The 72,089-nt window shown below is 40.9% G+C and overlaps 2 pseudogenes; both read left to right on the plus strand.

Moving 5' to 3' along the window:
• Positions 1-6,994: 6,994 nt before the first annotated feature.
• Positions 6,995-31,492, plus strand: LOC114708995 (annotated as a pseudogene).
• Positions 31,493-53,926: 22,434 nt separating this feature from the next.
• LOC114708996 lies at positions 53,927-61,739 on the plus strand (annotated as a pseudogene).
• Positions 61,740-72,089: the final 10,350 nt, after the last annotated feature.

Consider the following 72,089-nt stretch of genomic DNA (forward strand, 5'->3'; position numbering starts at 1 on the left):
TGCATAATGACTTATTTACCTTGAATTTTCTTAATGCTAATGAGAAAGGAACAATAGCTTCAAAGAAACATTGGGCAATAGAAAAAAACTACTGAGTTAAATCAGCCTGTGTACTTTAAAGATGTGTTGACTTCAGAATGGAAACCAGGATATGTGTTACTTTGGGTAAGGAGCTTCACTTTTATTTCCACAGGATAATAAAAGCTATGGATACCATCAAAACTAATATTGATTCAATTGAAACATGAGAGACCTCTTAATAAGGAAAAGTGATAGTTCATCCACCAACATGGCAATTCTGTAAGTTTAAAGGAAAACTCAACTAATAATGGTTGGGGCAGGGTTCTGTTTTTGTCTTTACAGGAAAATAGAAATACTCATCTTCAAGAAGTCAAAAGACCTTGGACATCTAGAGATCTAAAGAAGAAGGAAAAGCTATTGGGAAAAAATTACCAAGCAAAGAAAAATCTGACCCAAAGGTACCAATATTCTCTACAGGGTAAAGTTTCACTACCTAAACATCAATATCTTTTTTGCTTCTCAAAAAAAGTTGAAGTCCTGACTCAATTAAAGATTAAAGCTGGCTTTGGAGTTGGAATGTGGCTCTCTCCTTCTCTAAATCCAAGCATTGTTGTCAAAAGAAATATCCAGAGTTTCTAACTCATATCAGAGATGTCCCACCTGATGTGAGACAGAAGATAATCAAAATCTAGGGACTATTGTTGCCACAATTCTCTTTCTCCCCATACTTACTTTTGATTCTTTAGAACTTTTCTTTAGATACATTACTATCTTAAAATTTAAACTTTCTGTCTTGATATTAATAATGCTCAAGTTTTCCACAGTGAACAATGAATTGTCCTAACAGCGATCTCTGAAGTCTCCAGAAGGAAAACGAGGCCCTAAAACATTGCTCTACTAAGGCCTTGCATAGGTCCCCATGTTGAAAGAATGATAACCTGGGGGACCAATTGAACAAATTTTAGGTCATGGCTCCTTATATCCTGCAGAACTATTTCAGCTAGAGAGGAGAGCTATTCCTCTAAATGTGTAACAGATTTTTCTAGGGCAGTGATATCTGCATCTACTGTCATTTTTAAGGCCCTGAAGTTCTGATCTTTAAGTATAGCCAGATTAAATTACTGAATGATTTATATAGAAACAGTAATTTCTTAAGGGCATATGTTACCTCTTTGATTATGTGTAAAGAAGGTCAAGTGTCTTATTTTTATTGCAGAACCATTTTGTTAATAAATCTATCAAATGACAGCTCTGGACCAGTTTCCCAGTATGTCAATGGGCATTATAAGTAGATATTTTGTCCCCTATGCCAGGAAATTTCCTTTTTGACTTAGCACTTCAACCTATTTTGGGCAGGGAACATGGGATGATGTATGATCTTCTGGAACTGTTTTGAGCTGACATTGGGGCATTGTTGTCAGGACCAAAAAGGCTGAAAGGCTAGTCAAAGGCTGAGAAATGGGGCATTTCTCAGAAGCACATGGCTATCTGACCCAGCTGTAAAGACAGGGAACAATCACATTGGCTGGACCAGCCTTCAGGAAGTCCAGAGCTTGTGGTTGTTTGGAGCAGGATGTAGTTAGTAACCAATGCTTGGATGTGTCTGCCAGCCAAGTAGAAACCTGTTGAAACAAGTTTAAACTAGGGACAGAAATTAAAATTTATGAACTTACTTGGAAATTTTAGGCCCATAGTCTTAGTAATCGGGATAGGGAGGAATTCCAAGACAAGGAAAGAGAAAAATGCCATCCTCAGGAATAGACAGATAGGGAAAACTCAAGCTGTACTGCTGTACTTATCTGGAGTTATTATGACCTCTGTGAAGAGGATCTAAGTTTTTTTTGACTTTTTTTGTTCCTCTAAAGCTTATGTGAATTCTTATTTTCCTATAAGGACATAAAAATTTTATTAGATATATTAATATATTAATATCCCAATTAATATTGAAATCCAAATAATAGAAAAGCAGGTAATGGGCATCTATAAAACAGTGGGAGTAGTCTCATACCTTTAGGTTTATATTTAGAAGACAACCAAAGAAAATCTAAAATCTTGAACTTGTGACCCAAACAGTATCAGAATTTTACTAATGTCAAAATCTGAACTTTTGCAATTTTAATATAACAATATCATAGAAGGGGAAAGTAATTTAAAGCATTTAAATAATATATTTATATCTTTGTATCTGGTATATTGAATTTATATACATATATTCAATATGATACATTGAATCATTTTATGAGATCCTCAAAGCTTGCATAGACTTTTATATCATCAAATCTTTGTGTATCTTAAAATATTTTTAGACCCTCAAAATTTGTATACACTTTCATATCTTAGAATATGCAATATCATAAATCCAAAGTTCAATATCTGGGATTCATTCATAATTTTTTTTAGAGGTTAGATCAATTCTTTGACCCCATCATTGGCAGCATGTACTTATGCTGCTTTTTAGACCCTCAGCCTGCTCCATGTTATTGTGGCTGGGGCTTCTGATAACTATCACCCAGCACTAGCATTTTAAAAACTGTTAAGGTCAACCATTACAACTAGAATCTCTCTAGAAATCTAGCCCTACCCTACATTTGCAACCCTTTGCTGCTTCTCATGATTCCTTCATGGCTTAAAAACAATTATCATCTAGGTGACTCTTAAATTTCAAAGCTTAGCTGCCAGAGCAAGGTACATCTTTTTATGCAAAAAAGCATTAAGGTGCAGATTTAAGATCTTATTAAATGAAGCCGGGCATTGGTGGCGCACGCCTTTAATCCCAGCACTCGGGAGGCAGAGGCAGGCGGATCTCTGTGGGTTCGAGGCCAGCCTGGTCTACCAAGTGAGTTCCAGGAAAGGCGCAAAGCTACACAGAGAAACCCTGTCTCAAAAAACCAAAAAAAAAAAAAATTATCTTCTATAAACCTTGTTTTTAGCACATGCCATGAAAAAGCAATCCCAATCTATATTATCTTGGAGACCTATTATTGCCTCCTTAGATCACATGGTCATCTTTAATCAAGATGGCAGTGAAATCATAGACATCCATCTTTTCTAACCCTAGCAAAATGTCAACCAGCCATGTGACTAACTAAAAATGGTAGCAATTCAAAATGGAATCATGCCATATGGTTCCTTTAAATTTACCCATGTATAGATTGTCACTGTGTGTCACAATACAGTGTGTGGGGTCACTCAGATCCCTGGAAAGAAGACTCAGAGGCATCTTAAGAAGAATCTAGCCTTTCATGATTGCAGGAGGTTCCAGCCTCAAAGGACTGAAGCGCTTTCCCTTTGCCTAGGGCATTTTTATTTTCTTCTATTTACAGTTTAGTCAGTTAATTTCTGAAAGGAGGTCCCAAAAATAAAATGCCAAGTACAAATTCCTTGATTTCCCAGGTACCATGGTTTTCCAGGTTTCCTGAACCAAGTTTTGCATAGGCCTTTGGTCCTTAGGAGGCTCTGAGACAAAATTCACACAGGGCAATAAGAGAAACAAAAGGTGTCAATTAAATAAAGGAAGGATTAGGACTAGGTGCTATTCTCTGGAGCCAGGCCAAGAGTAGCTCAGCAGGAAAGCAACCACAGTAGATTTTTAAATTATCAACTCCCAGTGTTATTAGTTTTAATTTTTTTTATCTAGTTTTACTTTTAACAGATTGTTAATCACAGTTAACAAAACAAATTTATAATTCTCAAGGTACAGAATGTTCATGTCAATCAAGTCCAATTTGGGGCTGTTTTGCTTTGTTTCCTTCTTCCTGTCACTGTGTCATGGGCTCAGACTGACTGAGCAACATAGAGGAAACTTTTAAATAAGTGTCTAGTGAAGGAAGAGCCATCATCCAACCCTACAGCCAGCTTTCCAATAAAGAAGAATAGCATACACCAATTTTAACATTGTCTATATCTAAACCATTTTTGTTTTTAGCTCCATGCTTGCAGCAAAACTTAATGAACACACCAGAAAACACAGACAAAACTGTTCAATAAAACAAACATATGCAACCTTTTCAAGAAATAGACAAAATTTTCAACAAGAAAAACAAAACTTTCCAACCAGAATCAGAATCAGATGGGTGGGCAGACTAGCCACCATATAATATAGCTCAGTGTGATGTCCCCACCACATTTAGAAGAGAGAGTAGACAGACATAAGCAAGTCTTCAGAGGAAAGAAAAAGAAAGTGGAGAATTTTTTCTTGGTTCCTCAACTATCTGGCTCAAAGAAATATTGAGGCCAGTCTCACATTTTGGGGATGGTCAGAGGCAGGATGCCCTACCAGAGACCTGAATGACAGTATTGAATGAAAGAAAAGAGCCACCAGTGAATGAGAAAGTAGATTTGTTACAGGCAGAAAAGAACAGATCTGCCATGGGCGGATCAGGCGAATGAGGTCCAGGTGTTAAGTAGACACCTTCAAAACAAATACACCATGTGCAACAATTAGTACAGGACATTTGAGAGCAAAAGAGTGAAAGACCATGTCAGAGCAGGGACTTGGGAGATTTAGGCTCTGACCTCATCAAAGATGGTGATGAAGCCAAATGACCTGTTTGTCTTTGACCTTAATCAAGATGCCAGGAGTCCAGTCAAAGAGAAAGAAGAGGGATTCTATGAGCAAGAGGCATCAAGATCATGATGAGGAAACCTCCAAAGACAATCAAACCAAACTAGTGGTAGCTCATGAATTAGACCAACACCTATGGAGCCTATTATGAGACTGGACTAGGCCCTCTGCATAAACAAGATGTGTAGCTTGATTTACTTAAGGTGCCCCCTGGTGGTGGGATCAGGATCCAGTCCTGGTGCATGAGATGGCTTTTCAGAGCCTACTACCTGTGGTGGGACACCTCACATAGCCTTGAGGCAGGGGGAGGGGCTTGGACTTGCCTCTACTGAACTCTGCTGACTCTTCATAGGAGGCTTTACCTTCTTGTAGGAGGGAATAGGGGGTAGTTTGGGTGAGGGGGGGAGAGGCTGGAGGGTTGGAAGGAGGGAAGAGGGGGATATGTGATTGGTACATAAAATGAATAAAAAGTTTCTTAATAAAAAAAAAAAAAGTTGGCACCTGTCTATGTGTTCATATGGTTATTTCCCCCCAAGACAGATGGAACACATGAACTCAAGCATTCAAAAATCAGTCAGAAGCAGTAGTCATGTGGCCACCTCAGTGACACATTTTCAACTGCACATAAGAAACAGACATTTTTTAAACAGAAAGACTGACAAAGCTTTCCTGGGAAACTTAAGGCTAACCAACATAAAAATCCAGAAAAAAGAATTTACAATATAAAGAATGAGCTGCAGGACTGTAGGCATAGACTGAGAGATAGCCAGGTAGGAGAAAGCCAAAAGGGAGTAGAAGATAAGGGAGGAATCCAGTGGGTTAGAGCCCAGGGAGGGCAAATAAATAGGGTATTAACTATAGAAGTTTGGTGGTAGGCTTATTTCCTATGAGTGAGGCCAAACAATTAGGACACAAACTGCTAAGCAATTTGTCAAACAGAGCAGGGGACCGAAGAATACTGAGGTCCAAGAGATGAGAAGACACAGGCTGCTTCAATGTTTCCTCAGACAGAGAGCAGGGGCCAAGAGACCCGGGGTGACCGGGTATTGGAACTTACAGGTGGAGCCAAGAGATGAGAAGTCACCATTGAGATGATATGAATCCCTACTCATGGGAGATGACCAGAAGTATGGGGAGCTTACCGATTATGGCAGTGTTGGATGAAGTGAGTGTTGAAAGTTCCAGGTCTCCGACTGCCAGCAGGCAGGAGAAAGTGTCAAGAGGGCCTCTGCTGAGCATGGTATCAATTTTGTTAAATGGTGGGAGAGAGGCCTTGGCAGGTGGAGCCAAGGTGCCCCATAGCAGGTGAGGGAGACATTGGGTGGCCAAGGGAGCAAGTGGACATTTAGAATGTGTTTCTTGCTTGGTATTGTTCTTATTGATTGTAGTTCTATTTTTGTTTATGTTATTATCCTTTATTTATTCTGGACTATACTTGATAATTATTCTTATTGAATATAGCTTTGTGTTAGGACTAGAACCTTTTTTATTTAGACAAAAAAAGAGAAGTATTGTGGGAAATCATTCCATTAGGCCAATGACCTTTGGGCTACCTGGTCCAACGGGTGTGGTCTTTTCTGGGTACGTGACTAGTTAAAACTGAGGAGGGGGCATAGACTTGCTCTCTTGGGTGGTCAAGACCACATTAAGTAGTGTGGAACAGATTGCGGTTGATTCCCTTCCTCCCAGGACAGAAGGACAGGACAGCAGCAGCTGGACCAGCAGGATTGGTGGCAGCAGTGTCTTCCTTGTTCTGTATTAGTAAGTCTGTTTCCCTACTGTATCCTTTACCTCTGTGGGCTCTTACTTCACAATATTCCCCCAGTCTAGAAAACTCCAAAGTATGAAACACTTCTACTCCCAAACATTTTGGATAAAATGAGAAATACCCTCTGCTGTTCTCATGCTGTTAACACACAGGCCTTTTTTGTGTGGAAGTCCCAAAATGCCTGTCTCTTACATACACATAACCATTTAAAAGACCAGGAGACCGGACCTGGTAGTGATCTCCTATAATCCTGTCACTGGGAAGGCTGAGGCACATGTGTGCAAGTGTGTGTATACACATGATTGTGTGCGTGATCAGTTTGCAGATGCACTATGCTTGTACTAAACAAAAATAAAGTAAGCAAAACAAAACAAAATACGCAAAGGAATCCTAAGACCGCCCTATACCCATTACCTCCACGATTTCAGGCCCATTTCCAACCTCGCTAGTTCCCAGTCTCCCTCTCATCCTTTCCATGACAGTTTCCCCCACTATACTTCATTAATCCTGACCCTCAATCAGACTGTTCCAGTTAGGGAGAGGCACAAACTGAAGAGGCCACAAAAAACAAACTCCACCCACCACAGCAAGAGCCTGCTAGGCTCACCGCTTCCTCAGCCTCAGAGCTAAACCCAAGGAGCATGCACCGCCAGAGGCTGATGTGCATTGAAGGCGCAGAAGGTACCGTATCCACAATTTAGTCCCAGTCCATTGATGCCGGCTGGAACAAGTCTCTTTGTGTACTGTGCCTATGTTGTTTCTTGGGCACAATGGATTTTTCCAGCAGAAATTTAAAGAAAATGTCCTGGTGGCTGAAAGCTGCTGAACGAAGTGAAGAAAGGGGAAAAGTAAGTGAGATCTGAAGGAGACATCACCAAAGCGCTCCAGAAGCGTCCGACAATGAAGTGTAAGCGGGATGAGAGACACGAAATTGGACCGGGATGACAGTACAGAGGTTCGGGAACAGGAAGCTGAATCAGGGATACCTGTCGGAACAGAGTCCCAAGACAGTTTCCAGGGAATTGACTCATAGTACACAAAAGAAATCAAGGCTGAGTGTGAACGGCCTGACACAGTCCCTAAGCTAGGAATAGATGTCAGGATCGAGTGTGTGTTCTCCCCAGGGGAGCTAGGGCCACTCAGGGGAACTGGAAGAGGTGGATCCAAGGCCTTGGCCAGACCTACTCACTACCTGCCTAGATAACTGCTGCCAGGACCTGCTCCCCTCTACCACCTGGCTTTTCACCCTTTGTCAAGTAAAAACCTTAGGTGCAGTATCGCAAACCTAAGGCATTGGTATTTGAGCAGAAAAGAGATGTTCCAGGAAGGGAAGCAAGCACTGGAGCAGTATAAGAGGGGAGAGAGGATACTGTAAAGATTTAGTCTCTGATCTGTTGATTTACACTCCTGCCATGTCCTTTCATCAGAGATCAAGTGCCTTGGCATATCTCAACTTCAGTATTATTTTGTACATAACTAGGAATAACTATGTTTAAAATTCTTAGAAAAATTAATGAGATTGAAATAAATGTGTACACACACCTATGAGTGTATATATGTGTTGTTTTAAATCAACTACTTGACAAGCAGTGAGTGTACCAGAGCTATTACATGTGTACTGCTGCAGAAAGACTTCCAACTCTGTTACTAGGCATCTAGGGTAGCTAAAAGAGTGTTCCTAGAGGCCCAAGTCCTTCACATTTTTTTCCCAATAAACAAACTGGAGTCTCAATCTGCAGTTCAAGGGAGAACTAGATTCTGTATGTAAAACTGGTAACTACCTTGGTTTGTTTGCTGGATCAAATATGTACTCAGGGAAGCACAGGAGAACAGAGGTGGGTTTTTGTTTCTTTGTTATTATTGTTGCTGTTGGGATAAGGTCTGCTATATAGTTCTGACTGAGCTGGAAACAGACTGTAAACAAGGCTGGCCTCTCCCTCTGAAGTGATGGGATCAACTGTGTGCGCTACCACACAGTTGTAGTGTGAGCTAGGTTTTCTGGTCATTTGCCCTTTCTTGCCACATTTACAACTGTACTCTGTTCCCCAGTGCCACTGTGATGGTTTCCTCCAAACAAATAAGAAACAGAAGCATGGAGGTTTAGAGAGATTTTGGCATCCCGCTGGTCATATTTAGAATTTGAAGAAAGACTGTTGTATTTTGTCTGTCAGGATACATTCCAATTTTACAGATTCTAAACAGTGAAAAATCTGTTTTAAACTTCTTGTAGTCAGCAAAATACAGTGTTTTAACCAACCACCCCCTAACCGTTAACATCACCTTAGTTTTAGTGTCTTCATTCCTTAGTGAGCAACTGCCCAAGTATAATTATAACTTGTATTTTTAAATCAGAACTACTCTAAATGATCAATACTCTAAAAATTCCAATAAGGAACTTTTCTGGACATGCAGAGTCTGGAGTAGGAACTAAAATCCCATGTTTTAATAAGATCCCAAAGATTCTTAAACACATTAAGCTTTGAGAGGTGCTCTTTTTAAACCTCATTCTGGGTATTTCTAGGACAAATCTGGCCAGAGGGAAGAGTAATAAGTATCTAAGAGAGTTGTGGTGGTACATGTCTGTAATCCTAGCAAATAGAACTTGGGAGCCTGAGACAGGGGTATTGAAAGTTTAAGGCCACTGTGCACTACAGAGCAAATTCTAAGCCAGCCTAGGATACAAAGTGAGACATTGTCTTTAAATAAATATGCAAACAAGCAGCATTCAGTAGGACCAGGGACATGGATCCATGGTGAAACTCTTGCTTAGCATGCATTAAACCCCACTGAGTTTAATCCCCCAGTACTGCAGAATAAAACAGAAGTATCATTTAAGAACACTTTGCCTTTTCATACTAACCAAGTATTCCTTTTCTAAATAAGTGTAGTTATTGCCATAGTTAGAAAAGCCTTGGATATTATACTCATTCCTAACAGGAAGTAATCTTCTATTTTTGTCTTTCATCCCCCAGTTGTGATTTACCATGTCTTTTCTCATAAAGAAGCCAAAGAGCACAATGTGCAGATACAGTCTTTCAAAGGTGGGCCGAGAGGGTAGACATCAAAGCAAAGATAGCTCAGTGTCTTCCAAGATTGGTCCAGCTGTCCTTTCCCATGGATTCCTCCTCATGTCTACAGTCAGTATGTTAGACCCCATCAAGGTCTTTTGCTGTCTTTATGTGCGTGGCTCCTTTCTTAAGGTACCAGAGCTAGCTCTGAGAGACTTGGACCCCTTGATTTCATGTCATCTCTCACATTGTAGGGAATGACAGCCTGTGCCTACCTGGAAACCTATGCTGATTTTGCTTCTGTGCCCTATTGAGTGCTCAGCCCACTTCATACATGGATGGTATAAATTCTATCTGGGTGCTTCAGCATGCTTTGTCAGTTGGGCAGAAGCTTCATCTGTGGCTCATAAAGAGAGCATATCCTGCCAGGCTGTGTGGAGCATGCCTTTAATTTCAGCACTTGGGAGGCAGATGCAGGTGGCTCCATGAGTTCAAGGAAAGCCAGGGCTACACAGAGAAACCCTGTTTTAAAAAACTAAGAGAGAGAGAGAGAGAGAGAGAGAGAGAGAGAGAGAGAGAGAGAAAGAGAGAGACAGAGAGACAGAGACAGAGAGACAGAGAATATCCTTGATATCAAGATTTTAAAAGCCCAGTACACCTTTAATTTTATATCCCCATGAAAGAGAGACCATGTATGTATTTAAAATAACCAAATTATCCTAATATCGATGATGGATTGTTTAGCCATTCCAACTTTGAACTGCCTCAAAGATTGTGTGTTTTTTCTTTTTACCTCCCGCTTTAGCAGAGAGAGGGTATCGGCCACTGTTGATATGTTAACCTAAATAAAGCTGGCAGTTAGCCTCAGACTTGTTTTTACTGTCTGGTTAGTTCAAAAAGAGCCCAGCAAATGGCCCAGTCAAGAGGTAGGTCCTCAGGAAAGAGCACTGCCCAGGCTGCAGCAGATGAAAGCCGAGTGAGGTGCCTGGTGGCCAGTGAAGAATAGACTGTTGCTGCCCCAACTTGAGAGGTGCTGAAACTAGAGTGTCTCAGGACTGGGTGCAACAGTGAAGTGGTTTCACCCTCTCTTGTCAGGGGTATTACAGTCCTGTGGATAAGAGTGAGTAGTCCCTGAGATGCCCTTCATGCTTTCTGCCTCAAGGGGGACTGGAGCAGACCTCTCCAACAGCAGCCACATGGAGGCCACAAGGCTGAAAAGCAAGGCAAGGGGACTGTGGTGCTCAGTATCAGATTTCCTCCTCCTTGACCTGCCTGGAACCCCCAGGGAATTTCCCCTAGTTCTGGAATGGCTCATTTCCCTAACAACCCCAGCTCCCTTCCACTTCAAGCTAGTCTTGTGGTCATGACTTATTAAATAACCTGTATCATGCTTTTCTCAAGCTTCCTTCCCCACAAGGATAAGAGAAGCCTTGCATTACAAAGGATTTTGAGTGCTCAATAGAGTAACCGAAGAAAAACAGGACAGGAAGTCACTGTTTGACCTGGCTACAGTGTAGGACAGTGTCACAGTTAGCAAGTGAGTGTTACTTTTACATCTTGGCACTTGGAAGACAAGGGATTTGTAGCCAAGATCAGCAAAGCTGGTGGCTCTCAGGAATGGGAGGGCCCTGGAGTCTGAGAGCAGAACAGTAAACCACACCACTTGTCTCTGAGCAGGAGCTTGGAAGCCAGCGGGCTGAGGCCTTTGTGAGGGCCTTCCTGAAGCAGAGCATACCTCCCTGGAGCCAGCAAGACTTTGAGAGCCATCTGCAACGCAAGGCTGTGGTTGGAATACTTCACTCGGCAGAAGCCAAAGCAGCAGAAGAAGAAATCCAAAGGCCTCACTACCAAACAGAGGAGAGACATGAGGCTCTTTGACATTAACCCAGAGCAACAGAGGTACCCCCATCTTTCCTAAAGGCCTTGCCACTCATCATTGCCTAGTCTTTCTGGTCAGGGTGTAGACTGGTGATTCCAGGGGCTCACTAGGCAGCTCTGCCCCCTTAGTCTCAGGGGCTTCTCCGCCTTCCGTCACAGAAGGCAGCCTCCCCCTACCATTTTTTTTATGTCTTGGCTTGGCTTCTAAAAGTCAGGCATTGGTGAGCCTGAGAACTTTCATTATTTAGTGTCTCTCCTAGGCTCACTAATAAGTGAGTCTGTTACCCATAGGCACAGACTGTCTTGGCTTTCTAGAAAAGAGGAACTGATATTCCTTAATATGGACTTTCCTATAGTTTTTAATATCTCTAGATAGAATCACCCACTCAAAGGTTACGGTCTAGAAAAAGTAATGCCTACACATGTCTGAAGTTTCTGAAAGAAACATATCACTTTCTTGTGAGAGGATATCTCCCTTAAGACAGTTCTGAGTTTGTGTGTACAGCCACTATTTATAGGCTTTGTACAACACGCTACAAACACATAGCCTTCCATGTCCCAGAAGGCATGAGAGTGTCACTTTACCCTGGGACTGTCTCCCTGGGGTTCTTGCAGGAAAATTTTGATTCAGGTTTGAGCCTGGTGTTCTTGACTCTCTGACCCTGGCTTTGTGTGAAAGGGCACCAAGACAAATAGTAACAACCTCAGAGAAAAACTTTTGGTTCTTTCCTGCTGTGGATATCACTCTATATAAATAAAGCACTGATTGGCCAGTGACCAGGCAGAAAGTATAGGTGGGGACAAGGAGAGAGGAGAATTGAGGAAGGAGGAAAGAAAGAGGAGACTGCCTGGAGCCACCGCCAGGACAAGGAAGTACTGGTAAGCCACGAGCCACATGGCAAAGTAAAGATTAATAGAAATGGGCTAAATATAAGAGTAAGAGCTAAACAATGATAGGCCTGAGCTAATGGCCAAGTAGTTTAAATGCTGTAAGAGTCTGTGTGTTTATTTTATAAGTGGGCTCTGGGACTGGTGGGACTTGGCGGCAGAAGCTGGAGAGAAATTCTCCAGCAACACTCTCCCTTCACTTTCCCTACAATCCCACTAGTTTACACAAGAACCTGCTTTGCAAATCTGCACCTTAACCTCCTCTATCAGTGGGTTAAACAAGGTTGATGTTAATTTTTTTTCCTTGTTGGGAGAATTCCTGCAGAGCTGCAGCTGCTTTGTTTCCTGAGTGTTAGCACCTAGCTTTGATCTGCTTTTTGTGATTGCTACATCTTGTCTCCATCACCTCCTGTTTGAAGTCTTATCTGAGTGTTTGCTAGGAGTTCAAAACCTATGAAAACTTGGTTTAGGGACAATCCAGAAAACTGTGCTATTCCTTTACTGAGAATTTGCAGTTGGCATAGTCCCTTTGGAGAGGTTTAGATAAGACATTTTGGTATATGGAATTGACTTCCTAAATGTATTAATTGTATAACAATAAAAAGGCCCTTTGCTTATCTATAATGTTTCAGTCCAGAGAGACGGACCCCCTCTGAAGGTAGAACAGTCTAAAAATCATACTTAGAATGCTCTGTGCCTTCTTTCCATGGATCCCTGTGAACACACACCAAATATACAACGTTTTGGTGCAACATTGTCATGGTGCTTGAAGAAGGACAGAGGATCCTGACAATTTAAAGAATTGGAAGAAGTTCACTCTCTGGGTAAGATGACTCCAGGATTGGTCAGGTCATGGGGAATTTAAACTCCCTATCTCAGGAACACAAAATGTACAATTGCTAAAACACTTGTTAAATGGAAAAGCAGTAACTGTACATTTTTTAATGATAGAAATAAAATGGCTCCTGAGACAAAGAATAAATCAAGGAAAAAGGCCCATCCCAATAGAAAAAAGGGAAGGAAAGGAAATTAAAGGAAATTCCTGGATAGTAAAGGGAGAAATGTTTAATCAAAATAAAAAATTTCCTGGTAAAAAGGGGGAAATTATCAAATCAAGCACTAAAAATTAAAAATCACTGTGAACAAAAAATAAAGGAAAGAAAAAAGCCTCTTCCCAGTAAAAATAGGAAGAAAAAAGTCTCTTTTTGATATAAGAAATTGAGGATAGCTGTAACTTAGAGCTCTCCCTGCCTGTCAGCTCTTTCACAGACTTGTGGGTCAGCACAGAGAGGAGGCATCTGAAGCACAAAGAATGGGTGGCTGGGCCTCACCGCTGCAGCCTGAGCAAGCACAACAGACCCAGAGCTGAGAGTTTTCTTGTCTGTTTGCTTAACTTTGGTTTAAAGGATTCTTGTTTGTTTTAGTTTTGTTTTGTTTTTTGGTTTTTTGTTTTTGTTTTTTTCAGTCACAGCAGGAATAACTCAATATTAAAGATCCCCTCCTAGGAAATATTTTTTATCTTTTCTTATAGTTGGAATAAATCATTATCAATGGTCCCTTCATGAGAGAAAGAAAAAATTTTAAACAAGCCCAACTTCTAGTAAAAAACAAGTATGGTGAGGGCATAAAGTACTAAGTCAATGCTGTTTGAATTTCCAGAGCCATTAGTGATTTGTCGTGTAAAGGCTGTTCACTTCTCTTGATTGTTTAATCATAATGTTTAATTTTTATAGTAAATGAACTGGAAGAACAATATTCATGACTTTAAACTATAGTATTGGATTTGCTCTTCTCTGTTGGTCATTTACTGAAGATTTGGCTCCACTCTTTTAAGTTGCTTTCTAGAAATTCTTGGTTAAATTACATAAAAATGTAACACCTGAAACAGATTGGGTGGTTAGCTTATTAGATAATATGGTTACTAAGGTAAAAGCTCATAAAAATGATCTCTTACTGATAAGGAGCTTACAAAAATTATTTTTCACTAAGTAAAATATAGGTAAATTGTTTGACCCACACTGTTAATACTTGGCAAGTTACATTAACATATTACTTAAGATCTGCAAAAAAGTATCCTCCTGTTAAAATTTTATAAAAATATTCCATAGTATTGCTTAAAGTTACCTCTTAAAATCCTATAGATATTGTTTTCAATGCTTTTAGAGATGGCTTATGTAAAAAGGACTATGCAAATAAATGCTGGTGGTAAAGTTGCTCAACTGTTATTACTTCCATATTTTAAATGTAAAGCAACTCCAATTGTAAGACAGGAGATTTAAAAAATACTGGGGAAAAAAAAGCTGGGTGGTGGTGCACACCTTTAATCCCAGCACTCAGGAGGCAGAGCCAGGCAGATCTCTGTGAGTCTGAGGCCAGCCTGGTCTGCAGAGTGAGATCCAGGACAGGCACCAAAGCTACACAGAGAAACCTTGTTTCAAAATAAATACATAAATAAATACTGAAAAAATATTTTGACAAGCTGCTGTTATTAATGATAAGAGACCAAAGCTAAAATTACAAGTAAATGATATTCAAATTTCAGGCCTACCAGACACTAAAGCTGATATATCTGTAATTTTTCAAAAATCTTAAAATCCCACTTGGCCTTTACAAGAAGTGTCCCTCAATTTGTAGCCAATGGAACCTTATCTCAGGTAAAAACAGAATGTAGAGTGGATTAAATGTATATGGCCTGAAGGACAAATAGGTATGTTAAAGCCTTGTGTGGCTGATATAGCTATGAATTTTTGGGAGAGAAATTTGTTACAAACATTGGGGAACTCAAATTAATGTTCTTACAATTTCAGAAACAGCTCATAAAATGATGTTAAAATGGGGTAAGTTTGTAGAAAAGGTATTGGAAAAAATTGTTGAGGAAATAAGAGGATATACAACAGGATATCCTCTTTTTTTTTTTGTCCAACAGCAGGATAAAATAGGAATTGCCTATCCAAATTTGGAGTAGGAGCCACTGCTGGTAATCTAACTGCTCTGCCTTTAAAAGGGCTAACTAATAAGCCTACATGGGTGGGGCAGTGGCCCTTACCTAAAGAAAAATTACAGGCACTTGAGCAACTAGTAAAAGAACAGTTAGATGCTAAGCACATAGAGGAAACTACTAATCCTTGGCTTTATTTTATAAGGAATGTCCTACTATAGTAATTCATTCACAAGATTGCTTCTTTATTATTCCTTTACAAGAACAGGATAGAGAAAAATTTGCTTTTCCAATTCTTACTAATAATAATGCTTAACCAGTAAAATGATGTCATTGGAATGTCCTTCTCCAAGGAATAATAAATAGCCCAACTTTATGTCAATATTTTTTACATTAATCACTAGAAATTATTTGTAAACAATTTCTTCAATCTATTATCATTATATGGATGATATTTTATTGGCTGCTTCTGATACAGATACATTAGAAAAAATGTTTAATGTGATACAGAAAATTTTACTCTGTTGGAGACTACATATTTCTCCTGGAAAAAAAATATAAAGAGGAGATTCTTTTAGTTATTTAGGATTTAAATTAAGTAAACAGATAATTCAGCTGCAAAAGGTCCAGATTTGGGGAGATCAAATGCACACTCTTGAATGATTTTTAAAAAATATTGGATGATATTAATTGGTGGCCTGTTGTATGATATTTTGTTTGTGTTCTGACAGATAAAGCTTTCCTGGGGATCAGAGTGTAGAGCTAGCCACTAATTAATCATAAAGGCCAGGCAGTGGTGGCATACACCTTTAATTCTAGCATGTGGGATGAGGAAGCAGAAGACCAAGAGTTCAAGACCACCCTTGGCTATACAAGGTTGAACCAGTATAAAAGAGAAATAGAGCTAGGTAGTGGTGGCTCACACCTTTAATCCCAGCACATGGCAGGCTCAAACCTTTAATCCCAGCAGTAAGAAACATCATGCCTTTGATCCCAGCACATGGGAGGTGGGGACAGGAATATAAGGTGGTGGGCGGAGACAGGATCTACCTACTCATTCAGTCTAAGGATTCATAGAGAGAGGATATCCTCCATTCAGTCTGAGATATTGTAGAGGCTTTAAGAAGTCTTTCTAGTGGTTGCCTGCTCTGCTGATCTTTCAGCTTTCACCCTTGATATCTGATCCAGGTTTTTATTATTAAGGTTAATTAGGATCACACTTCAGTTGCATCCTACCATTAGATTGTGTACTCAAGAATTAAATAATTTGCTTCAAATTTTGCAAGGTGACTCAGATTTAAACAATCCAAAGCAATTAACAGCTGAGGCTTAAAGTGAATTAGCCTAAGTAGAACAAAAATTACAAAATGCCTATGTGGATCGATTAGATCTCATAACTAAATGTATTTTAGTAATCATTCCCCTACTGGACTCATTATGGAGAAGGAGGATAATATTTTGGAATGGATTTTCCTAGCTCACAAACAGAGGAAAATGTTAACGACCTATAGGGGAAAAGTTTCTGATTTAGTCATAAAGGGAAGAATAAGAATTTGTCAATTGTTAGAAATGGATCCAGCTGAGATTGTAATACCCTATACTAATGCTGAAATTGTGCAATTATGGGTGATTAATGATGATTGGCAAAGAGCTTGTAGTAATTTCCTAGGAGAACTTAACAACAAATATCTAAAAAGTAAGTGACTTCAATTTATAGAAAGAACTGAATGGATTATTTCCCTTACATGGTGTAAAAAAAACGTCTATTTCTGGGACTCTTACATTTTATACAGCTGTGAATAAAATAAGAATGGCTGGCTATAAAGCAGGAAGCATCAGTAAAGTTTTATTCAAAGTCTATGATTCAATTCAAAAATCAGAGTTATATGCCATTCTGATGGTTTTATTAGACTTTAATGAATCTCTTATAACGTAATAATTAGTGATTCCTAATATGTGGAAATGGTGGTATTGCATATAGAAACTGCTAAACTTATTCCTGATAATTCAGAATTAACTTTATTATTTGTACTACCACAATAGGCAATCCAAGAGAGGACTTGTCCGCTTTATATTACCCACATTTGATCTCATACTGGGTTGCTTGGACCGCTAGCTAAAGGAAATGAAAAAATTGATCAATTACTGATAGGAAATGTATTGTGAGCCTCAGAATTTCACAAGAAACATCATGTTAATAGTCAGAGCTTAAAGAAATGTAGATGAATTTCTAAATGGTCTTATTACATAAAAACACGGAGCCAGATACAGGGGTGAAAGCCTGGGAGAGATCAGGGAAATAGGGAAAGCCACAGCTGAACCTTACTCACCAACTCTGCAGCTTCCAAGTATGAGTTACTCCTGTCTACCCACATCTATATGGCTTGCTGTTCTGCCATCTGATTTGCTCTCTCCATTCACTTACATCATTTTCTCATCCTACCTAGTTCTGTCACTTCCTCTCTGTCTGTACAGACCTCCAGAGTTAACTAGTTTTGGAGTTTATGGCATGTGCCACTACACCTGGCTCTGTTTCCAGTATGGCCTTGAACACACAAAGATCCTGCCTGCCAAGTGATAGGATTAAAGGCATGTGCTACCATTGCCTGACTTCTTTGTTTATTTAAAATGGCTTGCTGTTTCATCTGATCTCCAGGCAAGCTTTATTTATTAAAACACAAATAAAATATCACCACAAAGAAAAAAATTTTCATTACTTGGCAACAAGCTAAGGAAATTAGAAAAAAAAAACTGTCCTGCTTGTTCTTTGTATAAGCAAGTTCCTTTACCTGCAGGAACTAATCTTAAAGGTACACAAAGTAATGAAATTTGGCAAATGGATGTATTCCATTTAGCAGAATTTGGAAAATTAAAACACATTCATCATATCCTTGATACATACTCTGGATTTTAATTGGCACCTGCATTAAGTTCTGAAAAGGCTGATTCTATAATTACACTTTTATTAGAAACAAAGGCTGTAATGGGCATACCAATACAAAATAAAAATGATAACACCTCACATATATCTCCTACAAAATGACACTTTTTTTTTTTACAGGTTACAACATAAAACACATTACAGAGATACTATATAATCCTACTGGACAAGCAATTGTTGAAAGACCTAATAACACTCTACAGGAGATGCTTGTCAAACAGAAGGATGATATGAGTACCCCAGGGATAGACTGCACAATGCTTGACTTACCTTCAAATTTTTTAATTGCTAATGAAACAGTAACAACAGCTACTGACAGGCATTGGATGATACAAAAAACTTCTCTGTACTGAAAGCTTGCCTTTACATCAGTATGGAAAACTGGAAAGGTGTTATGATGGGGTTGAGGTTATGCTTATGTTTCTGGAGGAGATTAGAAGTTGTGGATACCATCAAAATTAATAAAGCTTAGACATGAGCAAGAAAAGTCTCCTGGATGCTTCCTGTTACTGAGATGCATCTGGGATGGAAAAAACACAGAATGCCTTTGGAGCAGACAGTTAATCCTTCTACTTGGGGACAGCTTAAGAATTTATATGACAAAGGGAGGTGGTAATTTCTATGACTCAGAAACCTCTGAATTCTACAAGTCTATTACTTGTCAAGTTTCCTATGGTAACTTTACAGGTAAAAGGGACTGATCATAGTTACTGGGACTTTACTCCTAGTCCTCCAATTAACTTAGCAGTAAGGTGGGAAAATATGGATATTCCTGTGGTGGTTAATAAATCTTCTTGGCTATCTGGTCCTTATGATAACTGAGGCCTTGCTCAGCCAATGGAGGAAGGTAAAGAGATTAAAAATTATACTGTGGAGCATAAGGAATTCCTATTCATATGGGAAATGGAATTCAGTATCTAAATATAACCTCTCAAGTAGGACTATCCACAATGCTACCTAAGGTTATCATAGTAAGTTTTATATACTTCATGCATCAATTTTAAAGGACAGGAGATTAATGCTACTAGATCCATAAATCTGCCATTCTGTGAGATGAGGGTTACCAACAAGGAATCTGACTGGGTACATTGGCAACAGCGCGAGATTGAGAAACCTCGAGTACTGATTAATATCTCCTGTGAAGACATCATTGATTGGAGACTTTATGGCTCCCCTCAAGGAAAATATTCTCACTTAGAATTAAAATTGAAGTGGTATAGTTTGAGTGGAACTGTAGAAATTAGTTCTTATGTCAATGAACCTATCCAATGGCATGGAGTTGGAATGTCAAGTTGTCTCCTGCAATTTGGCAATTCAATTTGGACTAACTTGTGGAAGTTAGCAAGTGACTCCCACCCTTTTTTTAAATAATTGTTTTTATTTAAAATTTTTTTCTTTCATTTTACATACCAATCCGTTTCCCCTTCCTCCACTTCTCCCCACCTCCCCTCCACTCCATACCATCTCCTCATAGAGGGTAAGGCCTCCCTTGGTTAATCAACACAGGATGGCATACCAAGTTGGTGCTGAACCTAGCCCCTCCCCACTGCATAAGGGCTGAGTAAGATATCTCACCACAGGAAATGGGCTCTAAAAGCCAGTTCATGTACCCAGGATAAGTCCTGGTCTCATTGCCAGGGGACACAAAAAGACATCAAGCCACACAACTTTCACCCCCATTCAGAGGGCTTAGTGTGGTTCAGTGCAGGCTCCCCAGTTGTTAGTCCAGAGTCCCTAAGTTCCCACTAGCTTGGGTCAGCTATCTCTGAGATTTTTCCCATCCTAATCCCGACCCCCCTTGCTCCTATAATCCTTCCTCCCTCTAGTCAACTGAAATCCATGATCTTGGCCAATTGCTTGGCTATCAGTCTCTGCATCTGCTTCCATCAGTCACTGGATGTAGGTTCAGATGTAGGTTCAATGATGACAGTTAGGGTAGATACCAATCTCAGTGCAGGGGAAAGCTAGTTCAAGCACCCTCTTCACCAATGCTGGGGACAATCTTGTGAATTTCTGGGGTTTTCCATAGCTGCAGATTTCTCCCCATCCCCTTCATGGAATTTTCTGTCAAGTTATCTCTTTCATTGCTCTCCCTCCCCATCTCTCCCCAATCTCAAGTGCTCATGTTCCCACCTTCCATCTCCTCCCTCTATTTCCCACTCCCAGTTTACCCAGGAGATCTTAACCCTTTCCCATTCTTGGGGCAATCCACTTGTGTCCCTCTTGGTGTCTTCCTCTTTACATAGCTTCTCTAGGGTTGTGGATTGTAGCCAGGTTATCCTTTGCTTTGCATCTAATATTCACTTATGAATGAGTATATTACTGTGCTAGTCTTTCTGGGTCTGGGTTACCTCACTCAGGATTATTTTTTCTTGTCCCATCCATTTGCCTACAAATTTCATGATGACAATGTTCTTTTTGCTTTTGTGTAATACTCCATTGTGTAAATGTAACACGTTTTCTTTATCCATTCTTCAGTTGAAAGGCACCTAGGTTGTTTCCAGGTTCTAGCTATTATAAATAATGCTGCTATGAACATAGTGCAACAAATATCCTTGTGGTGTGGTTGAACATCTTTTGGGTATATGCACAGAAGTGGTATTGCTGGATCTTGAAGTAGGTTGATTTCCAATTTCCTGAGATACTGCCATACTGATTTCCAGAGCGGCTGTACAAGATTGCATTCCCACCAGCATTGGAGGAGTGTTCCCCTTTCTCCACATCCTCTCCAACACAAGCTGTCATCATTGTTTTTTATCTTAACCATTGTGACAGGTATAAGATGGTATCTCAGAGTTGTTTTAGTTTGCATTTCCCTGATGGCTAAGGATGTTGAACATTTCCTTAAATGTCTTTCGGCCATTTGAGATTCTTCTCTTGAGAATTCCCTGTTAGCTCTGTAATCCATTTTTTTTATTGGATTATTTGATATTTTGCTGTCTGGTTTCTTGAATTCTTTATATGTTTTGGAAATCAGTCCTCTCTTACATGTGGGGTCGGTGAAGATCTTTTCCCATTCTGTATGCTGCCTTTTGTCTTATTGACAGTGTCCTTTACATTAAAGAAGCTTCTCAGTTTGAGGAGGTTCCATTTATTTGCATTCAGTGTCTATGCTACTGGTGTTATATTTAGGAAGTGGACTCCTGTGCCAATGCATTCAAGACTATTTCCGACTTTCTCTTCTATCAGGTTCAGTGTAACTGGATTTATTGATTCAATTGGATTTGAGTTTTGTGCATTGCAAAGTTATGGATCTATTTGCATTCTTCTATATGTAGATACCCAGTTATGCCAGCAACATTTGTTGAAGACCCTTTCTTTTTTCTTCACTGTATAATTTTGGCTTCTTTGGCAAAACTGAGGTGTTCACAGGTGTGTGGATTGATGTCAGGGTCTTCAATTTGATTCCGTTGATCAACGTGTCTGTTTTTATGCCAATATCAAGCTGTTTTTATTATTATAACTATATAGTAGAGCTTGAAGTCAGGGATGGTAATGCCTCTAGGCATTTATTGTATAGGACTGTTTTGGCTATCCTGGATTTTTTGCTTTTCCATGTGATGTTGAGTATTGTTGTTTCAAGGTCTGTGAAGAATTGCATTGGGATTTTGATGGGGATTGCATTGAATCTATAGATTGCTTTTGGTAAGATTACCATTTTTACTATGTTGATCCTACATATGCCATAACATGGGGGATCTTTCCATTTTCTGATACCTTCTTCAGTTTCTTTCTTCAAAGACTTAAAGTTCTTGTCATACAAGTCTTTCATTTGTTTGCTTAGAGTTACCCAATGATATTTTATGTTATTTGTGGCTTTGTAAAGAATGATGTTTCTCTGATTTCTTTCTCAGCCCATTTATCATTTTTATATAGGAGGGCTACTGATTTTTGGAGTTAATCTTATATCCTCCCACGTTACTGGTACTGAAGCTGTTGATCAGCTGTGGAATTTTTGGGGTCACATGTATGCTATTATATCATCTGTAAATAGTGGACGTTTGACTTCTTTTCCAATTTGTATCCCCTTCATTCCCTTTTGTTATCTTATTGTTCTAGCTAGAACTTCAAGTGCTATATTGAATAGATATGGGAAGAATGGACATCCTTGTCTTATTCCTGATTTTAGTGGAATTGCATTGAATTTATCACCATTTAATTTGATGTTGGCTGTTGACTTGCTGTATATTGCCTTTATTATGTTTAGGTATGTTCCTTGTATCTCTGATCTCTCCAAGATCTTTATTATGAAGAGGTGTTGGATTTTGTCAAAGGCTTTTTTTTATTATCTAATGAGATAATCATGTGGGTTTGTTTTTTCCTTTTAGTTTGTTTATATGCTGGAGCATATTGCCAGATTTTCATATGTTGAACCATCCCTGCATCTTGGAGATAATGTTAACTTAATCATGATGGATGATTTTTTGATGTGTTCTTGGATTTGGTTTGCTAATATTTTATTGGGAATTTTTGCATCAATGTTCATGAGGTAGATTGGTCTGTAATTCTCTTTACTAGTTGTGTGGTTTGGGTATGAGGGTAGCTGTAGCCTTGTAAAAAGAGTTTGAAAATATTCCTTCTGTTTCTATCATTTGGAACAGTTTTAGGAGTATTGATATCAGCTCTTTTTGAATTCTGGTAGAGTTCTGTGCTGAAACCATCTGGCCTTGGGCTTTTTTTTCATTGGGAGACTTTTGATGACTGCTTCTTTTTCCTTAGGGATTATAGGTCTATTTAAATTGTTTATCTGATCTTGCTTTAATTTTGATATATGGTACCTGTCCAAAAACTTGTACATTTTTTTTTTACATTTTCCAATTTTGTGGAGTACAGGTTTTCAAAGTATAATCTAATGATTCTCTCAATTTCTTCAGCATCTCTTATTATGTCCCCCTTTTCATTTCTAATTTTGTTAATTTGGATATTCTCTCCCTGCTTTTTGGTTAGTTTAGATAAGGATTTGTCTAACTTGTTGATTTTCTCAAAGAACTAACATTTGTTTCATTGATTCTTTATATTATTCTTTGTTTCTATTCTATTAATTTCTGCCCTCAGTTTATTTCTTGTATTCTACTCCTCCTGGGTGAGTTTGCTTCTTTTTGTTCTAGAGCTTTCAGGTGTGCTGTTCAGCCACTAGTGTGAGATTTCTCCAACATCTTTATGTGGGCATTTAGTGTGATGAATTTTCCTCTTAGCACTGCTTTCATAGTGTCCTATAAGTTTGGGTATGTTGTGCATTCATTTTTCATTGAATTTGTGAAGTCTTTAATTTCTTTATTTCTTCCTTGACCTGTTGGTGATTCAGTTGAGCATTGTTCAGTTTCCATGAGTTTGTAGCTTTCTGCATTTTGTATTGTTGTTCATTTCTAACTTGATGGTCTGATAAGATACAGGGGGTTTCTCCAATTTTTTTTGTATCTGTTGAAATTAGTTTTGTTACCAAGTATGTGGTCAATTTTGGAGAAGGTTCCAAGGGGTGTTTAAAAGAATGTACATTCTTTTGTGTTTGGGTGAAATGTTCTATATATGTCTGTTATGTCCATTTGAGTCCTAACATCTATTAGTTTCCTTATTTCTCTGTTAAATTTCTGTATGGCCAACCTGTCCAGTGGTGAGAGTGGGTTGTTGAAGTCTCCCACTATTAGGGTGTGGGGCTTGATGTGTGATTTGAGCTTTAGTGCTGTGGGATGTTCTGTAAGCTATGAATGTGTTGCTCTGATTGGTTGATAAATAAAATGCTGATTGACCAGTAGCCAGGCAGGAAGTATAGGCAGGATAAACAGACAAGGAGAATTGTGAGAAGTGGAAGGCTGAGTCAGGAGACACTGTTAGCTGCCGCCAGAAGAAGCAACATGTAAAGATACCGGTAAGTCATGAGCCATGTGGCAAGGTATAGATGAATAGAAATGGGCTAATTTAAGATATAAGAACTAGATAGCAAGAAACCTGCCATGACCATACAGATTATACATAATATAAGTCTCTGTATGTTTATTTGGGTCTGAGTGGCTCTGGGTCCAGGTGGGACTGGAGATAACTCCAGCTACACTTTAGTAATTTTTTTTTTTTAACAAATGTAGGTGCCCTTGTAATAAGGCCATAAATGTTCAAAATTAAGACTTCATCTTAATGGATTTTTTTCTGTGATGAATATGAAATGCCCTTTTTCATCTGTTTTGTTTGTTTTTTGTTTGAAGTCTATTGTGTTAGATATTAGGATAACTACACCCACTTGTTCCTTAGGTCCATTTGATTGGATATTTTTTCCTAGCCTTTTACTCTGAGGTAGTGTCTGTCTTTGAGGTTGAGGTATGTTTCTTGTATGCAGCAGAAAGATGGATCCTGTTTTTGTATCCATTCTGTTATCCTTTGTCTTCTTATAAGTGAATTGAGTCCATTGATATTAAGGCATATTAATGACCAGTGACTGTTAATTCCTGTTTTTTCTTTGTTGTTTGTTTGGGTGGTGGTAGTGTGTGTTTCCCTTCTTTAGGATTTGCTGGTGTAACTTTATCTATTGCCAGTGTTTTGTTAGTTGCAGTAACTGCTCTGTGTTGGAGTTTTCTTTCTAGTACTTTCTGTGGGGCTGGATTTGTGGATATGTAATGTTTAAATCTGGTTTCATCACGGAATATCTTGTTTTCTCCATCTACAGTGATTTAAAGCTTTGCTGGGTATAATAGTCTGGGCTGGCATCTGTGCTCTCTTAGTATCTGCATTAACATCTGTCCAGGACCTTCTGGCTGCCAGAGTTTCCATTGAGAACTCAGGTGTAATTCTGATAGGTCTGCCTTTATATGTTATTTGAACTTTTTTTGTTGTTGCTCTTAATATTCTTTTTTTAAAAAATTCTGTATGTATAGTGTTTTGGCTATTATGTGACAATGGGACTTTTCTGTGGTCCAGTTTATTAGGTGTTCTATATGCTTCTTGTACCTTCATAGGCATGTCTGTCTTTAGGTTGGAAAAGTTTTTTTCTATAATTTTGCTGAATATATTTTCTGTGCCTTTGAGCTGGAATTCTCCTTCTTCTATCCCTATTATTCTTAGGTTTGGTCTTTTCATGGTGTCCTAGATTTCCTGGATGCTTTGTGTTAAAAATTTGCTGGATTTCAACATTTTCTTTGACCAATGAATCTATTTCCTCTGTAGTATCCTCAATGCCTGATATTCTCTCTTCCATTTCTTTTATTCTGTTGGTAATGCTTGCCTCTGTAGTTTTTGTTCATTTATTCTGATTTTCCTTTTCCTGAATTCCCTCAGTTTGAGTTTTCTTTATTGCTTCTATTTCAGTTTTCAAGTCTTGAACTGTTTCTTTCACTTGTTTGGTTGTTATGTCTTGGGTCTATCAACTTTCTTTAAGAGATTTATTGATTTCCTCCAACTTTTTGTTTGTCTTTTCTCCATTTCTTTAAGGGAATTTTTCATTTCCTCTTTTAGGGCCTCTATCATCTTTATAAAGTTGTTTTTAATGTCATTTTCTTCTGGAACATCTGCTTTAGGATGTTCAGGTTTGGCTGTAGTAGGATTGCTAGGTTCTGTTGCTACTGCATTGCTCTTTATGTTGTTTAATGTGTTCTTACACTGCAGTCTACCTATTTCTTTTTTTAATATTAATAGGTGGAGCTCCAGATCACTCTTCTTCCTATTGGTGCAGGTTGACCCTCTGGCTCCTGTGGTTGCTCTTCTTCCCAATTGGTCCAGGATAAGGCATATGGCTCTGGTGGTCACTGGTGCCTAACGGGATGGTTGGCCAGAGGTGGGAGTAGGAAGAGGTTGATGCCCAGTCTCTGGAGCTGCACTGGGTGGGGGAAGTGGCACGGAATGTGTCTTCAGGGTCTAGGGGGCTATTGAACTGAGCTGAGGAGTCTGGAGACTGGGTCCTCACCTGTTCCCAATTGGTGCAGGGTGGGCATACAGGCCTTGTCACCTCCCATCCTCTTAAAGTATGGGAAGGAAAGTTACACATTAAGGATGGTAAGTATGCTTTGTCTTTTAGACTAATTGAAAGCCATCCTTTTATGGCTTGTGTACCATTACCTTACTAGCTACTAAATGGGCCTGTACAATTGTACCCTAATAATTACTGCATCACTTGTAAATGCTGTATCCTTCATACCTGTGTTAATTCTAGTATGTCTTTAAACGTACTCTTTCAAAGTTTATATATTCTTAGAGCAAGAACAACATTCTGGATACCAGTGAAGTTGTCGATGCCATGTCAAGGCACACACATTTGATGAACCTGGTACAGAAGCTTGCTGAAATAATATTAAGAAGAATACATCAAATGGTTGGATTGATTATTGCAGCTATTATGGGAATTATTACATTGACTGCTATTGGTGCAACAGCCAGAGTGGTGCTTCATAAAAGAAATTCAAACTACTGAGTTTGTTAGAAACTGCCATAAGCATTCTACAGAATTGTGAACAGAATAAAATAGATAATGAGATAGTTAATGAATTACCTGATTTGAGACAATCTGGTATATTGTTGAGAGATCAGTTAGAACTATCAAAGGAGCAAATAAAGTTAAAATGTGATTGGAATGTTATTGTATTACTCCTTTAAAGTTTAATGAAAGCAAGTATGGTTGGGAAAAGATAAAGATGCATTTGATGGGTCACCCTAACTCTCCTCAAATGATTTATGATTTACAGCCAAGAAATTAAGAATTTTTAAATGTTACCTGATATGACAAGAATGGATGTTATGGAAAGCCTTGCAGATACTATAGCCTCATTCAACCCTGTACATCACTTTAATAGATTTCTTGTTTTAGCAAGTGTTATTCTTTTGCTAGCAACAGTAACCTTATTGGCTTTAAGATGTGTTTTGATTTACTTACATAAGATTGTAAAACAGAAAGATAGAGAAAAGGCTGTATTTGCTGTGAAGCTACATAACCTCCAAAATAATTAATTGTTGCATGTGAAAAGGGGCATATGTTGGGAGAATTTTTGCAGAACTGCAGCTGGTTTGATTCTTTTTTTTTTTATTTTACAATACTATTCAGTTCTACATAACAGCCACTGGTTCCCTTGTTCTCCCCCTTCCTGCCCCCCTCCCCTTCCCCCCAGCCACCCCCCATTCCTACCACCTCCAGATCAAGGCCACCCCTGAGGACGGAGATCAACCTGATAGACTCAGTCTAGGCAGGTCCAGTCCCCTCCTCCCAGATTGAGCCAAGCATCCCTGTATAATTCCCAGGTTTCAAACAGCTTTCTCATGCAGCGAGCCCAGGACCTGGTACCACTGCCTAGATGCCTCCCAAACAGATCAAGCCAATCAACTGTCTCACCTATTCAGAGGGCCTGATCCAGTTGGGGGCCCCTCAGCCTTTGGTTCATAGTTCATGTGTTTCCAGTCGTTTGGCTATTTGTCCCTATGCTTTATCCAACCTTGGTTTCAACAATTCTTGCTCATATAAACCCTCCTCTTTCTCGCTAATTATACTCCCAGTGCTCCACCCGGGGGCTTAGCCGTGGATGTCTGCATCCAGATTACTCAGTCCTTGATGGGATTTCTGGCCCAACTATTAGGGTGTTTGGCCATCCCATCACCAGAGTAGGTCAGTCCCGGCTGTCTCTCTACCATTGCCAGCAGTCTTTTGTGGGGATATCTTTGTGGATTTCTATGGGCCTCTTTAGCACTTTGTTTCTTCCTTTTCTCATGTGGTCTTCATTTACCATGGTCTCCTATTCCTTGTTCTCCCTCTCTGTTCTTGATCCAGGTGGGATCTCCTGCTCTTTTTCCCTCGACCCTCGCCGTTCATTGCTCCCACTCATGTCCAGGCTGTTCATGTAGATCTCATCCATTTCTCTGTCATTGGGTGATCCCCGTGTCTTTCTTGGGGTCCTGTCTTCCAGGTAGCCTCACTGGTGATGTGAGTAGCAGTCCAGTCATCCTTGTTCCACATCTAGTATCCTTTTATGAGTGAGTACATACCATATTTGTAGCACAGGCACTGAGATAAACAATCAATCAATGGGACCTCTTGAAACTGAGAAGCTTTTGTATAGCAAAGGATAAAGTCAACAAGGCAAAGCGACAGCCTACAGAATGGGAAAAGATTTTACCAACCCCACATCTGACAGAGGACTGATGTCCAGAATATATAAGGAACTCAAGAAATTAGACATCAAAACGACCAACAGTCCAATTAAGAAATGGGCTATAGAACTAAACAGAGAATTCTCAACAGAGGAAACTCAAATGGCTGAAAGACATTTAAGGAATTGCTCAACATCCCTAATCATCAGGGAAATGCAAATCAAAACAAGTCTGAGATACCACCTTACGCCTGTCAGAATGGCTAAGATTAAAAACACTGAGGACACTTTATGCTGGAGAGGATGTGGAACTCGGGGAACTCTCCTCCACTGCTGGTGGGAATGCAAGGTTGTACAACCACTTTGGAAATCAATATGGCGCTTTCTTAGAAAATTGGGAATCAATCTCCCCCAAGATCCAGCTATACCACTCTTGGGCATATACCCAAGAAATGCTCAATCATACCACAAGTGCACTTGCTCAGCTATGTTTATATCAGCATTGTTTGTAATAGCCAAAACCTGGAAACAACCTAGATGCTTTTCAACTGAAGAATGGATAAATAAATTGTGGCACATATACACAATGGAATACTACTCAGCAGAGAAAAACCAATGACATCATGAGGTTTGCAGGCAAATGGATGGATCTAGAAAAAATCATCCTGAGTGTGGTAACCCAGACTCAGAAAGACAAATATGGTTTGATTCTTGAGTGTTAGCACTTAGTTTTGCTCTGCCTTTTGTGATTGCTACCTCCTGTCTCCATTATCTCCTGTTTGAAGTCTTATCTGAGAGTTTGCTAGGAGTTCAAAGCCTATGAAAACTTGGTTCAGGGACAACTCAGAAAACTGTAGTATTCCTTTACTGAGAATTTGCATTTGGCATTGTCCCACTGAGGGGCTTAGAAAAGAGGTATATGGAATTGACTTGCTAAAGTTGTGAATTGCATAACAATAAAAGGGTCCTTTGCTTATCTACAGTGTTTCAGTTCAGAGAGATGGACCCCTTCTGAATGTGATAAAGTCTAAAATCATTCTTAGAGTGCTCTGTGCCTTCTTTCTTTGAGCCCCCAAGAACACACATCCAATATACCACAGTTTCTCTTAGGAAGAGGAGATTGAGTGAATAGCACCTGGATTGTTAAGGCTGATGTTATCTCCACCTTCAGATCCTATTCCTGGTCTGAGCCAGGGGCTCCACCATCAATCACATCTACAACTGGCCAGCATGAAGAGAATCAAAGCAAAGGGCCCCCTCTCTCCTTCTCAAAAGCAGAAATTTAGCCTTGAGCAGGTTCTGCCAGGGAAGAAACTGAGGTTCAAGGAGGGGAATGCACTCGGCCTTGACCACATTGTCATTGGGGATCCTAGGGCTTACAGGCAGTCTCAAGTGCTCCCTCATGCTCATTCTCAGCCCTGAGCCCAGCTGTCTTCCTGAACACTGGAAATCCCAAGCTCATGTTTCTGACTTTGTACCTGTTCCTGACTTTATGACAGATACAGTCTCTTCCTCCATCTGCATGAACTCTGGAAGCAGTACATCCGCGACCTGTGCAACGGGCTCAAGCCAGACACGTGAGTTTATTTCTGAAGCCTGCCATGGGATTAGACCTCAAGTCTTGAGATGCAGCCTGAGAAACCATCTGGCTGTGAGTGTTTGTGATCCTGCTTGCTTTGTTACCAATGCGTCTTTGTGGGCTCTCTTCACCACCTAGGCAGCCGCAGATGATTCAGGCCAAGCACATAAAGGCAAATCTTCATGGTGCTGTTATCTCAGGTAATTTCTATGAGAGCATATGTTCATCTGGGCACTGTTATTCAGTGGCAGTATTCTGCCTGTCATCTGTCACTTGGTATCCCTGAGTTATCTCTAAGTTACAAACAGTGAATATCTAAGATAGTTGTGACCTGACCCATCCTGAGACTTTGTTAAACACACTAAGTGCTCTCTGCATGTCATTGGCTCACACTGTTGGAACCTAGCTGAGACTCTTGGGGGCAGATTCTCTCATCATCATGGTTTCCAGTGTGCCATCACCAGTGCAGACCTTTCCTGTGATTGCCAGACTCATTCACCTCATTGCACCCAACAGCCACCTGGACATCCAGGAGGTACCTCAAACTACCTATCTAACACAGAACCCTTGGTCTCCATTTAGGTCAGCTCCCTGTCACTTGAATTCCTCATCTCCAAAAATGACACATCTCTGTATACAATTTGTTCAGCCTAGAAACCTAGAAACACACACATCACCTCTTTCCTAATCATCCACCTCAAGTCATTTAATACCTTGTTTTTGAATCTAACTTACATCCAGCTCCCTCAAGTTGGTATGGAAGCTTTTCCTCCACCTCCCCCAGCTCACATACTGTTTTTTTCCACATACACACCAGATGAAATTCCCAAAATGAGGGCTGATATCAGACATCAGTCTACCAGCTGTCATTTGCCTCTTCTTTAGCAGCTTCCCATCCAGTCAGAGTAAAAGTTTTCAGTGTCCATGGCTGGCCTCTGTGTGACTAGCACATCAGGTGCCTTTGCTTAGGTCCTTCTCTTAATCAGGGTACTCTGCAGGTTTGTGTATTGATTCCTGTTGTAACTTAGGTCACATTTCTGATGTCACTTGCTGAGAGTCTACCACTCCTAAAGTTTTCCCCTCTACTCAAATTATTCTGTTATTATTTTCCTTACAGCCATTATCAGTATCAAGAAACATAACTGCCCAGGTGTTGTTATACACTGTCCTTCATGAGAATTTCAGCTCCACAGGAGCAGGATATAGGTCATCTCATTCAGTGTCCTACCCCAGCACCCACCTAGCACACTGGGCACATAGTTTGCTCCAAATGTTTACGACATGGAAGTGGGCAGGGGCCTGCCTTTGAGGGGGCTCACCCCTCAGTGCTGGGCAGCTCTATAAAAGAACTACATTCCAGGAACAGTTCAAGAGGCCCCAAAATGAACAGTGGGTGTCCTACTGATGGCAGTTGCTCCACCAAGGCAACAAGACTGGGCTTTGTTGGTTCTGTGTATGACCTGTTGGCTCCAGAACCCTGGCTAAAGCCCAAAGGACACTTAAGAACAGCCCGGAGATTGCAAAGCCCAGGACAGAGAGTTGGGGTGCCTTGGCTCTTGCTGGCTTGATCATTGCCAGGCTACAAAGGCACTATCCTCTGGACTTTCTTCCTCAACTGTGAAGGACCAGGGTACCAGTCCCTTAGGCCAGGCTGTGACTGCCAGAACTACCCAGGACTTACCCTCAAATTTTTTCTCCTTTGCAGTCATAAAATCCAAGTGACCCTCTTATTGGGAGGTCACAGGAATCCTTCTGCAGGAGATAAGGCATGTCTTCAATCATCACTGAAGAAGACAACCTGAAAGGTGTGTGTTGTGCCCCTAGGGTGTCGGATATATGTCCCCCTTCCTGATGCTCCCAAGTTCCACTTGGCTGTGGGGTCAAACAAGCTGCAGGTGCTTGCTATGTTATGAACTCCAGAGAGAGGCCCCTGCATCTCTGGCTCCCAGGAGACATCTATGAAAACAGCAGCCTGTTCATAAACAGGACAGAAGAATCGCTTGGCTGGGTCTTGGTCCCAGGGCTGTTCGAGGTCTCTACCTGTCAATGTCATTGAAGGGGACTCCCACACAGCAGGGGCTCCCTTCCAGACCCTGGATTAGGTACAAAGCATACCCAAACACCGGTTTTCACAGAGAGATAGTCTGTTAAGCTGGGAAGAAATGTCGAAGTGGCTGCTTTCTGACTCAGGCAGAAATATAGCATCAAATGACCTTGCAGGTGTCTCTTAAGAAGATAAAAGGAAAGGTTTGTGTTAGAATGAGCTAGGATGCATTCATAGAGGAGATAGATTATGAGGGAGACAAGGAAGGGAAGGACAGGGATATTTATCCCAGAAGGACAAGGTACTGCCTCTGGATAGAAGGGAGACAGACATGGAACATAGGCAAATGCCTGGTTATAAAGGTGTTATTCTGAGTTGTTTAATTTTAATTGAACATGTTAATTAGGTGAGCCAAAGGGGGCTTCTGATGGCTGGACTTTGGTTGTCAGCCTCAGGAAGAAGTGGCCAAATAGGTGACTAGACCTTGATGGCTAGCTTTAAGAATGTAATCTAAGGATTTTTAGCAAGGAAGAAGGAATAGGGGAGAAGGGTAAGGCCTGTCAGAGACACATGCTCTAGTGGACTAGAGTCCTTTCAGTCACCATCTCTCAAATGTATAACTAAAAGGCACGGAGGAGGAACCAAAACAGCCTGCCCCTGGAGTTCTGAAAACTGCACCCTTTCTGGAGACACTCTGAGTTTTAGCATGGTTAGCACTGCTCTAAGCAGGTACTTTTCAGTCTTATGAGATAACTGTACCTGACCTTGCCCACAAATCCAAACTTCAAACAACCATTGGAGGGTTTTGTACTGATTCATCTGTTGATGCTAGAGTTCAAGCCGAGGACCTCTGTCTGCTAATCCTGTGCTCTGCACCTGAACTGTTATGCCCAGATCTCAGGCACCCCTAAATGACCACCATGGAGACTGAATCACATATTTAAAAATAAAGAGCCTTTATTTCAAGCTCAAGCTTGGTCTTTCCATCTAGTAACTCTGATAATTGATAATTAAAAATCTTTGCATGGGTAAATTGAAAGGAACCATATGGCATGATTCCATTTTGGATTGCCACCACTTTTATTTAGTCACATGGCTATTTGCTGTCCTCCTAGAGTTAGAGATGGTGGACATCATGTGACTTTACCATCTTTGGGCAGTCAGTCACATGTCTGGCAGCTATCTTTGCTAGTGTTAGAAAAGATGAATGTTGCATGATTTCACTACCATAATGACCACGTGGATTGGGCCTACTAAGGAGGCAACAACAATTTTCCAAGGTATGTTGGATTTTGGTGGATTTTTGTATGATAATTCATGTCCTGTCCAAAAAACAAGATTTATAGAACATAGGATTTAAAAACAATGGTTATTTAATAAGATATTAAATCTGCACCCCAATGTTTTATACACAAGATTGTACCTTGATTTGGCTAAACTTCATAATTTAAAAGTCACCCAGGTGACTAACAGCTTTATAGACATTAGGGGATCATGGAGAACAGCTGAGGGTTGCAAAGTATGGCAAGGTTAGAATTCCAAAGAGAGTCCAGTTGCAAGAGTGGACCTTAACAGTTTTGGAAATGCCAGTGTCAGGTTTTAATCACCAGAAACACCAGCCACAATGAAATGGAGCAGGCTGAGTTCTAGAAGGCAGGCTATGTGTATGCTGCTTAGGGTGGGGACTAAGAGAAGATCCAAACCTCTCAAAAAAAGATTGTGAATGAATCCCAGATATTGAACATTGGGATTGTTTGCACTATTGGAGCTTGGTTTTGCCCTATACAGATTGTGGTTATGCCATACTTTCTCCTTCTTAAAACAAAAGAGGGTACTTTATTTTTGATATTGCAGACAGACATTTGAAAGATTTCAAACCTTTTTTTAAAACTTAAATTTATATGTTTATGAAATGTTTTGTATTGTTAATATTTGGACTTAAAATAAAAGGCTAAAAATTAGGGTCACAGCCATAATCACCAAACACTGACCAGAAACTGTGGTGCTCATTTCTTGTGATGCAGCAATACAATGACCTAAGCAGTCTGTCAAAGTGGTTGGAGCAGCTTCTGAGACCATGAGTCTCAGCCTTTGTGGGATTGAAAAATCTTTTTACAGGGTAACCTAGGACCACCTGCATGTCAGATGTTTTCATTGAGATTCACAACAATGGCAAAACTGTAGTTGTGAAGCAGCAATGGGAAAAATTTTGTAGCTGGGGGTTACAACATGGTGAACTATATTGAAACATCAAAGCACTGGGAAAGTTGAGAACCAGTGGCTTAGAGAATGTCTCTCCCTACTCAAGGTCTATTCAGGCTTAAGAATGTATTTCTAACCTCTTTGTGCTAACTTTGTTAAGCTTAAGCTATTTGGATAAACTGAGTCAAATAAATGTTTTGTATTGATACTAAAAGGAGCTTCAAGTGAGAAATTATTGTTTTTTAAGGCTCATACTTAACACAGATAAAACTACAATGTCCTTTTCCTAAGGTCAGGCTCCCATTTCCTCAGGGGACTGGAGAAAGTTCTTGCTTGCTAAAAAGGGAGTCACCCTCCTTATTTCTGGTAAAAAGAACTTGTGGCCCTTCCATTAAACCATGATGTGGTGCCTAACAACTTGTCAAAGGCAATGCTAACCCCTAGACTTCCCCCTGTTCCCATTTTGCTCTGGGCCTTTTCTCTTGTCATTTTTCCTTGCCTGTCCATAAGACAGTCTTAACAGCTTGGTACAAACTTGTTTTGTTTTTACCCATGGAATGGCTTTTTTGTTTTGGTTTCTTTACTGAGCCCATTATCTATGATTAAAAGGTTTTATTTTGATACTAAAAGAGCTTCAATTAAAAATCATTGTTTTGAAGTCTAAACCTGACAGGAATGGAATGTAAAGTCCTAGTCTTAGAAAAGTTGCTTACTTATTGCAGACTGTTAGGGAACACAAGTTAATAGTCAGTCTTATTATGAATGATCAAGTTATTTAATGGTAGTTATGCTAAGTACTGATATAATTAATTACAGGGACAATCCTTACTTAGTCCCCTGTATATGTTTTCAGTGTTGAACTTAAAACAAGTAACTACAAAGGAAGTTGTCTATTCAGGAAGCTCTCAAATACTTCAGAGAGTTGTAGAATATGGCATTTGAAATGTTGATTAAAAAGCTTATTATATCAGACAGAGACTCTCAGATCCTAGCAGTGACTCAAGGTCTCCAAAGAAGATTACGAGGTACAAAATATCTATACCTGGATTGTGACAATGCTGACCACTGGGCAAGATGCCTTGATGAGACACCTGCTGCCAAGACCCAGCCCAGACTAGACAAGCAACAGGACACTGAAGAATTGAGTGTACCACTTTTGCCTAAACAAAGTAAGATCAGACTTCCCCATGTTCCTTTTCTACAGGAAAAACTTTCACCTTATGGGCCTGGTGAAGACTGATGCTGTTCTGATACTTCTGCTTCCAATGCTACAGAGACTTGGGTATAGCTAACTGGGAACTGACTGGTCCCAGCCATTTTTAAATAGAAGAGGAAGCTGCTTGGTCTGCACTCAGATATAATTTATCCTTCTCAGTTCTCGGATAGTATTGACAGTTAGGTTAGCTATGACTTTGTCAGCTTGGCAGTATTAAATAGCATCAAACACAAGGCTATAGCCAGCTTGTTAGCTCATTTTATATATAAAAATTAAGGCTTGCTTTTTCTAAACTTACTATGTCTTTTGTTAAAAAAATGTTCTAGGATAAGAAAGTCTATGTAAATTTTGAGTGTCTAAGAATGTTAAGATATATGAAGGTCTGAGGATATGAAAGCTTATAAGGTTTGAGGGTCTTAGAAAATGATTTAAGATGTAAATGCATGTTATAAAAATATAAATGTGTGATTTAAGATATGAAAAATGTTTTACATTGTTCTCCCTTTCTATGGTATAAAAGTTTGGAGCTTAACATTTAATAGAGTTCTGATAAGCTGTTAGAGCAGTGACTACTTACTGTTCAGTCACAAGCTCAAGATTTTTAGATTTATTTTGGTTGTAAACTAAATATAGATTTAAAGGTGCTTCTAAGACCACACTGTCCAATCTATACGTGGCTCTCAAGACACAAAGAAAATATACATGCTTTTAACCCAAATTTGTAGTTTTTACTAGAACTCTAAGATATGAGTCCATTCCTGCTGTTTTACAGATACTCATTATCTGCTTTGTCTATGACATGGATTTTGGTATATATTGGTAATACTAATATATCTAAAATTTTAAGTACTTTGTAAAGAATTTGTATAGGCTTCAGAGGACCAAAAAATCATAAAACCCAAGATCCACTTCACAGAGGTCAAAAGGACTCCAGATAAGTATAGCCTAAATTTTCCCTACCTGTCTATTCTTGAGGATGGTATTTTTATCTCTCCTGGTCTTAGAACTCCTCCCCTTTCTACTTACTACATTTAAAAGTTCAAAAAGTTCATAAATTTTAACTTTTCTTCCTACTTTAAATTTGTCTCAACAGTTTTCCACTTGGCTGACAGAAACATCCAAGCATCAGTTGATAACTACTAGCTCTGGACTTGCTAAAAGCTAATGTGAACCAGCTCAACCAATTTCATTGTTCCCTGTCTCTACTGCTGAGTCAGATAACCACATACTTCTGACAAGTTCCCCACTGCCCAGATTTTGACTAGCCTTCCAGATTTTGACTAGTCTCTCAGCCTTTTTGGGCCCTGACAACTATGCCCTGTACCAGCTGGAATCAGTTACAGAGGAGAATACATTGTCCTGTACTCCCTGTCCATAATAGGTTGAAATACTGAGTCAAAAAGAAACTCCCTGGCATAGAGAACAAAATTGCTAACTATTATGCTCATTGACAAACCAGGAAAATGGGCCCAGAATTGTCAATTGATGGGTTCATTAACTACAATAATTCTACAGTAAGATAAGACACTTGACCTTCTTTATGGAGAAACAAAGAGGTATTATATGGCCTTAAGAAATTATTATTTCTATATAAATTATTCAGGATTATAATCTAGTTGTGTGCAAAGATAGGAACTACAGGGCATTAAGAATGGTAATAGATGAAAGTGTCACTGCCCTAGAAAAGTCTGTTAGCTAATAGTTCTTAGTTCCCAATACCCTTGAGCCCCAGGACAGATAGGTCTCATGATTGAGTCTTGTCATTGGTGCTTGTGAAGTCAGGGAGAGATATGGGGCCTGAGGCAGTTGCCATGATAAGCTTAATAGAAACCAACTAAAAAGTAGGCCTGAGTTTGCATGCAGGCATCACCTGGATCTAGAAAAAGCCATAAGCTGACCCCACCCAGGGAGGGCCAGCAACTAAGGGGAAATACCTCAAAACAACCTCAATGCTATAAGAGTGGAGGCAAGATAAAAAGAATGCCCATGTGTCTGAGGCCAGCTTGAGATACACCGTGAGCTTCTGAAAAACAGGGGCTACAGAGACTTGCCTATCTCAGGAAAACAAAAGACCAGAAGGAGAGAAAACATGCAGAGGTAGACAAGTCTGGGCAGCAACTGGCAACAGGTTTGAAAGAGGTAACATGTGTAGCAAGGCTCACCATCAGCCCCTCAAGTGCTTGCTTCTACCAGCAGCATCCAATTATAAGCATCTTTACGATGTACAAAGACCACTGCTTCTGCAAGTTCACCATGATACTGCCCACTACGTTAAGCATACAGAGTCATGCTGGCCCAAGAATCAAACCCTACCAAAAAGGGATGAAAAGCAGAGAAGAGAGATGTGAGTCCTGCCTGGGGAAACACAGACTAAGGAAGGCCTCTAGGAGAAGACACCCAAAGAAAAGATTCTTGGAGTTTAACATCCAAGGTGCACTCAATACACTCAGCCCTGTCCTTCAACACAGTCACAAAGAAGCCCTCTGATCTCTTCCTTGGGTAATGAACAGATGCTGAAAGCTCATAAAAAAGATAAACTGAAATGGTTTCTTGTCCAAGTTTCCTCCAATTAGGTGTTCCTTTCTTTCCTGTCCAAGGCTGCTGACTCTATGTACAGTGAATGCTGATGGGACACTTTCAGCTGGAAGGTGACACCTCATAGGAACAATAGACACAGCTTCATTAATGAATGTTATAAGAAGCTCTGCCAATACCCTGGAGTAGACCTCATGGGAAGGGGGACTTCCATGCCAGGATTGCCTCCTCTCCCTAGCACACACCTCAGCATCCATGGCTACTGTTGGTCTCCTGGCATCCTCTCCAACCAATTCCAACTTTTAGCTTGGAATCCAACCTTCCCAATGGCTGCTGCCCCATTTATGACATCATTCTCCCTCCAGCCCCACAATCACCTGGTAGGTTCTTGGGATTTCCATGGTGATGCCTGTAAACAATTTGGATCATCACAGGTCACCTGTGCCCAGTGACCAGTAAGTGCTGTCTGATACGGACACACTTGCCACTCAGGTCAGCTGATCAGACAAGGACAAACAATTCTCTTGCTTCATTGTACTGTGGATTGCTGATACTCTCCCTCCGGACCATAGCAGGTAAGGAAAGAAACTTTAAAACATTTCTTTTGATCACTTCTCCCTTATTTTTACTATGCTTTTAAATCTTTGTTTAATGGGGATTCTATTGATGTTGATATCTCCATTTGATTGTTATATTTAGATTATTTATATATTTATAAATATTATTTGTATAGAAAATGTGGAAATAAAAGAAGACAAATGGAAGAGATGACACTGGAAGTCCACAACAGTAGTTTGAAACAATGTTTCAGATAACAGATTTTAAATAGAAAGATACAAGACATCATATCCCAAGCCATTTTAAGCAACCACACTTTTGAAATCAGTCTAGGTAAAGGTTCCCTGTCAAATATAGGAAACCATATGCTCTTCGGATCCCTGCTGTTAAAATCTTCCACAGCATTTGCTACATCTTATGAGCACTGGTTGTGTTGGATCTTATCAGCTGAGGCTGAGTCCTCCATAGTGAGTGACAAGTGGACAAGAAGTGACACACCAATGTGTAGGGGAATTCTCACAAAAATTTCCAGCTAAAACAGTAACAATGAATTAACAGTTACTGAGGAAGTGCTCATTTAAGAATCAATTTAACCAATTATTAAATTAAGAAACAATCTTATTTGGAGATGAACCCTATACTACATTAGTAATCCCAAGATGTCAACAGAGAACACAGGCAAGCCTCAACTTGATATGCTAGATTTTGTTGACTCCCCAAGGGAGGCTTTAACCTCTCTGAAGTGTGGATGGGGGTGGGTTGTGGGAGTAAGGAGCAGGAAGAAGGTATGGAGGGGAACTGTGCTTGGTATGTAAAATGAAATTAAAATAAAAAAGAAAGCTCAGAGTAGAGACAAGCTTGGTGGACATGGCAAGTACTTATGATCCAGCACTCTGGATGCAGAGGCAGGCCGACCTGTGTCATTTCAAGGCCAGACTGATCTAGATAGAATCTATATCTTCCTTGAGTAGAGATAAGTAGAGTAAGATGTGCACAGTACAGGAAAAAGGCACAGGCATGAGAAGCTGTCTAAGGTTCTCCTACTTTAAACACTTCTGTTCTGGGACACAGGTGTGAGGCAGTGCCACAGCAGGAATCAGAACAAGACAAAGCAGGACAAAGAAGGCTGTTGTCTAGTCAGAGCAAGGGTTAAAGTGGATCAACCAAGAAGACCATGCCCACACAGGAAGAACAGGCAGCTCATCCAATGAGAGCCATTCTATCCCATACCAAGAATCATTCTGAACCATATTGTTTGGAGTATGTGAGGGAACATAAGCTTTAGACTCTCCCAGACACTACAGATTGTAGATAAGACAGCTTGTGAGTGTTACAGCTCTGAAGGTGAAAGTACCCTGACTTGTCCAGAAATCAGGCTTTACCTGGAGCTGCAATAGGACAGTTCTGGAGGGTGGATCTCCCAGAGGACAGCTTTGGAGGCTGGAGCCACAATAGGACAGCTCAGGTCTGGAGGGAAAGATATTCTGAATTGTCAGGAAGCTAGGCTATACCAAGAGCTGCCAGAGGACAGCTCTGGAGGGAGAGGTATCCTGACTTGTCAGTAAGTCAGGAGATATCTGAAGATGGGGGTGGGATGGGACATAGTCTCCCTGCAGGATGTAGCAATCCTGCTCCCATCTGAGAGAGAGCCTTTACACCTGAACCTCACTCTGCCTTCACTTAAGAGCTCTGCTTCTTCTCTCTGGCCCAAGATGTTGCTGCTTCTGCTTCACTCTGCTAAAGGGGAAACCTTACAGAAATGTAGCAATCTCCTCTGCCTCCAGTGAAAAGTTGTTACTTTTTTCTGCTCAGTGTTGCTCAACCCAGCTAAGGGAATATCTCCACAAGGATTTTTTTTTTTTGGCTCAGTCCCCCTAGGGAATGTCTTTGCAAGGTTCTTCTGTTCTATGCAGGCTAATGAAGATCTTTACCCAAGACTCTTTTAAGAAAGAGATTTATTTTGGAATAAGGTTTTCCAGGAGAATGGCTGTCTCTGCCAGGGTGGGAAAGAACAACCCACAACTAAACAGGCAGAGGAGCTTTTTAGGGGAAGAATTTCTCCAAAAGATTTTCTGTTCAAAGATTGATTTGTTTTCCTGCTCACAGATTAGTTGGTTTCATTGGTCAGGAACAGAGTTGGCTTTAATTTCAGGGCCAGGGCATATTTCTTTCACTGGCAGAGCTGGCTCTGGTTTCAGGGCCAAACTGTGTTTTGTTCATTACTTTTTTTTTCATTTTTCTTTATTATGAAATTTTCTACTCACTCTACATACCACCCACAGATTCCCCCTCCTTTCTCCTTCTACCCTCCATCCCTCCCTCCCAAGCCACCCCACGTCCCCCAAATCAAGGTCTCCCAAGGGGAGTCAGCAGAGCCCAGCACACTGAGTCTAGGCAGATCCAAGCCCCTCCCCACTGCACCAAGGTTGTGAAAGGCATCACACCAGTAACCAGGCTCCCAAAAGCCTGCCCATGTACCAGGGACAGATCCCGATCCCCCTGCCTGGGTGCCCCCCAAACAGTTTGAGCCAAAGAACCGTCTTCCATATCCAGAGGGCCTAGTCCAGTCCAACAGGAGGCTCCACAGCCAATAGTCCACAGTTCATGGGACTCCACTAGTGTGACCTGGTCATTTCTGCACACCTTCCCATCATGATCTTGACGTCCTCCTCCTGCAGAATCCCTCCTCTCTCTCTCATTGATTCGATTCCGGAGCTCAACCTGGTGCCTGGCTGTGGATCTCTGCATCTGCCTCCATCAATCATTGGACAAAGGCTCTGTGATGACGGTTAGTTATTCACTAGACTGGTCACTAGAGTAGACCAGGCCAGGCACCCTCTAGACCACTGCCAGCATTCCAAGGTGGGGTCTTCCTTGTGGATTCCTAAAAGCACCCTACCTCTTCCTATTCCCATGATGTCCTCATCTGTCATGGTATCTCCCTCCCTGCCCTCCCACTCTGTTCCTGTTCCAGCTCGACCCTTCTATTTCCCTATGTTCTCATGCTGCACTCCTCTCCTCTGCCACCCCTCCCCCCACTCCCAGTCTGCTCATGTAGATCTCATCCACTTGTTCGCTGGGCCATCCATGTGTCCCTCCTAGAGTCTTTCCCCGTTAGCTAGCCTCTCTGGAGCTGTGGGTTGGAGTCTGGCCGTCCCTTCCCTCACATCTACGAGTGAGTACATACTATGTTTGTCCTTCTGAGTCTGGGTTACCTCACTCAGGATATTTTCTAGTTCTGTCCATTTGCTTGCAAATTTCATGATGTCATTGTTTTTTACTGAGTGCTGAGTAGTACTCCATTGTGTATATGTGCCATATTTTCTTTATCCATTCTTCAGTTGAGGGGCATCTAGGTTGTTTCCAGGTTCTTGCTATTACAAATAATGCTGATATGAACATAGTTGAGCATGTGTCCTTGTGGTAAGATTGAGCATTCCTTGGGTATATGCCCAAGAGTGGTATAGCTGAGTCCTGAGGAAGACTTATTCTCAATTTTCTGAGAAACCACCATACTGATTTCCAGAGTGGATATACCAGTTTGCATTCCCAGGAAGAGTGGAGGAGTATTCCCCTTGCTCCACATCCTCTCCAACACAATCTGTCTTCAGTGTTTTTGATCTTAGCCATTCTGACAGGTGTGAGATGGTATCTCAGAGTTGTTTTGATTTGCACTTCCCTGATTACTAAGGATGTTGAGCTATTCCTTAAATGCCTTTCAGCCATTTGAGATTCTTCTGTTGAGAATTCTCTGTTAAGCTCTGTGGCCCATTTTTTAAATTGGATTGTTCAGTATTTTGATGTCTAGTTTTTTGAGTTCTTTATATATTTTGGAGATCACCCCTTTGTCAGATGTGGGTTTGGTGAAGATCTTTTCCCATTCTGTAGGCTGTCGTTTTGTCTTATTGACCATGTCCTTTGTTCTACAAAAGCTTCTCAGTTTGAGGAGGTCCCATTTATTTATTGTTGCTCTCAGAGTCTGTGCTATTGGTGTTATATTTAGGAAGTGATCTCCTGTGCCGATGCATTCAAACTACTTCCTACTTTCTGTTTTATCAAGTTCAGTGTAACCAGATTTATGTTGAGGCCTTTGATTCACTTGGACTTGAGTTTTGTGCATGGCAACTCATATGGATATATTTGCAATCTTCTGCATGTTGACATCCAGTTATGCCAGCACCATTTGTTGAAGATGCTTTCTTTTTTCCATGGTACTTTTTGGCTTCTTTGTTCATATGTTCATAGGTATGTGGATTAATGTCAGGCTCTTCAATTTGATTCCATTGGTCCATGTGTCAGTTTTTATGCCAGTACCAAGCTGTTTTTATTACTGTAGTAGCTCTATAGTAGAGCTTGAGGTCAGGGATTGTGATGCCTCCAGAGGTTGCTTTATTGTTCAGGATTCATTTAGCTATCCTAGGTTTTTTTTTGTTTTTTCACATAAAGTTAAGTATTTTTCTTTCCAAGTCTATGAAGAATTGTGTTGGGATTTTGACAGGGATTGCATTGAATCTGTAGATTGCTTTTGGTAAGATTGCCATTTTACTATGTTAATCCTGCCTATCCATGAGCATGGGAGATCTTTCCATTTTCTGACATCTTCAATTTCTTTCTTCAGAGACTTAAAGTTCTTATCATACAGGTCTTTCACTTGCTTAGTTAGAGTTACCCCAAGGTATTTTATATTATTTGTGTTATTTTAAAGGGTGATGTTTCTCTGATTTCTTTCTCAGCCCATTTATCATTTGTATATAGGAGGGCTACTGCTTTTTTTTGTGTTAATCTTGTATCCTGCTACATTACTGAAGGAATTCATCAGCTGTAGGAGTTCCATTGTAGAATTTTTGGGGTCACTTATGTATACTATTACACTGTCTGCAAATAGTGAATGTTTGACTTCTTTCTAATTTGTATTCCCTTGATCTCCTTTTGTTGTATTATTTCTCTAGCTAGAACTTCAAGTACTATGTTGAATAATTATGGAGAGAGTGGACAGCCTTTTCTTGTTCCTGATTTTAGTGGAATCGCTTTGATTTTCTCTCTATTCAATTTGATGTTGGCTGTCATCTTCCTGTAAATTGCCTTTATTATGTTTAGGCATGTTCCTTGTATTCCTAATCTCTCTAGAATCTTTACTATGAAGGGGTGTTTAATTTTGTCAAAGGCTTTTTCAGCATCTAATGAGAAGATCATGTGTTTTTTTCTTTCAGTTTGTTTATATGGTGTATTACATTGACAGATTTTCATATGTTGAAGTATCCTTTCATCCCTGAGATGAAGCCTACTTGGCTGGTAGATAATTTTTTTTATGTCTTCCTGGATTCGGTTAGCCAGTATTTTATTGAGTATTTTTGCATCAGTGTTCATGAGGGAGATTGTTCTGTAATTCTCTTTCTTTGTTGCATCTTTGTGTGGTTTGGGTATGAGGGTAACTGTAGCCTCATAAAAAGAGTTTGGTAATGTTCCTTCTGTTTCTATTGTGTGGAACAATTTGCAGAGTATTGGTATTAACTCTACTTAGATAATTTGGTAGACTTCTGAGCTAAATCATCTGCTCCTGGTTTTTTTTTTTTTTTGGTTGGGAGACCTTTAATGACTGTTTCTATTTCCTTAGGGTTATTGGTCTATTTAAATAGTTTGTCTGGTCTTGATTAAGTTTCATATGTGGTACCTATCCAGAAAATCATCCATTTCTTTTAGAGTTTCCAATTTTGTGGAGTACAGGTTTTTGAAGCATGACCTGATGATTCTCTGGATTTCTTTGTTGTCTGTTGTTATATCTCTCTTTTCATTTCAGATGCTCTCTCTCTGCTTTTGTGTTAATTTGAATAAGGGCTTATCTATCTTGTTGATTTTCTCAAAGAACAAACTCTTTGTTTCATTGATTCTTTGTATTGTTCTCTTTGTTTCTATTTTATTGATTTCAGCCCTCAATTTGATTATTTCCTGGCGTATGTTTCTCCTGGGTGAGTTTGCTTCTTTTTGTTCTAGAGCTTTTAGAAGTACTGTTAATTCACTAGTGTGAGATTTCTCCAACTTCTTTATATGTTCATTTAGTGCTATGAATTTTCCTCTTAGCACTGCTTTCATAGTGTCCCATTAGTTTGGGAATATTGTACATTCACTTTTGTTCAAATTCTAGGAAATCTTTAATTTCTTTATTTCTTCCTTGACCCATTGGTGATTCAACTGGGCATTATTCAGTTTCCATGAGATTGTAGGCTTTCTGTAATTTTTGTTGTTGTTGAAATCTAACTTTAGGCCATGGTGGTTCAATAAGATACAGGAGGTTATTTCAATGTTTTTGTATCTGTTGACATTTGCCTTGTGACCAAGCATGTGTTTGATTTTGGAGAAGGTTCCATGGGGGTGCTGAGAAGAAGGTATATTCTTTGTGTTATGGTGGAATATTCTATAGCTATCTATTAAGTCCATTTGAGTCATAACATCTGTTAGTTCCCTTATTTCTTTGTTAAGTTTCTGTCTGGCAGACCTGTCCATTGGTGAGAGTGGGGTCTTGAAGTCTTCCACTACTAGTGTATTGGTTTGATGTGTGATTTAAGCTTTAGTAATGTTTCTTTTACATATGTAGGTGCACTTTTATTTGGGGCATAAATATTCAGAATTGAGACTTCATCTTGTCGGATTTTTCCTGTGATAAATATGTAATGTCCTTCCCAATATCTTTCAATTGATTTTAGTTTGAAGTCTATTTTATTAGATATTAGCTACACCAGCTTGCTTCTTAAATCCATTTGATTGGAAAGTCTTTTCCCAGCCTTTTATTCTGAGGTAGTGTTTGTCTTTGAAGTTGAGGTGTGTTTCTGGTATGCAGCAAATGGATGTGTCTTGTTTTCATATCCATTCTGTTAGCTTGTGTCTTTTTAATAGGTGAATTGAGACCATTGATATTAATGGATATTAATGACCAGTTATTGCTAATTCCTGTTATTTTTTGGAGGTAGTGTTGTATGTTTCCCTTCTTTGGTATTTGTTGGTGTGGGACTATCTATTGCCTGTGTTTTCATGGGTGTTTCTAAATTCCTTAGGTTGGATTTTTCCTTCCAGTGCTTTCTATATGGCTGGATTTGTGGAAAGATATTGTTTAAGTCTGGTTTTTATCATGAAATGCTTTGTTTACTCTGTTGATGTTGATTGAGAGTTTTGCTGGGTATTATAATCTGGGTTGGCATCCCTGGTCTCTTAGTTTCTGCATAATGTGTGTCCAGGACCTTCTGGCTTTTAGGGTCTCCATTGAGAAGTCAGGCGTTATTCTTATAGGTCTGCTTTTATATGTTACTTGGCCTTTTTCCTTTGAGGCTCTTAATATTTTTCTTTATTCTATATGTTTAGTGGTTTCATTATTATGTGGTGAGGGGACTTTTTTTGGATCCAGTCTATTTGGTGTTCTGTAACCTTCTTGTATCTTTACAGGCATTTTCTTCTTTAAGTTGGGAAAGTTTTCTTCTATGATTTTGTTGAATATATTTTCTGTGTCTTTGAGTTGGTGTTCTTCTCCTTCTTCTATCCCTATTATTCTTAGGTTTGGTCTTTTCATTGTGTCTGAAATTTCCTGGACATTTTGGGTGATGACTTTGTTGGCTTTAGTGTTTTCTTTGACTGATTATTCTATTTCCTCTATCTTATCTTCAGCACCAGAGATCTGCTCTTCCATCTCTTGCATTCTGTTGGTTATACTTACATCTGTAGTTCCTATTCATTTATTCATATTTTCTACTTCCACATTCTCTCATTTTGTGTCTTCTCTATTGTCTCAATTTCAGTTTCACATCTTTAACTGCTTCCCTCACTTGTTTAATTGCTTTCTCTTGGCTGTCAAGGGATTTCCTGATTTCTTCCCATTTTTTGTTTGAATTTTCCTCGAATTCTTCAAGGGAATTTTTCATTTCCTCTTTAAAGATCTCTATCATCTTCTTAAGGTCATTTTAAAAGTCAATTCCTTCTCTTTCTTCTGTTTTCCGATGTTCAGGTTTTGCTAATGTAGGTTCTGATGGTGCCATATTGGTTTTTATGTTGTTGACTATATTTTTGTACTGGTATCTACCTATTTCTTCTCCATTTGGTGATAGTGGTGTCTGTGTCTGAGGGAGCTTCTCTTGGTCCAGTGGGAGGGCATGGTCTAATCGGTGCTGATGGACTCCTTATCTCAGAGAACAGCTCTTAGTCCAATTGGTGCTTGTGGGCTCTGTGTCAGGGAGTAGCTCTTAGCCCAATTTGGCACTGGCAAGTTCTGTCTCAGGAAACACTTGCAGTCTTGGAGGGTGGGTGGGATTTGAGGGAGATGAGGCTTGTGGGTTACAAGGTCTGATGGGGGATGGTGGTAGTCTGACCTGTCTGCAGGAGGTCTGCCTGGCAAGTGGCCTGCAACTGGGACTGCAATGGGTGGTACTGTGGGGGCACAGAGTTATGACCCTGGCCCCAAAGCCTAGGGGCTGGGGTGTTCAGGTAAGAGGATAAAGACTCACTTCTTAGTCCAATCCAGTGCTGGCAGGCTCTGTATCAGGGAACAGGTGCAGTCTCAGAGGGTGGGTGGGATTTCTCAATTTTTTTATTTCATAATTTACTTTAATTTTACATATCAGTCACGGATTCCCTTGTCCTCCCTCCTCTGCCCCCCTTCTGCCTTACCCCCAGCCCACTCCCCATTCCTATCTCCTCCAGGGCAAAGACTCCCCTGAGGATTAAGTTCAACCTGGTAGATTCACAACAGTCAGGTCCAGTCCCCTCCTCCCAGGCTGAGCCAAGTGTCCCTGTATAAGCCCCAGGTTCCAAACAGCCAGCTCATGCACTGAGGACAGGACCTGGTCCCACTGCCTGGATGCCTCCCAAACTGATCAAGCTAATCAACTGTCTCACTTATCCAGAGGGACTGATCCACTTGGGGGCTCCTCAGCTATTGGTTCATAGTTCATGTGTTTCCTTTCATTTGGCTATTTGTCCCTGTGTTTTTTCCAACCTTGGTCTCAACAATTCTCGCTCATACAAACCCTCCTCTTTCTCACCAGTTTGACTCCTGGAGCTCTACCTGGGGCCTGGCCGTGGATCTCTGCATCCGGTTCCCTCAGTCATTGGATGAGGTTTCTAGCACGACAATTAGGGTGTTTGGCCATCCTATCACCAGAGTAGCTCAGTTCGGGCTGTCTCTCAACAATTGCCAGTAGACTATTGTGGAGGTATCTTTGTGGGATTTCTGTGGACCTCTCTAGCACTTTGCTTCTTCCTATTCTTATGTGGTCTTCATTTATCATGGTCTCTTATTCCTTGTTCCCCCTTTCTGTTCTTGATCCAGCTGGAATCTCCCGCTCCCCTAAGCTCTCTTTCCATCGACCCTTGCCCTTCATTTTCCCTACTCACGTCCAAGTTGTTTATGTAGATCTCATCCATTTCTCTGTCATTGGGTGATCCCTGTGTCTTTCTTGGGGTCCTGTTTTCTAGGTAGCCTCCCTGGAGTTGTGAGTAGCAGTCTAGTCATCTTTGTTTTACATCCAGTATCCTCCTATGAGTGAGTACATACCATGTTTGTCTTTCAGAGTCTGGATTACCTCACTCAGGATGATTTTTTTCTAGTTCCATCAATTTGCCTGCAAACCTCATGATGTCATTGGTTTTTCTCTGCTGAGTAGTACTCCATTGTGTATATGTACCACAATTTATTTATCCATTCTTCAGTTGAAAAGCATCTAGGTTGTTTTCAGGTTCTGGCTATTAAAAACAATGCTGATATGAACATAGCTGAGCAAGTGCCCTTGTGGTATGATTGAGCATTCCTTGGTTATATGCCCAAGAGTGATATAGCTGGATCTTGTGGGAGATTGATTCCCAATTTTCGAAGAAAGCATCATATTGATTTCCAAAGTGGTTATACAAGCTTGCATTCCCACCAGCAGTGGAGGAGAGCTCCAGCTCCACATCCTCTCCAGCATAAGCTGTCTTCAGTGATTTTGATCTTAGCCATTCTGACAGGTGTAAGGTGTTATCTCATAGTCGTTTTGACTTGCATTTCCCTGATGATTAGGGATGTTGAGCAATTCTTTAAATGTCTTTCATTTGAGATTCCTCTGTTGAGAATTCTCTGTTTAATTCTATAGCCCATTTCTTAATTGGATGGTTGGGCATTTTGTTGTCTAATTTCTTGAGTTCTTTATGTATTCTGGATGTCAGTCCTCTGTCAGATGTGGGGTTGGTGAAGACCTTTTCCCAGTCTGTAGGCTGTTGCTTTGCCTTGTTGACTATATCCTTTGCTCTACAAAAGCTTCTCAGTTTCGAGAGGTCCCATTGATTGATTGTTTCTCTCAGTGTCTGTGCCACTGGTCTTACATTTAGGAAGTGATCTCTTATGCCAATGCGTTCAAGACTACTTCCTATTTTCTCTTCTATTAGGTTCAGAGTAGCTAGATTTATGTTGAGGTCTTTGATCCACTTGGACTTAAGTTCTGTGCAAGGTGACAGATATGGATCTATTTGCAGCCTTCTATACGTTGATATCCAGTTATGCCAGCAACATTTGTTGAAGATGCTTTCTTTTTTCCATTGTACGGTTTTGGTTTCTTTGTCAAAAATTATATGTTCATAGGTGTGCGGATTAATGTCAGGGTCTTCAATTTGATTCCATTGGTCCACATGTCAGTTTTTATGGCAGTACCAAGCTATTTTTATTACTGTAGCTCTATAGTAGAGCTTGAGGTCAGGGATCATGATGCCTCCAGAGGTTGTTTTATTGTACAGGATTCTTTTGGCTATCCTGGGTTTTTTGTTTTTCCATATGAAGTTGAGGATTATTCTTTCCAGGTCTGTGAAGAATTGTGTTGGGATTTTGATGGGGATTGCATTGAATCTGTAGATTGCTTTGGGTAAGATTGCCAGTTTTACTATGTTAATCCTGCCTATCCATGAGCATGGGAGATCTTTCCATTTTCTGACATATTCAATTTTTTTTTCAGGGACTTACAGTTCTTGTCATAAAGGTCCTTCACTTGGTTGGTTAGTGTTACCCCACGGTATTTTTTATCATTTGTGGCTATCATAAAGGGTGATGTAGCTCTGATTTCCTTCTCAGCCTGTTTGTCAATTGTATATAGGAGGGCTACTGATTTTTTGAGTTGATCTTGTATCCTGCTATGTTGCTGAAGGTGTTTATAACCTGTATCAGTTCCTTGGTTACATCTTTGGGGTCACTCAAGTATACTATCATGTCATCTGCAAATAGGGAAAGCTTGACTTCTTTCTTTCCAATTTGTATTTCCTTAATCTCCTTATGTTGTCTTATTGCTCTGGCTAGAACTTCAAGTACTATATTGAATAAGTATGGGGAGAGTGGACAGCCTTGCCTCGTACCTGATTTTAGTGGAATTGTTTTGAGTTTTTCTCCATTTAATTTGATGTTGGCTGCTGGCTTGCTGTAAATTGTCTTTATTATGTTTAGGTATGTGCCCTGTATTCCTAATCGCTCCAAGAACTTTATCATGAAGGGGTGTTGGATTTTGTCAAATGCCCTTTGTGCATCTAGTGAGATGATCATGTGGTTTTTTTTTTTCTTTGAGTTTGTTTATATGGTGTATTACATTGACAGACTTTTGTATATTGGACCACCCTTGCATCCCTGGGATGATGCCTACTTGATCATGGTGGATAATTGTTTTCATGTGTTCTTGGAGTCTGTTTGCCAGTATTTTATTGAGTATTTTTGCATCAATGTTCATGAGGGAGATTGTTCTGTAGTTCTCTTTCTTTGTTGTATCCTTGTTTCATTTAGGAATCAAGGTAATTGCAGCTTCATGGAAGGAGTTTGGTAGTGTTCCTTCTGTTTCTATGGTGTGGAACGATTTAAAGAGTACTGGTATTAACTCGTCTTTGAAGATCTGGTAGAATTTGGCACTGAAACCATCTGGTCCTGGGCTTTTTTTTTTTTTTTTTTTGGTGGGGAGACTTTTAATAACTGTTTCTATTTCCTTAGGGGTTACTGGACTATTTAAATAGTTTATCTGGTCTTGATTTAATTTAGGTATGTGGTATCTATCCAGAAAATTATCCATTTATTTAGATTTTCCAGTTTTGTGGAGTACAGGATTTTGAAGTATGACCTGATGATTCTCTGGATTTCCTCAATGTCTGTTGTTATGTCCCCCTTTTCATTTCTGATTTTGTTAATTTGGATGCTCTCTCTCTGTTTTTGGTTTATTTTGGATAAGGGCTTGTCTATCTTGTTGATTTTCACAAAAAAAACCAACTCTTTGTTTCATTAAATTTTTTGTATTGTTCTCTTTGTTTCTATTTTATTGATTTCAGCTCTCAATTTGATAATTTCCTGGTGTCTATTCTTCCTGGGAGTCTTTGCTTCTTCTTGTTCTAGAGCTTTCAGGTGTGCTGTTAAGTCACTAATGTGAGATTTCTCCAACTTCTTTATGTGGGCATTTAGTGCTATGAATTTTCCTCTTAACACTGCTTTCATAATGTCCCATAAGTATGGGTATGTGGTGTCTTCATTTTCGTTGATCTGTATGAAGTTTCTAATTTATTTCTTTATTTCTTCCTTAACCCATTTGTGATTCAGTTGAACATTATTCAGTTTCCATGAGATTGTAGGTTTTGTGTAGTTTTTGTTGTTGTTGAAATGTAACTTTAAACCATGGTGGTCTGATAGAACGCAGGAGGTTATTCCAATTGTTTTGTTTCTGTTGAGATTTGCTTTGTGGCCAAGTATGTGGTCAATTTTAGAGAAGGTTCCATGGGGTGCTCAGAAGAAGGTATATTCTTTTTTGTTAGGATAGAATGTTCTGTAGATATGGATTAAGTCCATTTGAGTCATAACATCAGTTAAGTCCTTTATTTCTCTGTTAAGTTTCTATTTGGGAGATCTGTCCAGTGGTGAAAGTGGGGTGTTGAAGTCTCCCACTATTAATTTGTGGAGTTTTATATGTGGTTTAAGCTTTAGTAATGTTTCTTTTACATATGTGTGTAGCCTTGCATTTGGGGCATAAATGTTCAGAATTGAAACTTCATCTTGGTGGATCTTTCCTGTGATGAGTATATAATGCCCTTCTTGATCTCTTTTGATTGATTTTAGTTTAAAGTCTAGTTTGCTGGAAATTAGGATGACTACACCCGCTTGTTTCTTAAGACCATTTGATTGGAAAGTCTTTTCCCAGCCTTTTATTCTTAGGTAGTGTCTATCTTTGAATTTGAGGTGTGTTTCTCGTATGCAGCAGAAAATGGGTCCTGCTTTTATATCCATTCTGTAAGCCTGTGTCTTTTCATAGGTGAATTAAGTCCATTTATATTAAGGGGTATTACTGACCAGTGATTGTTCATTCCTGTTATTTTTTGGTGGTAGTGTGTGTGTACTTCTCTTCTTTGGGGTTTACTGCTGTGGCATTATCTATTGCTTGTGTTTTTGAGGGTGTATCTGACTTCCTTAGGTTGGAATTTTCCTTCTAGTGCTTTCTAAGTAGGGCTGGGTTTGTGGGTAAGTATTGTTTAAATCTGCCTTGACTTGGAATGTCTTGTTTACTGTGTCTATGATGATTGAAAATTTTGCTGGTATATTAGTCTAGACTGGCATCCATGGTCTCTTAGTGTCAGATTTACATCTGTCCAGGTCCTTCTGGCTTTCAAAGTCTCCATTGAGAAATCGGGTGTTATTCTGATGGGTTGCCTTTATAAGTCACTTGGCCTTTTTCCTTTGCTGCTCTTAATATTCTTTCTTTATTCTGTACACTTAGTTGTTTATTATGTGGCAAGGGGACTTTTTGTGGGGTCTAGTCTGTTTGGTGTTCTATAGGCTTCTTGTACCTTCTTTAAGTTGGGAAAGTTTTCTTCTATGATCTTGTTGAATATATTTTCTGTGCCTTTGAGTTGGTGGTCTTCTCCTTCTCTATCCCTATCATTCATAGGTTTGGTCTTTTCATGGTGTCCCAGATTTCTTGGACATTTTGGGTCATGACTTTGTTGGCTTTAGTGTTTTCTTTGACTGATGAATGTATTTCTTCTACCGTATCTTCAACGCCAGAGATCCTCTCTTCCATCTCTTGCATTCTGTTGGTTATACTTGCATCTGAAGTTCCTGTTTGTTTACTCAGATTTTTTATTTCCAGCATTCCCTCTGTTTGTGTCTTCATCATTTTTTTCTACTTCCCTTTTCAGGTCTTGGACTGTTTCCTTTATCTGTTTCATTGCTTTTTCATGATTTTCTTTCAGGGCTTTATTGTTTTCTTTTGCTTTATTGGTCCTTTCCTCTAGTTTTCTATAGCGTTTTCCCCATTTTTTTGTTTGACTTTTTTTCAATTTCATTTGTGATTCCTTCTATATAAGCCTCTACCCTCTTCATTATGTTATTCATAAGGCTGGTTTCTTCTGCTTCTTCCATTTTTTGATGTTCAGGTCTAGCTGTTGGAGGAGGGCTAGGTTCTGGTGATGGTGCATTGCTCTTCATTTTGTTGTATGTACTTCTAGCTTGATGTCTGTCCATCTCCTTGTGGATTCGTTATTGGTCTTATTAGCGCACTTGGTCCAGACAGAGCTGACAATTCTCTTGTCTAGATGGGAGCTCCAGGGGAGGATGGGAGGTCTTGTCCAGATGCCGGGTCTGCTGGGGGTCTTGGAGAAGGGGAGCCTTCCCAGTGGGGGTGGAGGGGATCCTGCATGATGGCCAGAACATGGGGCCAAGTTGAGCAGGTCTTCCCCAGAATGGCTGGACCCCAGGGATGAGATCTAGGCTGAGCCCAGGCACTCACCTCTTGTCCAGATGGGAGGTCTGGGGCAGGATGGGAGCTGGGGGCTGGTCTCTAAGTCTCAGGAAATTGCTGGGGTCTTAGGCAGATGGGCGTGCAGGCAGGGTGTGGAGATTGCAGGGTCTGCAAGAGGTCTTGGAGAAGGGGAGCCTTCTGGTGGGGGTGGAGATGATCCTGCCCAATGGCCAGAACCTGGGGCCAAGTTGGGCAGGTCTTCCCTGGAATGGCTTGTGCCCAGGGATGGGATCTAGGCTGAGCCCAGGCACTCACCTCTTGTCCAGTTGGGAGGTCTCATGAATTCTTTTTAGCATTTTGGATCTAATTTTATGGCCAGGGTATATTCTTTCATTGGATCTGAATCGAGGGACAAAGTGTGTTACTTTTGCTCTGGTGTCATGGTCAGGGTATGCTTCTTAGGTTCTGTGTTGAGGGTTAAAGTGTCTCTTCCACTGGCATAGGTCCCAGGGTCAGGGTGTGTTTCTATCACTAGCTCTGATTTCTGGGTCAGAATAGGTTTCTTTGATTGGCCCCATTTCCTTACATGACTCCTCACAGGAAACTAGAAACCTACCAGCTCATCATTTTTCCCACTGTCCTCTTGCTTTCTACAGAAAATTTCCAAAGTGTACCTTTTTTGGGACAGAAAGTGCCGGGTCTGCCAGGGGTCTTGGAGAAGGGGAGCCTTCCCAGTGGGGGTGGAGGGGATCCTGCATGATGGCCAGAACATGGGGCCAAGTTGGGCAGGTCTTCCCCAGAATGGCTGGTGCCCAGGGATGAGATCTAGGCTGAGCCCAGGCACTCACCTCTTGTCCAGATGGGAGGTGAGTGCCTGTGCTGAGGAATGCCATGCCCTTAGCAGGAAGTGTGTGCAACTTCTCCAGGGTCTCTACCCCAGCTGTGAGTTCAGCATGGATTCTGCCATCAGACTCCAGCACTTGTTGCCAGCAGCTCATGGACAGTGCTTACCCCTACCTACCAGTTGGCATGACCATGGTGACTGCGTTGACTGACCAGTGTCTACCTTGGCACTCTCCTATCCAGGTGTTCTCCAGTAGGATCCCATGGAAAGCATTGACAAAAGGTAAGCTGTGTGGTGATATTGTATTTGTGCTGAAATGTGATATTTTATTTGTATGTGAATAAATAAAGTTTGCCTGTAGATCAGAGGTCATAGACAGCTATAAACAGAAGTCAGGCAGTGGTGGCACGTGACCTTAATCTGATCACAAGCAGACAGAGTCTCTGTGTGTTCAAGGACACAGCCAAGCATGGTGGCACATGCCTTTAATCTCACTACCAACCATAGAGACCTGGAGGTCTGTATAAAGAGGCAGTGATGAGGAAATGAGGTGGCGGTGTTAAGAGCCAATGAAAAAGCAAAACAGCAAGGCAATTAAGGTAAAGGTTACACAGGAAAAGGATCTCTTGGAAAGCTACAGTGACATGGTGAGCTAAGGTTAGTTGGTGGCTATCACTCTGATCTTTATGGCTTTTACCCCTGTATTTGGCTCTGTGTTTCTCATTTAATAAGACTGTTTAGAAATTTGTCTACATTTGGCACCCAAAGTAGGGACATGTTGAGTCTCATTATCATGATGATATGTGGATAGGAGAAGCAATTACAAAAGTTTTGAGGAATGTCATATGTTTTGGGAGTGGAAAAGAAGGTCATTTGAAAAGGGAATGTAAACAGGACATTCCTAGAAAGATGGTTTATTCAAGCAACAATGGCAACAGAATATCCCTCCCTTCTGGATTATGCTGAAGGTGTGGAACAATGAATGCGGATCAAGAAGGGACAGATAAGGTAATCCTTTGCCTCTGTCCTCAAGAAACTCCCAGAGGGCCTCATGCAGGCCCCCACAGAAAATTCACTTCAGACCTTTCCTACCATCATAGAAGAAACCCCTCCTCAGAGCAATTAAATAACCAAATGCCTATTGAAATAAACCAGGTTTCTCGGGGTGATAGAACAGCAGAGGCAGAGAGAATAGAAAATTCATGAGAAACCACAAAGCAATTTTTTGGCAAAATTTTATAAATGAACAAAGACCAAAATTAAAAATACGAATAAATGACATTTTTGATGGTTTAGTAGACACAGGTGCAGATGTGACAATAATTGCACCAGAATTTTGGCATCCAAATTGGCCACTTCAGGAGGTAAATGTTCAGCTGTTACGGATTGGAACATTATCTCAAGTGAAACAAAGCACAAGATTGCTTGAATGTATATGTCCAGAAGGACAGAGAGGAAAACTAAAACCCTATGTGGCTAATATGGCTATGAAATTTTGGTGCCATGATCTATTACAACAACGAAATACTCAGATTAACATTCCTCTGAAAACAGGACAGGGAATGTTCACCAGGAACAGCTGAGTAATTACTAAGTGTCTGTAAACTGAGGTGGTGCCATTGCTACTCAAGCAGAGCTCATAGGAATGCATGACCCACTACTGAAGGAACCTGAGGGCTCATGTGTACTCTAAGGAGGAGATCATCTCACTTACCATGAACTGACTCCTTCCTTGACTCTTTTTCAGTGGTGGAAATGGAGACAGCCTGCAGATTGACACCTTCAGGCCTGACACTGTCTGCTGAAGAGTCCTGACCACTGCAATGTCTGCACCCAGGCTACCCAGATGAAGATACAACCTGTTGATGGGGACAGGTCATTAACTGCCCTCATTCACAGTCCTTCAGAATTCCTTCCTTGCCTCCAGCTCCAAGGCTGAAATAAACAGAGAATAACAATGTAGAAGAGATGACTGCTGAGCAATCAAAGCTGCTGAATGCCTATGAAGGCAGTAGAGAAAACCAAGGCTCATCCCTCTCCCCTTTAGCACACCCCGACATGCAGCAGCCCTTGAACTACACTGATACTAAGAGACTAAGGCAGAACTGAGCTTCTGATAATGCCATTTTGGGAAGCAATAGCTTGGTCTAGAAGAGACTGGGTCTTTGCAGAGTGTCATGGTCTCAAGCATTGACTTGGAAGACATGACTACAGTATGTCAGATATTCACCTTCCCCAAATCTTAAACTCTCTCACTGACCTAGACCACTGGGAAAATACCACAGCAATCCATTCCAAGGACTCCACAGTCATCAAGAGGTATCGGGTTCAGGAACGCTCCAGCATCATAGGTCTCCCTGAACAGGTGAGCAAGAAAGACCAGAAATTATCTCATCTTCTTCATGAAGCTCTTCAGGCCCAAATCCAGCACCAGGACCTGGTGGAGGGTAGAGAGCCTGGGGCAAATGCTGGGCTAGTGAAGGGGTTATTGACAACATGAACAACAATCATTTGGAGGGCAAAGCTCAGGAAGCCGCACCTAGCCAGCCCAGGGTAGCTAGGGTACAGGGGCAAGACAGGACTAATAGGACCAGAGAAAACAATTTCAGCAAAATATAGCAGCTGAAGCCATCAAGTCACAGAGTCAAAACACAAGAGAAGCACACCATCCCCATACCAAGAGGAAGAAAATATACATGATCTCAGTCAGGGCAGCTTTAAAAAGCCTCAAATAACCTCAGAAAGCAGATGCTCCATGCAGGTCCTTTCACACACTGGAAAAGAAGAGTGAAAAAAAATTCGCAACTTATTCACCCAAGCTCTGCTAAACTTCAAGTGCAAAAAACATCCCAGGACAGATCTAGGAACCACATCATTACAGGATGTGCCATGTGATGGCCTGAGGCCCATTAAAATGCTGGGCAATGTTCAGAGACCAGAGAGCTGTGTTTGCAAGTAGCTGTCTCCCTACCCCTATGAGCTGCCCCCACCTAGGAAAGTCAAGTTAGTACCTCTGCCTTTGCCAGCCTGGACAAGCCTCAAGCCAGACCTATTTCTAGAAAGCCTCTCTCCCTGGCTTCACACAGGCTCACTACAGTTTACTCTGTGAGGCCTCATTCCTACTTGGCTCAGCCTACCATACTCAAGCCATCTAAACCAGCTCCTACCATCACATCTTTGATGGCCTCTGGCAAGCCAGTTCTGCACATTGTGACCAGTGCAACATGAGCTTACATAACCAACCCCATCCAGCCTTGCTCTGGGCTCAGCCAGCTGTCCATAGGCCCGTAACCTACAGGGCATCATCTCACCCTTCACTACAGAGGAACCTTGCCTCTGCTGACAAGAACAAGGACCCATCACCTCCCAAACCTCAAATTCAATATGTACTGCAAGACTTCAGCCACCAACCAATTCCATGGAGGAAAGTCCACATTCCAGGGCCAGTCATCTCACAGCCCATCACAGAAGAGCAGAGGCCAGAGAGGGAGGCCATGAAGAGGCAGGCTCAACAGGAGAGAGAGAATGCTGCCAAGTACACCTCTCTGGGCAAATGGCAGCTCTTCCTTCAGAGGGAGAAGGATATGGAAATTTCTACTATTTTGGCTATGTCATGTAAGGGCTGGCCTAGACTTTGGAACACAGTACTATTTAACATAGATAAAGGGAGATGTAGATACACATATACATGTATACATTGGATTTAAAGATCTGGGTCAATGTGTAGATAAGTAGGTACATATGGAGTTAAGGAGATTAATTGGTAGATGAAAGGATTTATATATATATATATATATATATAAATGTCAGACATAGTTTCTATTCTTGTAAATATTTGAAGACACTAAAAGTGACTGGAGAAACTAAAGTCAGTTATATCATCCATGGGTAAGTATATATAGCATGTTTTGATGTTTTCTTCATACCTTTACTACTATTCATGCTGCCAAAGTACAAATATGTGTTACATAAATATATCATATACTATAAATCACTGGTAGTGTTATTTAAGGTAGAAGTAATTATTCTCTTTGACTTTTATTTTCAAATAAAATAAAAGTCTTTGAACTTGGTATGTTTCCTGTGGGAGTTACAGTGAACTGTTACAGTAAACACATCCCTGCTCTTACCACACTTTCTCCCATTTTAAACCACTCACCCCAGTCCTTTAATCATTAATGGTCTGGGACAGAGCTCCTCCTGAAATTTCATGATATGAAATACAGGATTCCATGAATACACAATCAAGCACCCACCTTAAAGAGGAAATATACAAGGGTGACCATCTTCCTGAGAAGAGTTTCATTTCATAACTATGTTCATCTCTAGTTGTTTCCATCTTTGAAATCATCCATTTAACATTTTAATTTATTTTGTGCACGTGTGTGTATGTGGCTGTGTGTGTGTGTGTGTGTGTGTGTCTGTGTGTTGTCCACCTGAATTCATGTGGAACACATGTGTGGGGTGCCCACAGAGGCCGGAAAAGGGCTTCATCTCTAAGGTCTGGAATTAAGAGAGTTAGAAAGCCACCAGGAGGTGCTCTGAAGCAAGCCTGGGGATTCTGCAATCACTCCAGTGTTCTTATCCACTTAGCCATCTCATGAGCCTGAGTTGAATCCACATACTGCAAACAACATAACTTCATTTTCCCTATGGCTGAAAACACTTTACTTTCTTCAGACATCCCATTTTCTTCACCCATGGCTATGCTGTTGGACACTATTCTTGTTCTCCAATCAGTGCTGCAGTCGACATTGATGGGAAAGTACCTCTCTAATATATTGAGTTCTTTGGAAAGGCATATGTGAACCATGTGCTGGGCCAGGTTTTGGATGATGGAGGACCTGCCACACTGACATCCAACCAGGCAGGAAAACTTCCCATCCCCTCCAGCACTGTATAGCATTCCTTTCTGTGAACTCTCTCAGTGATTTCTGTCATTCTTTTTCTAGTTGGCCTTGGATGGCATCTAGGAGGTGCACTATGCATGTCTTTGATTCCTCCTCAATCTGAACGTTTGTATGTCCTCACTCTCCTTTTTATGAAATTGGTGAGGACTGTCTTTTTCTTTGGCCCTTACTACCTGTGTTGTCTTCTTTCTTATGATTTATGTATTTTATCTAATTCTAAATAATCTAGATATTAATCTTCCTACTGAGGTAGCAATAGCAAAGATGTTCTCCTGTTCTCTAGGACCCCCTCTTGAATAACTGTTTCTTTTTTTCTGACAACAAATGCTTCACTTACCTAAGAGACTATCTGTCACCTACAGCCAGGATTTCTTGGGTGGCTGGTGTGTTGCTTCATTCTGGCCTGTCTGTGAACATTCAACTCTTTACCATACTCTGTGCTCTCATACTATCAGGGTTACTCACACTATGGCCTCTGAGGCATTTGGCATTTCATTTTACAGGGTGACACATAGGAAATGTAACTCATTTATTTATTAATTTGCTTTTAATTTCTTGAACCAGGTTCTCTTTCCATAACCCTGAATGTTAATGAACTGACTATGTTATAGCATGAATCTTAAAGAGTCTTATTAATAAAATCAAAACTGAAGCCAGGTATTGGGATGAATGCTGGAAGATCAGAGAGATAGAACAAGCCACAGCTTCCTCACCTCACAAATTCCTCAACTGATCCTGCTTCCTTAGACTGAATGCCTCTGAGCTTTTATCCAAATGAATCTTGGCTGAACTGCTTCTCAAAAGCCTGAATGCTTAACCAGCCTAGTTCCTGGTTTTCACGCCTTATATACCTTTCTGCTTTCTGCCCTCACTTTTTGGGATTTAAGGCTCACTTTCTGGGATTAAAGGCATGTGTCACCATGCTTGGCTGTTTGAAATGAGGCCTTGAACTCACAGAAATCCAGAGGGATTTCTGCCTCTGGAATGCTAGGATTAAAGGCGTGAGTGCCACCAATTTCTAGCCTCTGTATCTAGTGGTTGTTCTGTTCTCTGACCCCAGATAACTTTATTAGGGTGCACAATATTTTAGGAACACAATACTACCACACTATGTTGATAAGGCTAGCCTTGAACTCACTAACATCAGACTGCCTCTACCTCTGCCACTACCTCTACCTCTGCCTATGACTCTTCCTCTAATATAGCCCTGGACCTGACCTGGTCATAGAACTGTCTCAAGAGTGTTGAGACTAAAGGAATGCTCCAACAAACTAAATGGAATCAAGTTTCTTTCTGTCTATGTAGATATCCAGGTTTCCCAGAATGATTGAAAGAAGACATGTGTAAGTCCAGGTGAATTTTTGGTACTCACCCAAAATCCTCAGATTTGTGAATGTGCTTACAACTGGAACTCAACTCAGACTGATATTTCTGAATATCTGCAGCTGTGGTTGAGATCCTAAGAATGTCATCCAGCTGTTGTAGGGGACTAAGTGTAGAGTTGCACTGAAAGGAGGGGGCATCCCACTTACCAGGTACTGGCTTCTTCCTTGACTCTTTTTCAGTGGTGGAAATGGAGACAGTCCCCATCCACAACCTTCAGAAATCCTGGTATTGCCACAAACTCCATGCCTGGAACAGAGAATGACAAACGCATGAGATGGCAGCAAATCTGTCAGTGCCTCTGGATGCCTATGATTGCACGAAAGAAAATCAAGACCCATCATTCCTCCCTTTAGCACACCCCAAAATAAAACATCCCTTGTACTTCCCTAACCCTGGAGCCTAGGACAGGAGCTTGCTTCTGACAATGCCACCAGGGAAATCAGCAGTCTTGGTCAGGATGAGCCTGGGGCATGCACAGTGTGTTGGCCTCCAACATGGACTTTGCAGACATGACTACACTGGTGGCAGAAGTTCACCTTCCCAACTGCTCAACTCCCTCTCTGAACTAAACCTATTCCAGGTTCTCACAGCCACCCAATGCAAAGACTCCATCGTCATCAGGAGTGATCAAGCCCAGTAAAGATAAGGTGTCACCAGCACACCCTTAAACCAGGTGAGGATGGAAGAAAAAGGCTCTAATTCTCTTCACATAGCTTCTCTGGTCAGAATCCAATATCAGGACATGGTAGAGGAAGAGAGGCTGGGGTCATTGCTGTGGCCAGAGAAGGGGATATTAATAACATGGCCTAGCAAATGGAGGGCAAAGCTCAGAAAGCCACACTCTGCAGGCCCAGCAGACCTAGGAATCATAGAATACAAGATCAAGAGAAGTAGAGAAATAAATTCCAAGAAAGCTGAAGGAGCTAAAGCCATCAAGTCACTGTCCTCAACACCAAGAGGAAGCAGGAATTACTGGAGCTCAACCATGATAGATTTAACAAGCTTCAAACCTACCTCAGCAAGCACATGCTGGAATCTGTGAAGGTCTGTCACTCACTGTGAAAGAAGGGTGAGAAGAAACCTGGCATCTCCTGAACCTTCAACTCTTTGTGCTACTCTGTGCTCTAACAGTATCAGAGTTTGTTACACTTTGGCCTCTGGGATATTGGGCAGCAATTATCTTTGTCCAGGGTAAATTATAGTAAACAGAATTCAATTATTTACTAACTCACATTTAGTTTCTTGAGAAAAGAACCCTTTCCATAGCCCAGCCTACACTGGACATTGCTAAATCGAACAGGCAAACATTGAACTCAGAAAGAGCTGCCTGCCTTCCCCTCTCCCTTTGTCTCCATGTCAACTTCAGCATCTCCTACTGCGTCCACCTCTGCCTCTTCCTCAGCCTCTGCCTCAAGAGGGCTGAGACTAAAGGAATGCAGCAAGAAGCCATGTGGAATCCAGGTCCTTTCTGTGAAGTTTTAGTGAAGACTTGATGAAGAGGCCATGTGTAGTCCAGGGTGCATTTTTTGGTACATACCTAAAACCAAAGAGACTAAACCACATGTATTTCCAAATGGAACTTAACTCAGATTCATTTTTTTTTATAGCAATCTACCTTGTTTCAGTTGTAGGCTGTACTTGCTACAATAACTGTGAATCACTAACCTCATATGAGATGTGTTAATACTATTTTGGATATTTAGTGCTTTTATGTTAAAGTTATGATTGCTTTTCTAATTCTATGAAGTGGGGCATCTGATTTTTATAGAGAAATTGTATTCATCCTGTAAAAAGAGTTTCATGGTATATCTTTCTTCACAATATCTAGCCCACAACTAATGTGTAGGCCCAAAAGTGTACTTTCTAAAAAGGCTATGTTCAGACTCACCCATTTATAAATGTTAACAAACCAAGCATGGAATGATCCTACTACCTGTATGCAATGATCCTCACAGGGACAAATTTGAGTACAGCAGGATGATGGAATCAGTGGCTTAGGGAGGCCTCTGGTTTTATCACTTTCTGTGTGTGGTTTTAATTACAGATTTGCACACTGCCATGAGATTACTGTGCTTCACTTTACACCTTTGGAATAGTGGAAACACATTTGGATGGATATCTTCTAACCCTGATATTATTATTTTAATCTTTATGTATTCAAACTAAGGGTCTTGTAAAATAATCCCTATTAAAGAAGCTCAGGAAGATTTTTCATATTAAAGCAATTCACACAATGCTGTACTGTATTGAATCCTCAATGTCATTAATTCTCATCGTACTATTCATTGAACACGTTCTTTTAAAACTATATATTGTTTACAGAGCCCAGTAACTTTGATCCATTCTGCAACTTTCACCAAAAATATTAGGCATTGGTCAAATGCTCAACAGCATTGCCTTCAATGTCAGGAATGGAACATGTAGGTGTGACATGGAACATTGCCTTCAATGTCAGGAATGGAACATGTAGGAGATTTCCTATCCATATATAGAGACAGAATCGGGAGATATCTGTCTGGGACTAAATACATATGGTATAATATGATTATTACGAGTTACAAGAACTCTCCTGCAATCACCTTGACTACATTCATCACTTTAGCTGAAATAGTTCTGTTGTGTGTTGACATCACATATTGCTTCTCCATTGTTCTGTTATTGGACAGGAAGATCAGCTAACATACATATTCCTGAAAAATGCTGTGATCTATACTGCTGTGCAAAGCAATAACATGTTCAATTGCTTGGAATAGTAGGGATGGAAAATGAGATCGACCTGGTGTTGGTGTTTAAAATGACTCCATACTGAAATAGAGGGTAGACTACTTCACATTATACCCACCAATACCTTATTGGTTTTTCCTGTGGAGGCAATACTTGGAAGCCCCCTACATTGAGTTAACTCTCCATTTCTATTCTCTAGCATTAAGAAAGACCATTTTCCAATGGGCCGGGTGTTCAAATTCAAGTAATGTCTAGAATGACAAGCCAAGTTTTCATGAACCTCCATGGCTTTTTCTACTATGTACAGTAAAGTTTCACAGCAACAGACCTGTCTATCACTTCATCCATCTCTTCAATTACTTTCAAAGTTCTCCATCCATCTGAGGACTGCTATGGACTGATCCACTGCTAAGACTTCACAATGATTTGTTCCTTTGATTTTGGAATAGAAAGCCATGCTACTCTGTTCTTACCCCACTGCTCTAGCTCTCAATTCGATTGAGCACCCACTTGAATGACAATCCCTGAGCTTTGGATGGACTGCTTTGTGCATGATCCATTTCTGAGTACCAGCCTGAAGTCTCACCACAGCCACAGTCACTGAGTCTCAGCAGCCTAAACAATGTCAACTATCTCCATAGCAGTAGAAACAAATACCAAAAGAAGGCCAGCAAGGAGGCAGACTGTAACTGTTATATCTGCACCTGCAACTACATTAATCTCCTGCAAAACCACAACGGTTTAGAAGGGAAACATAGAGACCCAACCATTCCAGTCAATAAAACAATAGCAGTTATCTTCCCTCTAGACCTGGAACTCCTCAGTCACTGGAGATTTTGTGGTAGTTGCAGTACAAGAAAAGAATTCCCTTCTGTGCGTATCAAATTGGAGAGTTGTTTTGAATATACCTAACAACTCTGCCTTCTCTTTACCAGTGTATATATCTCTTGTGAGATTTTAGGATGTGGGAGAGACAGCCAACATCCTAATAGCACAAATCCAGTCAATTCTCCAGCAAAAGGATGGAAGAGCCTGGCTTGGTCTATGAAAGCCAGCCTGCTATCAGAAAAGGGATTGAAGCTTGGGGCTAATCTGACTCTTTCATAGTCTGCTACTCAATCAGTTTCGTGCTATTCCACATTTGGCTCATAACTTAAACAGGAATAAAATAGTTTTCATATTCTGGGATGTCCTAAGGACCTTCTTGGTCAAAATCTCCTGAGGCTTAAGCCCCACTTGGCCCTTAGCATTTAGCAGGCATATGTCTTCAGGGAGTGCCATTTTTTTTTCACCCATGCAGGATACCATCTTTCAAATTATTTAACTTACATTTATTTTCCTGGAGATGCTGTCCCAAAATTTTATTTTACCATATTTATGTGTTACCTCTTGAAAGCCTTTTCTTTTCTAAAGAGCAACTGAAATATAGTAGGAACTGAGATGTGGGGACTTGGAAAAGAATTAGGAGTAGTGGGTATAGAAACTAAAATCACTATAGATTTTTAGAATTTATAAGTTCATTATTACACTGAATGAAATATAGTGTGCAAATATTTAAAAATAAAAAGCAGAGAAATGATGGGAATTAAACACAGAACACAGTTCTATCTATCTATCTATCTATCTATCTATCTATCTATCTATCTATTCATCTATGTACCTTCTATGTATCTCTCACTTTCGCTCCACTCTCAGACTTTTCAATAACAGTGGCCCAGTGTTTGGTCCATGTTGCTACAACAACACACATTTTTCAGAATGGTCTATGACCAGGAGCCTGGATGAACCTTCCAACTTTCACACATTGCCAGCTGGAATGTGTCACATTAACGACAAGTGGTCAGTCATGACAGAAACTGCAATGGTGAAAGACAAAGGCAGACTGCTGGCCTATGAAAAAGGACAGTCTTATTGTAGAGTTTTGCCAAGCACCATAAAACATGAAACAATCTGCATGGAGGAACAGTTCTACTAAGCTGGGCGTGTAGCTGTAAGCTACAGCACTGGCTCAGTGTAAAAGAGGTCCCAAAGGAAAGTGCTGACAGCTCATGTGAATGCTGGAGGAGGGCTAAACAGGCTCCACGGTCATTTTCAATGAGGAATGGCAGACAGACACTGTCATAGTAGTGCTTGTTGAGGCAGTTTGAATAAGAAAGGTATATAAATGCACACTACACCCATGCCATGAGACAGTCTATGAACCCTCCAGTGAGTGACCAAAAAGGAAAACAATCTAAATCAAAATGAGGAAACAAACAAGATTTCCCAATCTAAAAAAAAAAAAAAAAAAAAATTGCAATCCTGTCTGTGAAGATACTTTGAGATGCGAAATGGCTTGTTCTTTTTTTCAAATATAAAGTGAAATTGTAGGATAAAAGAGGCAGCCAATGAAACACACCCTACCCCTGAAACCAGAGTGAAAATGGTAAAAAGGGCCTGTGAAAGAAACACACTTTGGCTCTGAAACCAGAGTCAAAGAAACACATTCCGCCCCTACCCACCAAGCACAAAAACCAACCAATCCATGAGCAGGAAAACCAGTCTCTGGGTTTGTCCAAACTCAGGGAATGGAATCTGAGCAATTCTCACCCTGCACAGGTTCACCCTGGAAAAACTCCTCCACTAAGAAGCTCTGCAAAGCCCTGTACCTGTTCATTTGGTAACTGCCTTTTTCCACTCAGTTAGAGGAAGCAACCTTCCCGGATTCTTCCCTACCAATAAATCTCTTGAATGAAGTTCAATCGAGACCTTCTTTTGTCAGAAGGGAGCAGAGAAGAGAGGGAACATTAGCCACAGGGGAACAGAGCAGAGCAGAACTGTAACTTTTGCTAGCGAAATCTTCCCCTAACAAAGCAGAGTTGTTACATTGGGGAAAACGTTCCCTGGAGCAGGAATGTAAACTGCTATGCTTAAGTCCACTTTGTGCTATTCCTTGGCTCTCAACAGCCAAGATCCCTATCTAGCTACAACACTTACAAAAACACCTACATTTTTTTTCATGTAACCTACCACCACATACAAACAAGTGCCTTCCTACTCCAGGTGTTCCGGTCTCGTTTTACCTTTCGCAGAAAAGAAAAAAAAAACATGGTGGAGAATGCTAGAAGCCCAGGAATTCTGCAGAGACTGTTGCCAGGAGGAAGAAGGTTCAGTAACTGTCACACTCATTATACTTGTGGATGAAGAGAGAAGGAGGCCAGACTAACAACCTCAGTACTGTAAGAAGGGAGGCAAGATACAAAGAATGCCCATGTGTCTAAGTCCAGAGTGAGATACATGATGAACACCCAAAAAACCTCTCAAGTGCTTGCTACAACCAGCAGCATCCAATTACAAGCATCTTCACGATGACCAGAAGATCACTGCTTCTGGAAGTTCACCATGATACTGGCCTCCACTTTAAGGATACAGGTTCACCCTAGTCCAAGAATCAAACCCTACCAAGAAGGGATGAAAAGCAGAGAAGAGAGATGTGAGTCTTGCTTGGGGCCACACAGAATAAGGAAGGCATCTAGGAGAAGAAACCCAAAGAGAAGATTCTTGGAGTTCATCATCCAAAGTGCTCTCAATACACTCAACTCTGTCCTTTAACACAGTCACAATGGAGCCCTTTGATCTTTTCCTTGGGTCATGGACTGATGATGACGGCTCATAAACCAGATCAACTGATACAGTTTCTCACCCAAGTTCCCTCTTCCCATGCCGACCTCTCCTTCCTGCCCAAGGGGACTGACTGGATGTACAGTGTATGCTGAAAGCACACTCACTCCTGGAAGATGACACTTCATAGGAACAACAGACACAGCTTCTTCAATGAACTTTATAAGAAGCTCTGCCAATATCATGGACTAAACCTCCTGAGAGGGGGACTTCCATGCCAGGATTGCCTCCTTTCACTAGCACACACCTCAGCCTGAATGGGTACTGTTAGTCTCCTGGCATCCTCTCCAACCAATTCCAACTTTTAGCTCAGACTCCGACCTTCCCATTGGCTGCTGCCCCGTTTATGACATCATTCACCCTCCAAACCTACCTTCACCTGGTAGGTTCTTTGGGTTGCCTGGCCTACTGCTGCAGGAGCCTGAGTGCTGAGGTGCACTGAAAGGATGGGATCATCTCACTTACCAGGCACTGACTCATTCCTTGACTCTTTTTCAGTGGTGGAAATGGAGACGGCCCTTGTATAGACATCTTCCGGCCAGACACTGTCTGCTGTAGAGTTCTGACCTCCGCAATGCTGCACCCAGGATACCCAGATAATGACACCACCTGTTGATGGGGACAGGTCATTAACTGCCCTCATTCACAGTCCTTCAGAATTCCTTCCTTGCTTCCAGCTCCAAGCCTGGAATAAACAGAGAATAACAATGTGGAAGAGATGACTGCTGAGCAATCAAAGCTGCTGAATGCCTATGAGGGCAGTACAGAAAATCAAGGCTCATCACTCCTCCCTTTAGCATACCCTGACATGAAGCAGTCCCTGAACTACACTGATGCTGGGAGACTAAGTTAGAACCCAGATTCTGATAATGCCATCTTGGGAAGCAATAGCCTTGGTCTAGGAGAGCCTGGGTCTGTACAGAGTGCTATGGTCTCAAGCATTGACTTAGAAGACATGAATACAGTGCTGTCAGATATTCACCTTCCCCAAATCTTAAACTCCCTCACTGACCTAGACCACTGGGAAATTCCCACAGCAATCTATTCCAAAGAATCCACAGTCATCAGGAGGGATCAGGCCCAGGAAAGTTCCAACATCATTTGACTCTCTGTAAAGGTAAACAAGAAAGACCAGAAAGTGTCTCATCTGCTTCAAGGAGCTCTTCAGGCCCAAATCCAGCACCAGGACCTGGTGGAGGGAGGAGAGGCTTTGACCAATGCTGGGGCCAGTGAAGGGGATATTGACAACATGGACAACAAACACTTGAAGGACAAAGCTCAGAAATCTGCACCCAATAGGCCCAGGGTAGCTAGGGTGCAGGGGCAATTCAGGACCAAGAGGACCAGAGAAAACAACTTCAGCAAAATACAGCAGCTGAAACCATCGCGTCACAGAGCCAAGGCACAAGAGAAGCCCACCATCCCCAAGACCAAGAGGAAGAGGAATCCACCTAAACTCAGCAATGACTCCTTTAAAAAGCCTGAACTCACCTCGGAAAGTACATGCTGGCATCCACTCAGGTCCTTTACCCACGGGGGAAGAAGAGTGAGAAGAAAATTGGCATCTCCTCTTCCCAGGTTCTGCTAAAACTTCAGCAGCAACAAAGATGTCAGGACAGACTCACCCACCACATCACTACAGGATATGCCCTGTGATGGCCAAGGCCCTGTTAAACCTCTGAGGAATGCTCAGAGACCGGAGAGCAGTGTTTTCAAAAGGTATCTGTCTCTGTCCCACCAGAGCTGCCCATAACTGGGAAGGTCAAGTTAGTATCTCTGTCTTTCATAGCCCTGGAGAAGCTTTAAGCCAAACCTGTTTCTAGAAAGCCTCTCTCCCTGGCTTCACGCAGGCCCCCTGCAGTGTACCCTGTGAGGCCTCATTTTCACTCTTCTCAGTCTACCACACTCAAGCCATCCAAACCAGCTTCTGCCAGCACTTCTTTGATGGCCTCTGACAAGCCAGTTCTGCCTATTGCTACCAGTGCCACACGAGATAACATAACCAACCCCATCCAGTCTTGTACTGGGACTCAGCCAGCTGTCTCTAGGCCAGTGTCCTACAGACCATGTTCTCACACTTTACTTCAGAAGGAGCTTATTTCTGCTGTCAGGAAAAAGGCCCCATCACCTCTAAAACCTCAAATCCATTATCTGGTGCAAGATATTGGCCGACAACCAATTTTATGGAGGACAATCAACATCCCAGTGTCAGTCATCTTACAGCCCATCACAGAAGAGCAGAGGCCAGAGAGGGAGGCCATGAAGAGGTGGGCTCAACAGGAGAGAGAGAGAATGCTGCCAAGTATACCTCTCTGGGAAAACCACAGCTCTTCCTTCAGAGGCAGAAGGATATGGAAATTTCTAGATATTATGACTATGTCATGTAAGTCCTAGTCTAGTTTTTGGAACATAGTACTATTCAACACAGCCATGGTAAGATATAAACATAGATATACATGTATACATTGGATTAAAATCTTGTTGAGTGTGTAGATAATTCAGTACATATGAAGTTAAGGAGAATAATTGGAGATCCAGGGATTTATATATAAATGGTCAGACAGTTTCTATACTTGTAAATATTTGAAGACACTAAAAGTGATTAGAGAAATTAAGGCAGTTATGTCATCCATGAGTAAGTATATATAGAAGGCTTTGATGGTTTCTTCATGCCTTTGCTGTTGTTCTTTAATGTTTCCAAAGTAGAAATATGTATTACATAAATTCATCATATGCTATAAATCACTGCTAGGGTTATTTAAGTTAAAAGTAATTAGTCAAAACCTGTAGCAGTTATAAAATTATTCTCCTTGACTTTTATTTTCATTATACTGGTTTTTGAACTTGGTATGTTTCCTATAGTGTATACTGTATAGTGAACACACTCCTGTTCTTCCCACACTTCCGCCCATTTTGAACCACTCACCCCAGTTCTTTAATCATTACTGGTCTGGGACAGATATCCTCCTAAAATTTCATTAAATATAATACAGGATTCCATGTATACACTATCAAGCACCCACCTTAAATAGAAAATATACAAGGTCAAACATCTTCCTGAGAAGGGATTCATTCATAACGATGTATGTCTGAAGTTGTATCCATCTTTGAAATCATCCTTTTAATACTTTAATTCATTGTGTGTGTGTGTGTGTGTGTCATCCATCACTATGCATTTCCCTGATTCCTCTTCAATCTGAACATCTGCATGTACTTATTATCTTTTTATTATATCAGAGTAGAATGTCTTTTTCTTTGTCCTTTACTACCTGGGTTGCCAGATTTCTTATGATTTATGTATTTTATCTAATTCTATATAATCTAGATATTAATGCATTTACTGAGGTAGTAATAGCAAAGATGTTCTCCTGTTCTCTAGGAATTCCTCTCAAATATCTGTTTCTTTTTCTAGCAACAAATGCTTCACTTCCCTGAGAAACCATCTGTAAAGTACAACCAGGAATTCTTGAGTAGCTGGTGTGTTGCTCCATCCTGGCCTGTCTGTGAACATTCAACACTTTGACATACTTTGTGCTCTAATACTATTGGGGTTACTCACACTATGGCCTCTGAGGCATTTGGCATTTCATTTTACAGTGTGACACATAGGAAATATAACTCATGTGTTTATTAATTTGCTTTTCGTATCTTGAGACAGGTTTTCTCTCCATAGCCCTGCATGTTCATAAATAAGTTGACCAGACTAACTTTGAACTGACTAACATCAGCCTGCCTCTACCTCTGCCACTATCTCTGCCTTTGCAATTGCCCTTGCCCTGGTCCTGGCCCTGCCTGAAGAGTGCTGAGACTAAAGGAATGCTCTCACAGACTAAATTGAGTCAAGTTTCTTTCTGTCTATGTGGATATCCAGATTTCCAAGCATGATTGGATAAAGAGGACATGTGTAAGCCAAGGTACATTTTTGGTACCTACCCCAAATCCCAAGAGACTTAACTGAATGTGTTTACAACTGGAACTCCACTCAGACTGACATTTCTGAATATCTGCAGCTGTGGCTGTGATCCTAAGAATGTCATCCAGCTGTTGTAGGGACCTAAGTGCAGAGGTGCACTGAAAGGAGGGGCCATCCCACTTACCAGGTACTGACTTCTTCCTTGACTCTTTTTCAGTGGTGCAAAGGGAGACTTCCCTGGGAATCACACATCAAGCCAGAGACTCCCTCAGCTGCAGAAAAGATGTCTGCTCCTCCTGCATCCTGCATTCCCAGATAAGGACATCAACTATTGATGGGGAAAAGTCATTAACAGTCCCCATCCACAACCTTCAGAATTCTTGGCATTGCCACAAGCTCCATGCCTGGAACAAAGAGAGAATGACAACCTGCATGAGATGGCAGCAGTGCCTCTGGATGCCTATGAGTGCACGAAAGAAAACCAAGACCCTTCTGTCAGTGCCTCTGGAGCCTATGAGTGCACAAAAGACAAGACCATCTCTCCTCCCTTTAGCACACCCCAACATGTAACGTACCTTGCACTTCACTGATGCTGGGAGCCTAGGGCAGAAGCTTGCTTCTGACAATGCCACATTGGGAAGCAGCAGTCTTGGTCAGGATGAGCCTGGGGCATGCACAGTGTGTTGGCCTCCAGCATGGACTTTGCAGACATGACTACACTGGTGGCAGAATTTCACCTTCCCAACTGCTCAACTCCCTCTCTGAACCAAACCAATTCCAGGTTTCCACAGACACCCAATGCAAAGACTCCAGGGTCATCAGCAGCAATCAAGCCCAGTAAAGATAAGGTGTCATCAGCACATCCTTAAACCAGGTGAGGAGGAAGGAAGAAAAACACTCTAATCTGCTTCATGGAGATTCTCTAGCCAGAATCCAGTATCAGAACCTTGTGGAAGGAGTAGCTGTGGCTAGTGCTCTGACCAGAAAGAGATATTGACAACACAGTCAAGCAAATGGAGGGCAAAGCTCAGAAAGTCACAATCTGTAGGCTCAGAAGACCTAGGATTCATGGGCAAGATGAGACCAAAAGAGCTAGAGAAATCAACTCCAAGAAAGCTGAAGGAACTAAAGCCATCAAGTCAGAGTCATGGCAGAAGAGAAGCCCACTGTCCTCCACAACGAGAGGAAGTGGAATCCACTTGAGCTCAGCCATCATAGCTTTAAAAAGTCTCAAACACACCTCAGCGAGCACATGCTGGAGTCTGTGAAGCTCTGTCACTCACTGTGGAAGAAGGGTGAGAGGAAAACTGGCATCTCCTGAACCTTGAACTCTTTGTGCCACTCTGTGCTCTAATAGTATCAGAGTTTGTTACACTTTGGCCTCTGAGACATTTGTCATTGTCTTTTTCCAGGGTTACATATAGTAAACAAAATAATTTATTTATTAACTCACTTTTAATTTCTTGAGACAGGGACCCTCTCCATAGCCCAGCATGTCCTAGAACTGACTACATCAAACAGGCAAGCATTGAACTCACAAAGATCTGCTTGCTTCCCCCTCTGCTTCCACCTCCATCTCAGCCTCTGCCTCCCCTTCTGTCTCCACTTCTGCCTCCTCCTCTGCTGCTGCCTCAGGAGTGTTGGGACTAATGGAATGCTCCAAGAAGCCAGCTGGAATCCAGATTCTTTCTGTACATGTGAATAACCACATTTCCATGCATGTCTTGATGAAGAGGCCATGTGTACTCCAGGGTG

The sequence above is a fragment of the Peromyscus leucopus genome, unplaced genomic scaffold, assembly GCF_004664715.2.
Source record: "Peromyscus leucopus breed LL Stock unplaced genomic scaffold, UCI_PerLeu_2.1 scaffold_774, whole genome shotgun sequence".
Lineage (NCBI taxonomy): Eukaryota > Metazoa > Chordata > Mammalia > Rodentia > Cricetidae > Peromyscus > Peromyscus leucopus.